This window comes from Phodopus roborovskii, unplaced genomic scaffold (assembly GCF_943737965.1).
Source record: "Phodopus roborovskii unplaced genomic scaffold, PHOROB, whole genome shotgun sequence".
Taxonomy (NCBI): domain Eukaryota; kingdom Metazoa; phylum Chordata; class Mammalia; order Rodentia; family Cricetidae; genus Phodopus; species Phodopus roborovskii.
Window position 1 is genome coordinate 11945767 of NW_026126482.1, and position 72089 is coordinate 12017855.

At 43.5% G+C, this 72089-nt stretch overlaps 1 protein-coding gene across 2 annotated transcripts; it reads right to left on the reverse strand.

Moving 5' to 3' along the window:
* Positions 1-2910: 2910 nt before the first annotated feature.
* Positions 2911-51111, reverse strand: Spin1 (spindlin 1). Of its 2 annotated transcripts, none has more exons than XM_051194293.1 (6): positions 50953-51111; positions 31416-31622; positions 26606-26654; positions 16108-16361; positions 11755-11988; positions 2911-6533 (listed from the first exon to the last, which is right to left on the reverse strand). In XM_051194293.1, exons 2-6 carry the CDS (start codon positions 31465-31467, stop codon positions 6334-6336), a joined length of 789 nt encoding a protein of 262 aa, XP_051050250.1. In that variant the 5' UTR covers positions 31468-31622; positions 50953-51111; the 3' UTR covers positions 2911-6333. The 2 variants fall into 2 exon arrangements, with proteins under 2 accessions (XP_051050250.1, XP_051050251.1); XM_051194294.1 differs by lacking the exon at positions 50953-51111 and adding an exon at positions 50426-50542.
* Positions 51112-72089: the final 20978 nt, after the last annotated feature.

The window sequence follows — 72089 nt, forward strand, 5'->3', positions numbered from 1 at the left end:
AGGAAGTATAAAGTCAAAGGAGCCATGGCATTTCCATACTCAGTTGTAAGTCTACTCAACTATTGTGACAGCCAATGGATGTGAGGCCATGCAGGTTAGGATCCTCCATGCTGGGCTGGCAGGGACCATGGCATCTCACTCATTAACTAAGCACAGAACATGTCAGTTTTGGGCAATCTCATGTGCCAAGAAAATATCAGACCCACCTGCTGCGTGGTTGACTGAATCCAGTCTTCACCAGTCACAAGGCAGCTGCCAATCTGGAATGGCTGGTTCTCTGAAACACTGCAGGCTGGAAACTGGTGTAGGACACAGGACAAACCACTCAGCATAAAAATTAGTATGAGAAGGCATATGCCTGGCCTTAGAAATTCATTTGTACAAAGACACCAATTAAGTGATGTAATTTAATTTCTTAAAAAACAAACAAAACAAAACAAACAAAAAAACCAGCTCTGGACCAGGCATGGTAGTACATACTTGCAACCACAGCACTCAGGAGGTAGAGGCAGGAGGATTAGGAATTTGGGGCCAGCCTGGGTTATAGGAAACCCTGTTTAAAAAAAAAAAAAAGGGGGGGGGGAAGGGTTGAGGGCTGGAGATAATTTGGCCTGGAAAGTGTCCGGCATACAAGCAGAAGGATCTGAGTCTGGATCTCAGCCAGAGGTGGCTGCACACAACTGTAACCCCAACAGTGAGGGAGAGATCATGGCAGATCCCTGGTGCTCAATGGCCAGCCTGGCTGAGCTGGCGACTTTCAAGTCCTCCTCTGTTTCAAACAGAAGAGGGAGAAATTGAGGTGCGCTCACCTGACTCTTACCTCCAGGTGCACCCACACTAATGCACACACCCCTGCGGGGGAGCACCCACACTAATGCACACACCCCTGCTGGGGGAGCACCCACACTAATGCACACACCCCTGCTGGGGGAGCACCCACACTAATGCACACACCCCTGCGGGGGAGCACCCACACTAATGCACACACCCCTGCTGGGGGAGCACCCACACTAATGCACACACACCTGCTGGGGGAGCACCCACACTAATGCACACACACCTGCTGGGGGAGCACCCACACTAATGCACACACCTGCTTGGGAACACCCACACTAATGCACACACACCTGCGGGGGAGCACCCACACTAATGCACACACCCCTGCTGGGGGAGCACCCACACTAATGCACACACACCTGCGGGGGAGCACCCACACTAATGCACACACCCCTGCTGGGGGAGCACCCACACTAATGCACACACCCCTGTGGGGGAGCACCCACACTAATGCACACACACCTGCGGGGGAGCACCCACACTAATGCACACACCCCTGCTGGGGGAGCACCCACACTAATGCACACACACCTGCGGGGGAGCACCCACACTAATGCACACACCCCTGCTGGGGGAGCACCCACACTAATGCACACACACCTGCGGGGGAGCACCCACACTAATGCACACACCCCTGCGGGGGAGCACCCACACTAATGCACACACCTGCTGGGGGAGCACCCACACTAATGCACACACACCTGCTGGGGGAGCACCCACACTAATGCACACACCCCTGCGGGGGAGCACCCACACTAATGCACACACCCCTGTGGGGGAGCACCCACACTAATGCACACACCCCTGCGGGGGAGCAAATGGATGCAAGGCAACTTTGGAACCAGTTCTTAATGCAGAGAATCAGGCCTGGGTTCTGGAGACCAGGAAGTCTTTGTATCAAGTTCAAAACCCTTTCTTGCCAGAGGTGGTGGGTCCATACCTGTAACTCAGCATTACTGTCATAAATTTTGAGGTCAGTCTAAAGTAAATCTTTGTCTCAAAACACAGACTATCTTTCTTGCCATCAACTCACATGTCTACAAAAAAAAAAAAAAAAAAAAAAAAAAGCTTCCAAGGAGCACACTACCAATTTCTGACGTGATTGGCTAAGTCTGCACTCTCCTGTAATCCTGGACTCAGGCTCCATGCCTTGACCAGCCCTCCTCTGCAGGAGGGAGAAAGGACTATTAGGAATGAAGTGACAAAACAAGAAAAACTGGAAGGCAGCTAGCAGCAAGGCCTTTCCTGAGGGGCTACTAAAGTGTCCCATGTTTTTATCGCCAGGTTTTAGCTGCATGAGGGGGGATAGGAGAACAAGGCTCCAAGTCCCCCACAGGGCCACCGCTTACTTAAATATAGACTTGATTCACCGGCCATCAGCGCCCAACCTTCTGACTAAACTCTTGTTACTTTTTCTTCCAGAAAATATTTAATGAGTTGTACCTTCAGTACATAGCACAGTGAGTCCTGTTCCTTCAGCAAGGAAGTTATGAAAGCCAGACTGAGTCCCAGGACCCATTCCTTTCCCTCACTGCAGCCCCTCACCCCCATCCCAGAGCCTGACAGGCCTGGCCCTCAGCCTCTCAGTGAGCAGCATCAAGCCCTGAGGCCAAGTTCCAACTATTCCAACAGCAGAGGAATGCACAAATTTCCCTAACCGAGCCTGAAACACAAGTTACATTTGTTAGAATAAGTAACAGAAACATTGAAACAATCTACTGGGGACACTACTGATTCTCTATGTACCATATGGGTTAAAAACCACAGAGAGACACGGATAGTGAGGCATCTTGCACTGGAGTCTCACTTTAAGTACAAATGAGAGCACTACAGGCAGCATCAAAGGGCGGGTAGGTATGAAAATAGCCCACACATTATCGAGTTCTATACAGTTAACTAACATAATATCAAACCAGAAACAGACAGACGTGTGGACTGCTGAACCACGCCTTCCTCTGGTGTACACTGGTTTCTGTTTCTGTCAAAGCTGACATTTCCATGTATGGAAGTGTCATGACTTCAGGACCCCTTTCAGAAAAAGAGTCAAAACAGCATCACACAGTTCACAATCACAAGTTGCACATAAAGGGTTTATTTTAAATGTTTTAAGGAAGGATAGAGTTACATCATAATTATAAAAATTACTTACAGAATTAACAGAGTTGTACTGTGTATACTTCTAAATGCAGAGAACAGGGAACTGTCTACACATTGTATAAAATAAAATTAAAATTAAAAATGAATTCAAGCTCAAAAAATGAGGTCGTTTATCTAGTTTTAAACGTGAACACGAAGACCTCTGAACTCTACTCATTCATTCAAACTGCACCAATGATGGAGAATACGGAAAGCGCAGCATCCCCAAGGAACACAGAAATTTCGGCCGTGATTATTTTGTGAGTGACTCTTCCTGTGTCATCTTTGGAGGACTTTCTTCAACAATCAGCATAAGAGTTTTCAGGCACTACAATCTGTGACAGTCAGAGCAGTCTTCTTTCGGATGGGTCTACAGTGTTCAGAGATTCAGCCCAATGCACTTCGGGGTTTGGCACATAAAACAAGAAAAGAAACGAAACCTGGCTTAGAAGCAACTGTGATTTTTTTCGAGCGTGCACAGTCCCTTCGAATGCTGCGTGACATAGACAACTGGGGTCACCTTCTGTCGGCTACGACGGCTTCCTTCACCAGTGCGTCTTTACCCTACAACCACTACAACAGCACAGTAAGCAAATGTACAGGAAACCAAAAGCAAATCGAACAAAAGAAAGAAAGAAAGAACCTAAGTCTCTTTAACATGCAATTTTACTTAGTTACATTGAACATTCTACTTAGAAGAGAGCATGCAAAAAAGGATGGTCTGCTTTAAGGTTCTTCTCTGAAGTTTACGTGGCAGCCTGACGTCACACACGCACGCACACACGATACGATACTAGAGCAGGTAAGTGAGAAAGGCCAATAAATTTTATACACAGATTCACGCCTTGTGTTGCCACAAGCCCCATGATAATTTTGGAAATTAATGTTGAACTCCTAAATGAGGAATCAACATTCAGATACCAGAACAATGCAAGCAATGCATGCAGATCTGAACTGTGAGCCTAAGGGAAGCCCAAGGTGGCAGGCTCCGGAGGAGAGAGAGTCAGTCACCATTAAGGGTGGTGGAAGCCACCAAAAGAAAAGAGTGGGGGAGGGAATGGAAAAACAATAAAAATACAAACAAATAAAAACCTTCCCCTTCCCTCAGCCTTAGGAAAAGGCAATAAATGGAATAGCGATCAAAGTCATCACCATTGTCACATTACATTCTTCTGGACCAGGAGTTCACGGGTAACCAAAGTAACGCGGGCTGCTTGCAGAGAACCACAATGCAAAGCATCAGATAATGGCAGACACGTCTTAACAGATCCAGCCCTTGGAACATTTCAAAAGGAACTTTTCTTTCCAGTCACCATGCCATGTTCTGCACTGTCTGTCCATGCAGAACACACTCGCCCACCTGTGCCACAGATGTCATTGTGGGCTTTGGGAGTCAAGACTCAGCTCTGAGATTTACATGCAGGACGACACCTGGTCAGACACTAGAAGCACCGAAGACTAGGGTATATCACACTGCATTGAGAAGCTTGTCCCTGGGTCCCTTTGGGAAAGCAATGAGCATAGACAACAGGGTGATTGCAGCCAGGGACAGAACTGAGGTACTGTGTTCACATGGTGAGCAGTTGTGACCATCCAGAAGCCAGGAGGCAGTCAGCCTCTGTGAAGACTAAATGGGTATCCAGTAACATGCTCCTTGAACCATGGAATGATTCTTGCATCAGAAGAGCCCCAACAAGGTAAGCAGACCTGAACTAGCCCAAAGCTCCGGGGTATGCTTGACAGTATCCAAATCTGTCCAGCTACAGAAAGGATTTCCAATCTCCACAAGAGACTGGCAGTACAAACCATCTTTCTTCCAGCTGACCGGCCACCAGGGTCCCTCTAAAACCAGTGAGAGCAAGCACATGCTTGGCTAGTCAATCAACCACATTTTTAGTTCCATCTCAGCTTCAAATACCCTTACAGGAACAATCCACAAATGCACTCAGTGGCCAAGAGCTGCTATTCACCCACAAGCTGGCTGGCATGACAGCCTTCCACAGTGACACATAATGTACATGCAAAGCCCAGGGTCACGGAGGGAACAAACCCGCATGAGCAGCACAGAACACCTGAAGCAAGAACAGACACTGCCACAACAGGGTCAGGGCAAAAAGCCCCATTTGTCCAACATGAGGGGTGGGGGCGGGCAGGTAGGGAAGGGGAGAAGAGGCCTTCTGACCATAATCACACATCAACAATAATAGTAATAAAGACTTAAAAGCCCCAGAGAACTTAACAGAAGGCAACAATGCCATATTTAAAACTTACATTTCTAATACCAACGCACTGTTCTTGGCAGGAATTTACCACATACAAACCACTGATACATTGTTGCCTTTAAAATCCATGTACTAAAATCCTGATGGCTGGATGCATACAAACGTGCTATCCCAAAACACATCTACGTTATTCCATGTGAACCAAGAACCTGGGCTTTATTTTAAAAGTACTTATGATTAAGAATAAACAACAACAACAAAAAAACAACAATCAAACAAAAAAACCAAAACACAGAAAACAAAGCTTAGAATTGAAGGCAGCCTTTTACCCAGATTTCTCAACAGTTTACTAAATTCTACTGTGGGTCATTGACTTATTATGGCTAATTTATACCTGGATTCATAGCTAACAGCCTCCAGATTAAAATGGTACTCTGAATTCTGAACTTTGAAAAAACCTAAATGTCCCTGTGTGCTTCCCGTGCCCAAATTTAATCTTAAACAAAGAGCAGGCATATTATAAATATGACTGACTTGGGTCAAGCACTCCTGTTGAACTGGAGAAAACATTATCACCCCCACCCCATTCCACATGGAACGGAGTGCCAGTGGTGAGTGCCTGTGTGTGTGTATAATATATACATAGGCACACAGATGCAGATCTAGACAGGTAGCTATAGATACATAATCTCTCAAAAAAGGCAGTAACAAAAATAACAAACTATGCTTGCATTGTGGCAGCAGAATAAGACAGTGTGTCAGAGTGATGGGGAAAATGGTTACAACTTATCCAGATTTAAATGACTATGATACTAGCTTAAAACTTTTACCACCTTGCTTGTAACCCCCAACAGACAGCCTTCTTGTTAAGAGGGAGACCACCTCCCCACCTCTCACAGGTGCTTTGGAGGGAGGACCTTCCCCCACCACAGATGCTCCAAAGAGAGAGGACTCCCCTCCCAGATGCCTTGTGTTCAAGTCAGTCTGCACTATTCAGAACAACACCAGCTCTGCTGGTGGAGATTGTGGGTTCGCAGGGACATCTAAGCTTTCATTAAACTGGAAAGCAATCAAGTCTTTATGTCTACAAATTATACATTTAATAGTTCCACAAATTTGGCAAAGTTTGTGATGACATCTAGGATGTTTTCACCAAATCGTAGACGTAAATATGGAAGTCATCATCAAACTTGATGAAATAGACAGAGGGTTTGGCCTCTACTTGGTGGATGACCATGCCAGTCCTTTTCGAGCCATCTTCTTTGGCATATTCCACTTGCTTGCCTACCAGGCTGTCCACAACTTCTCCTGGCTCTCTTTCTGCTGGAGGCGAATCATCTGTATTAATAAAAAAAGAAAAAGAAGAAATAAAGTCAGTATTTAGATATGCCATATTTAGCAGCAAATGTAAGATACCCTGAGTTCATCACGGTGTAGTCAACACTTGCTAGGGCCACTCTGTAAATATTTTCAGGCACACGGTCAATGTCCCAGCCAGTATCTATGACAACGCGGCACCAAAATGGCCAAGGGCAGTCCAGAAGTTAACAGCAGAACACAGAATGCCACTCACACGGTTCACAGAGCCACATCCAGACAGATATATGACTGACTTAAAAATTATACCCCAAACTCCTTGGGATCACATTAAATTATAAACCGCAACTACCTAAAATTAACTTTAAATGGCTTCCAAATACTTTCCTACAGAGCTTCCCGAGAACATGCTACTCACAAACACTGAGGCATCACTGGGGTTTACCTGTGAGTCTGAAAGCTCCTGTTCCTCAACGTCAATACATTCCAACCTCTTCCACCCAATTTCAGAACAAGAGAAACAAATCCTCCATGTTTTAGTTGCAAGCATTAGGTGAAATGGATCCAGCAAGGCCAGGAAAACATAAAAACAGATCCCTGAGGACAGATGGGTATCTGGTACCATCCATCCACAAGCACGTCCCAGTTACCTTTGGGAAAACATGGAATGACAACAAGCCACCACTACCCAAAACAAAAAGTGGGGTGAGGACACAAGGCAGTCACAAGACTATTTTAAACACTCCTTAGAGGGTCAGAAAAGCACCGAGCCTTTGGAGGAGCAGCAGATGGGCTCAGGCCGGCCAACAAACAACCTCCACGACCTCAGCAAACCTGGAAGCACAACTTCCTAGTGTGGCTCATGTAACAGGCCTACATTATCTTCACCTCCAACAACAGCAAGCCTCTGAGTGAGTGACAATCTGCTACCCACTGCAGCCTCTGGAACAAACACACAATATAAACTGAATCCCTGCACATGGTCTTTTAAACCAGAAAGTGGAAAAAGAAGTACCTTTTCCTCAAAAATTCTCTTCCCTCAGGCAGCACTGTCCTATTACCACACACTTCCACAGAAACTTCCGAGTTTGTGAATGCATAGTGCCAACTGATATGACAGCAGCTCTATGGAAACTTGCTCAGCCAGCAAAGGAACTGGTTAAACCACGGTGGTGGGGCTGTTTTAGAACTTAGAATGGCAGCACTATTCTAATGGGAGACAAACTTCCAGACAACTGACAGGAAATTTAGGAACCTGGAAAGGCATGAGAAGATCAAGTGGCTGGAAAAGTTGCAATATTATGTGTAAAGGACTTGCACGTCTATTCTTAGCTCAACAGCATTTGCTTTGACGGACCTTTTTCTACAGCTGCTTAGCTCTGCATCATTTGCTTTGAGGGACCTTTTTCTACAGCTGGGGAATGCTTTTAAAGAACACTCTTCCCAACATAAATCCTAGAACATACAGACAATTTTCTTTGTAAAAATGAGCACAACTATTAATAAAAAATAAATGAAGTAGTCATTACAGGCCAGATAAGCTTATCAATACATTCCTTAACTGGCCTCTTCATAGGAAGAACTCTTTAAAAAGGTTTTTTTAAGAGAAATAAAAATGACTGTCACAGCACAACAGTATTTGCTAGCCAAAATGTCTCAGGCCAAGGGTCCATGTGTCTGAAGAAACAGTCCTTTTAGAACAGGTTTAGGCTGATGTGGAAGTTTATGCTCACAGTTCTAGCTCTCAGGAGGCTGGGATAGGGAATGCTGAGTTTGAGGTCTTGGTTGAATAGCAAGACACTATTTCAAAACAAAACAAAAACCAATTACTAAATGAATAGGCTTACCCCAAAATCACATTAAGTAAACAATTCCATTTGGTTGAAAAGCATCACAGAGCTCCGAGTTTTAAAAAAAAAAAACACCCTTACTTACAGACTGGAAGACTTGCTACTCTTTGCCAACATGAGAGGGCAGTATACTCTGCAGACAGACAACACCACTGCCAACTCTAAATCCCAACAGACTTCTTCATGGAAACCAGCAAACAGATTTTAAAATTCATATGCAACTACAATACAGTCAGAACAGCCAAGACAGTCCTGGGATGCCCAAGGAAAGAGAGGTCTCCTAGTTCTGATTTCAATACTTACTACAAATCAATGTAATGAAGACAGTGTTGGAAGCGGCAATGACAAGACATAGAAACAGGTGAACAGAACGGGGGGTGGGTGGTGTGTGTGGGTGGTGTGTGTGTGTGTGTGTGTGGCCAGATAGATACATTCACGTATCCATGGCCAACTGATTTTCAACAAGGGGCCAAACCATTCTCAGGAGGAAAGAATAGTCTCTTCAACAAATGATGCTTAGTCCAAGAGGGGCTACATGGAAAAGAATGAGTGATCTCTTATACCCGCATTTCACACTGTACCAGACGTTAATAATGATAATAAAGAATTCAACTGTAAGACTTACAATTCTTAAGACACCAAAAGCACAATTAATAAAAGAAACAGATTAATTGGGCCTAAAAGTTAAAAATTCGGGCATCAAAGGTCAATCAAAGAAGTGAGAAGTCAGATGATTGGCAGGTGCACACCTGCAGTCCTAGCACTCCAGGGGCCAATGCAGGAAGATGGAGAGCTTGGGACCTGCTTGGACCATATAGTAAACAGCAGGTCAGCCTAAACAACATAGCAAGACTCTACTGCAGCTCCCAGCACAGCGCCAGTGAAAAGACAGCCCACAAAAGAACGTCACTAAATGTGATTTCTAACGAAAAGACTACTATCTAGGGTGCTGACCCTAAACAGTCATTTCACCAGAGATACAAATGGCCAGTAAACACAAAAGATCCCTGTAACACCATTAGTCACCAGGGAAACAAAGCAAACCACAAGGGAAACTACTTCATCCTCCTAGAAGAAATATTAAAATGAATTATAAACAGGAGAGTGCTGGTGACTGAGGCCATGAAAGTAGACCCTCACTCACTGTTGAAGGCAATGTAAAGAGGTACAGTAGGACAATGAAACCTGGAGGTTCCAAGACCTAGCAATTATACTTCAAGCTACACACCAAGAACAAATGAAAACACAAACACCCACAGAGAGTCTCAAAACCAGTGTTTATAAAGCATCAATCTATAGTAAGCAAAATATAGTAACAACCCAAATATGAATCAACAGCTAAACAAATGAAATATGGTATAATGCATACAATAAATTATACATGACCACTATTTATAAAGAATGAATCCTAAAGCTTGTTTCAACATGAGGGAACCCGAGAATCATGTGAAACAAACAGCAAACGAAGAAAACTAGTCACAAGAGGCCCCATAAAAGTCCATTCACATGCAAGTCAACAACAGGAAAATGTACACAGGAAATAAAATCACTGGCTGCTTAGGGCTGTGAGTGAAGGGTAGGGAGATCATAGATTTAAAAAAAAAAAAAAAAAAAAAAAAAAAAAAAAGCTGGGCATAGTGGAAGCCTGGAGCTCAGGAATTCAAGGTTATCTTCAGCTCAGTAGAAAAAGCAAGATGTACTACCTCTCAAAAACTAGGGGTGTGGTAAGAAGTGGTAAGCAGTGTGGACCTTTCTGAGGTAGCATTACTCTGAAGCTAACTGCCTCAATAAGCACACCTACTTGTGAACACACTACTTATGACACTTAAAATGTCAGCAAAATGAAATTGCTCTGTTTAAAGCAAAACTGACCTGAGTATAGAGGTGTATTCCTGTTAATCCCAGAACTCTAGAGTATTATCTAGACCAATTAAGAATTCCATTTACAAATGACGCCCAACATGAGACAAGAATTTCCACATAAAACAGAGCCACAGTGGGCTTCCTGGTCTCACAGCCTCATGCAGGTCCTTCAAAGTTCCTGCTTCATCAAAAAGTCTGCCAGACATTATGGGCACATAGGCTGAAGAGGGATGCCCAAATGTTACAGAGGAACTTTGGGTGACTGTCCAGGCTGAGAGTTGTCTCTGTCAATTCTAGAGTTTATGCGTTATCCCTCTGGGGTCTTTGATGGACTTGAAGGCAAATAGTTATAGTTTTCTATAGTTATGATAAAACATAAGTTGCACACAAAACTTCAGACTCACAAAGACAGTAGAAATGATAGAATATTTTCTTTAAATTTTGCCAAATGTTAATGGACAAAATACTATAATTATAAATACTTGCTTGATAACTGTTTTGTTATAACTTTCCTATGTTAAAGTTAAATCCTCCCTTTTTATTTAGACAAAAAAAAGAGGAGACGCTGAGGGACGTCCTTCTGCATGCTGTGGATGTATGTGTCTCTTATTGGTTGGTGAATGAATACTGACTGGCCAGTAGCCAGGTAGAAGTATAGACAGGGCAACCAGACTAGGAATGCTGGGAAGAGGAAAACGGAGATGAGCCGCCAGGGAGACGCCTTGTAGCCACCGAGGAGTAAAATGTCAGAGCTTACTGGTAAGCCCCAGCCTCTAGGGAATACATAGTTTGATAGAAATGGATTAATAGTTAAGAGAAAGCTAGCCAATAAGAAGCCTCTGTGTATTATTAGGGGCTAAATGGCTGTGGGACCGGGCTGGAAAGAAACTCCATCTACACTAGAGCCTAAGGCAGGACCTTTAAGTTCAAGGCCAGTGTGAGTCAACCTCTGCTACATGAGAACAAAAACTAGGTTCATATAACCAATCCACCCACTGCCTACTGTTTGTTAGTCTTGCTACTACTCAAAGTTCTCTCCTGGTTCAGTTCTGCTTGTTTTGTAGTTATAGAGATTCAACTCAGGGTCTCAATTCAAGCTTGGTAAGCCCCTCTCTCTAGCAATGAGTTGTCTTTCAAGCCTCCAATTTAGTTATCTGAAACCAGTATTCTCTGAAGTCCAATATTCACAGATTACATTATCACCATGGATGACCAGCTTCAAAATAAACCAGGACAGAGTAGGTAAAAACCAGACCGACAATGAGAAAACAGCTGCTAAAAAATGATGGAATGGATTTATTTTATTCCCTACATGGTCACATACTACCATTGTAATATTTCTAAAAATTTAAAATAACCTTTTCAAGTGATCAAACATTTTATCATCTACAATTCACAAGTAAGCTTCTCTGTATACATAAAAACCCTAAAACACATCTGCAAACCCGTTACTCAAATAATTAGTCAAAAGATGAATTAATTCCTTTCAAATCACCAAAACCAAAGCTGCTGATTAATGTGTCACTTACTGGAATCGGGCATGATGCGGAGGTCGCCTTCTTTGTAATCATCTAGGAGCTGGTACATGTATAAGACAGGGTCTTTCTCATAGGTGATGTAAAACCATGTGTTCATGACAGGTGCCCGTGCCAAGACCATCCCCCTCCACTCATCTTTAGAGCCGTCCTCTGTTTCAAACATGTGCTCCACTGCTTTGCCAATCATTGTGTCCGCTAAGTGTGCATCGCTGATCCGAGATGTGGCTGGAATTACAAGAGCAAAATACTTGAGCAAATGTTTGCTAACAGAGACAAGCTTTGACCAGGTGATACATTAGTGAACATGAGAGTGGCCAGGGAATCTAAGACAAGCAACTACCAAACCAAATCCTAGGGCTGGCACAAAGGTGGAAATAAACAGCAAGAAATCTGGCCCTTATTTTCTGGACTCAGTTGTACAGTGTTATATCTAAACCACAGGTCCTAAGTGGTTTTGTTATTGCTTATCTAACAGTTATTTTAAGCTATGAGTTAGCATCAGGCTCACAGATAGACAAGAAAAACAGAGTTTCCACACACAACACATGGTGCTGGCCCCTTCCTATCAACACTGGATGAAGTCCTCTGAACTCTCATGGAGTCCAACACCCTCACATAAATAATACAAAGACAGTAACCTGATGTGTGTTTTGTTATTGTTTTAAAAGAAACTGGAAGTTGACGTCTCATCACGTCTCATGTTCTGAGAACAGTTATTTACTCTTATGTCTACAGTCTATTCTCCATAGCAACCAGAGTGATCACGGTGGTATCTACAGAAAACTGTCACTTAAAATGTTCCCAACTCGTCACCATCCTTCAGCCCCTCAAGTCCCTCCTCTCTTCCAAGCATGCCCCATCTGCCCAGACAAACCTCCTTCCCTCTTCAGGACAGGTTATTTCCACAAAACAGTCCCTAGAGCTCAACAGGACAGCCAGGGACAACAGTGCCACTAACACCATCATGTGCTGTTGCTCACAGTTGACAGTCCTTGTTACCTAAAGCTATTTATTTATGGATTTGCTGAGCCGGTAGGTGTGTGGACAGTCCCGTGCAGCAGAGGCCCTCTCCCTGTTACCAGCACTTAGAGCAGATTCAGGCTGCCTGTGTGCTGTCATGAGAAAGCCTATTTGTATAATAATAATAATAATAATAATAATAATAATAATAATAAAAAACAGGTGAAGAACTAGCAGCCTTTCTCTTGTGTTGTTTTTACTACTAGACAGGTTATAAGGGGGTAGCTCCAGTCCTCACATTCTAGGTAAGGGTCTTTTACAATAATTACATCTCTATTCTAGTCATTCATCCAGTTTTTCTATTAATATCAAAAGGAAAAGAAATTCAGATTTTCTAGGCAATATATTCTTACTCAATTTAATTAGGACACACAACCTGTTTGTGGTGTTACATATGCAACAGCAATCAGAAACAGCACAAAATCTCCCCTGCAGGACACTTAAACACACATCAATAGCTTCTTCAAGCCAGTAATTGATAAAACTTTATTAAAGTAAAAAATGTCACTGTAATTTCTAGTTAAAAGTGTTTTTAAAAGAAAATATTTATGTACGTATATATGAGTTGGGGTGTATTCAGAGACCAAAGAAAGGTGTCAGATCCCTGGAGTCATTGGATAGGTTATTTGCTGGATGCCTGTGCTGTTCAGGGTGTGGTCTTCTTGAAGTCTCAGCAAGCATTCTTAAATGCTAAAGCTATCTCTCCAGTTTCTTTAATGAGTAATTTTGAAAAACAACTTCATTCAAGCAGTCGTATTTCACAGTGATATGATATTAATAGAGAATTCTGAGTTTCCCCCCAGATAATTCTAGATACTCACCTAACACTACAAAGTATACTAGTAGTAGCTCCCTAATGGTCAGTTGCAACACAGTCTGAAACAATCACCATTAAACTCTTCAAACTGCTACACTACAACAATTCAACAACAACAACCACAACCAAACTCTTCTGATTAAAAAGTGAAACTTGAAGAAACATTTCTCCAAAGATGATACACAATTAGCAACAAGCATACAGGAACACAGCCTTGTTATCCTTACACCTACAAACGGTTACTATCAAAACAGAAATCACTATGTGAGGCTGGCAGAGTTGGAGAGCTCAGGTTCCTGTGCACTGCTGCTGGGGATATACGGCCTCTACAAAATGGGCTACTGTGGCAGCTCCACTTTAAAAGCATGAATTAGAAGACCCTATGATCAATCACCCAGAAGAACAAGAAAGTTTCAGAGGAACCACAGACAGCCACACCCACAGCAGCTTCCAACATGAATGGGGTCATGGATAAACAAAATGGGGTACGCATGTATATACCAGAGCATAACCTTCAGTACTCATAGGGAAAATACTCCTGTCACGTGCTACTTTGTGGAAGAACGCTGAGTACATGACACCAGAAGAAATAAGTCACAGAAAAACCAATTCTCTATAACTCCAATTACAAAGTATATCTCCAGAATAACCAAATCCCTAAAGACAAAATTGGAGATCGCAGGATGATCCAGACAATAAATTCTGCATTGTCTTTTACTGCAATGTTTCACACTGCCCATCTTGCCCGCTGAGTGGATCTTTATCATGTGTTTATGTGCATGCAAGCTATTATTCAGACTTTTCCAATAAAAGAGGGAACTCCACCCTGCTACTGTAAGCAAATGAGGGTGAAGTGAACAAATTCTCATTTTAAGGTTAGGAGAATTAACAGCTTAGAGACCTTAAGGATCCACAGACCCTGCCTTGGGAACCACTGACATCATCACATGATCTTCAGCTGGCTTTTTCTCCATTTCTAGCATTGCTATAATTAAAATCCAATGTACACACGGAAGTGAGCTACAAGACTGTGTTTCCTGTTACCAGAACACAAAACGCAAGAAAACTTTCTCGATTCTATTCTCATAGTGAGCACTAAAGTGTTAAGAGTCACGTGCCTAGCCAAGTAAAGTTGCTCACACCTAGAATTCTAATCCCCCAGAGCCTGAAGCAGGAGGATGGCAGTGAGCTGGAGGCCAGCCAAAATAAAGAGACGTGAACTACTTGCTAACTATACTAGACACATACTATCCAGATGACCCAACCATCAGGACTCCTTCCTCTGTTCAAAGTGCTTTAGCTTACAACAATAATCCATGCCCCCATGAACTAGACAACCCACAACTATAAAGAACACACTCCACCCTTGATGGCATATAGCCGGGGTGCTCAACAAGGTTTGCTCCTGTCCTATGAATATTCAAGTGAGTAGCCTTGTCCTGGGAGGCAAACACAGACTGAAGTCCTGGGTCAGAAGATGCATCCCACCACGTAACACAACTGAAGCATGCAGTTACAGCTCTCTAAGATGCCAATAACACATTTACACCACATTTCCAGCAGAATGTCTGACCTCAGTCACACAAGGAAGAGTCAACAGCCAGGTGTGTGGCACACACTATCATCCGGACTTGTCAGTCAGGAGACCGAGACAGGAGGATCAGGCTTTGGAGACCATCCTGGGTGAAGCTCAAGAGCGCTTCTGCCCTAGAGGGTGTTACAGCCTTAGAGTCTGTCTCCACAAAAGCTGAAAATAGGGGATTAAAATGTAAAACTCCATGAAAACGGATCTGAGCATCATCACAGGAATGAGTCGACTCTCCAGATCTGTGGGGCCAGATTTTCAAATGACACAAAGCCTTAAAGGCAACTCTGAAAGAACATATACATCAGTGTTTTAAGAAGTGGCAGTTAACAGTAAAACATTTTGAAACATATACTTTTAAGTAACATTAACTTGTGAATGTCCTACTTAAAACTGCCATCAACAATCATTACCTTTGACTTAAAATGTGTGCCTTTTGGGACAGTTACAAGACAAAAAACAAAAACAACAACAACAACAAAAAAAAAAAAAAAAAAAAAAAAACTGAGACCACAGGAAATAACATCACAGCTTTACTTCCAAAACTTGCTGAAGAACGGACAGTGCTCTCATCCTGGATACTCCAGTGCAGTTCCAAGTACAATTACCATTAGTAATAGCAACAAGCCAGGAGAAACAACCTATAATTTTCTGAGCTGTCAGTCAACATGCCATGTCAGTGAGCTAATGACAATCACAGATAGCAACTGAAGACTGGAACCCTCTAGAACAAAGACCTGCCTCTATAAACTTCCTGAGGCCCTTGGCTGTAGTCTCAGAACATCTTCTCTGGGTCAGTTTTTGTGTTAATGAGTGGTAAATGTTTATCAGAGGTGCTTGAGGTCTGATATAAGAACACCAATAATGACAATCAAAAAGCATCCAATCACCACTTTTTAAAATAATAAGTTAAAACACTTACCAACTCTATCAGGGAGGACTTCAAGTGCAGAAACTCTTTCATCTTTATTAAGTTCTAGTCCATAAACACAGTCAAATCCATCATACTTTATAAGATACAGGGAAGGATTCACAGGCACCTGGTCCAGGACAGTCCCCTTCCACTGGGTGACAGGGCCGTTGCCCTCTCTCCACCCATGCTGAATCCTGCAGCCTACGATGTTCCGCCGGGGCTGGGACACAGGCTTGCTTGGTCCCACACTGGTCCGATGTTTTCTGTATTCACACATACAATGTATTATTCTCACAGTATACATATCTGGACCCAATACAGACACTAGCTTGCATGTTCTTCATTACCCATGACCCTAAGGCATGGATGGACCTACTGATCGGCCAGAATGACCACAAGTTTTAGGCCAACCTGGCTTGCAGAGCAAAATCTACTTTAAAGGCAAAGAGCTAAAGAGACGCCTCAGTAGGTAAGAGCATCTGCTATTCTTGTAGATGACCCAAGTTTGGTTTCCAGCACCCATGTGATATTGTGTAACTGTCTAAACTTAGTCCCAATGCCCTCCTCTGGCCTTCGCAGGCACCAGGCACACATGTAGTACACACACATATATGATGGAGGCACTCACAAACACAAAATTAAACTAAAATAAACAAACCAACAAAAAACCCCTTAACTTAACATTTTACTAACTCTTTATGCTCTGGTAACCTTGAAACAACTAATCTTAAGAGTTGGACTGTGTGTGTGCATGTAACAGAGCTCCCAGAGAAGCACAATCTCCTCAACTCACAAGCATACAGTTTGACAAATAATATTAAAAACATTGATAGCAACATCAAATATCAAACTAGTGATTTAAGCATTTACATAAAATGTTGGCTGTTTGTGTGCGCACAGATATGCACACAGAAGAGTGCGTCCACGGCGAGGCTAGAAGTTGCTATCAAGTATCTTCCTCTACTGCTCTCTCCCCCTTATTTTCCAAAACAGAATCTCTCATTGAATCCAGAACTTTCCATTTAGGCTAGACTAACTGGCCAATGAGTTCCCAGGATCCACCCATCTCTGCCCTACCCCCAAACTACTGGGATTACAACACATGCCCCATCTGGGAACCCAAACTTAGCTCCTCATGCTTACTCAGAAAGCATTTTACACACCCAGTGTCCATCCTGGTTCCTGATATGGGGAACAGAAGAGGATCATTTCACTTTGGAATACAAAGACAAAGGATAAAATTTGGCTTGGATGCAACCTGGGCCAAACCAACTTGACAGATGCGGTATGCCAAGAACAAAACAAGGCTGAGTATATATGGCATTTCATAAATTCTTTAAAAAAAAATGATTGTAGTTACAATAGCTAAATCTATAATTTTATATATAAATACAAAGTCATTTATTGTTTACATGGACTTAGCCTTGCTAGAGGTCCTAGAAACAATGGTCTCTTGCAAACATGAGAAAGGTTATCAGAACCAGTAAGCACTAAGCCCTGGAAGGGGGGGGGGGAACGTAGAGCTGAGACAAAGCAGTGGATCAGGAAAGGGAGCGAGGCTAAGTACAGAACCTCTAAGCCCAGACAGACGCCCCCCTCCCCCACACACACTCACCTCACCCATCTGCCCTCAGAACCTCCCGAAAAGCAGCACACCTTCCTTTGAGGGAGAGAGAGCCACATCCCCAAGGCCACTTGAGTACAAAAGCCTAACTAAGTAGACCCAGGAAATAAAGCCCAGAGGCAAACAGGAAGACAGCAGACACAGGTGACTAGAGTCTTGTTCTAAATATGAAACAGGAACAGAGCTAAGGAAGCCTAGGAATTCTGAGGTCACCTCCTCTGCAGCCCTGGGACCCTGCTGGACAATTTACAAAAGTAGCTTAAGGAGGAAAGAAACAAATGCTCTTTGACTGAGTTCTGATAGGCAGTAGGAGCTGGCCACAAAAATATATCCATGTGGTGGATGAAACTGTTAACAGCACTAAGCAAATAACAGAAGCCAGCTATGACTGTGCTGAGGGGTGCCCAGATTAGATGCTTGTTTCTGGGTGTTGTCTGAGAATGTTCTTTAAAGAGATCAGTATTTGAACTGCTGGGCTAAGGAACAAGGGTGTGTCCTCAGCAATGCAAACAAGCTTCATTCAATTTGCTGTGGGCCCAGCAGGAGCAAGGTCTCCTCCAGCTCCTGGACCCTGTCTCCCACCAATGGCTCCTGGTTCTCTGACTTTGCATCGGAACTGTACTACCAGCTCCCCCAGGTCTCCAGCTCACAGACTGCAAGCTGAGGGTACTTCCTTGTCTCAATGTGCATGACTCAACTTCTCATACTCTATATTCTATCCTATCTGTTCTCTGTTCCAAAGAATCCTGGCAGAGGAACATGTATCACAGAATGGAAAACCTGAGAATGAGACAATGTGAACAAAGCTAGGCAAGGTAACAGACAACCTGAAGGTTTAGGTCATGTAGACAAACATGGAGGAATCTGAGGAAATAGCAGTGTGAGAGCTATACAGAAAGGAGGAGGAACAAACACATGGTAACAGGTAAGGACTGCAACAGACATTGCCTACAGCCTGCACAAAGGCCAAGGAACTAAAAGTGAAATGCAAAAATTGTCCTAAGTTAAAACACCTCAAAAACTATACCCCTGGGAAGTCAGAAAAAGAATGGCTCACACTGAAACATACCCCAGTAATATCCATCCTTTTCATTCCCAGGCAAAGGAACCAAATCACATGTAAGGTCAAACAATTAAATTTGGACAGCAGCATGTTATGCCAGAAGACAACAGACAATGAGCTTGAGGCTTCTCTGGGAAAGAAACCATAAACCAGAAAGAAGGGCAAGCTGACTTTCAAGCAGAAAAACCACAAACAGGAAGCTGCTAGCATGTGAAGGCAGGGAAATTCTTCTCATATACATGTCCCTTAAATATAGCTCCAAGAGTCAAGTCACCAAAGCTAACACACAGCTCAACTCAAGCCTGACAGGGAGTAGCAGATACAGTAACTGTAGACCAAGTGCAGAGGAAGAGACCAGATGGGACCACAGGTGACCCTTGAACAAGAAGTGGTGTCTAAGGATGCAGGTGCCAAACATGGCACAGTTGACAATCCCCAAAGTTTCAGGCATGGTGGCACCAACCTTTAATCCTAGCACTCAGGCTGAGACACAAGGGCCAGGAGTTCTAAGACAGCCTGAACTACACAGTGAGACTCTGTCCCCAAAAATCCTTGGCCAGGAATGAAGACATTTATGTGTAATTCTAGCATCCAGGAGGTCAAGACAGAGGAAGCCAAGTCAGAGACTAGTTTGGAGTACACATGAAGCTCCAGGCTATCCTAAGAAGCAGGCAAAGAAACTCTCACCGACTACTTTTCTAATAATCGCAACATAAACAGCATATATGCAGACGAGCATGTGCACACCACAACACATTTGTGGAGGTCAGAGCTGGTTCTGTCCTTACACATTACATGGGTTTGGGGAACTCAGACCACCAGGATTGCATGGCAAGCACTTGTCCCCTCTGAGCTACCTTAGAAGACAGTAAAGACAACCCTCAGAGGTGAGCAGCAATGGAAGGTAATGATTCTAACAACTCACAAAAGGAAGTAGCTGAGATGACTGTAGTTGATATGAGATGTCCTTCTATATGCTGCAAATATGTGTTGCTTTTACTTGTTAATGAATAAAGCTGTTTTAACCAATGGTCAGGCAAAATATAGCGAGACAGGAAATCCAGAGTTATGGAGACAAAGGAGGAGAAGTCAAGAGATGCCAGTTACATCTGGTTAAGATGCCGGAACATTACTGTATGTAAGCCACAGTCATATGTGGTGATACACAGATTAGTAAAAATGGGTTAATTTATGGGAGAGAGAGAGAGAGAGAGAGAGAGAGAGAGAGAGAGAGAGAGAGAGCGCTAGCCAGTAATAAGCCTGAGCCATTGGCCAAACAATTACATTTAATATTAGCCTCTGAGTGATTATTTCATAAGTGGGTGCAGGGACCTACAAGTAGAAGAGAAACTGGTCCGGGGAACTAGTGGGGCAGAGAAAAACATTTAACTACATGCAGAGACACAGCAACTGGTTCTGATGCTACTGTAATATGGTGGCTGAATACTTTTCTTTTTTTTTTTAATTTAAAGACGTTTAAAAATCACAAATGTAAGCCAGGTGTTGCTGCTAACTCCAGGTTCTTCAAGGAGGACGGAAATGTATGCAGGTGGCTTGCAGACCTTGTTTGAGGGCACTGCGCTACTCAAGCAATCCCATGCATCTCTGTGCTTTGTCAACTATACAATGAGCAGACAGAGCAGCGACAAAGGAGCCCAGAGAGTATAATGTACTGTCCAGAGAGCTGAGCACACCTTAGCCATCAGCTTTGTTCAAAAGCAAACAGTGCAAAGGAGGCTATCAATTTGTGAGGGGATGGGGGTGGGGTGATACAATGGAAAGGACACGGAAGGAGCTGGAAGAAAACGGAAAAAGGGAAATGATATAACTATATTTTAATTACAACTACATTGTATAAAATCCTCAAGTAATTAATAAAAATGCTATTTTAAAGAGGGAAAGATAAGCCGGGAGGTGGTGGCACACACCTTTGGTCCCAGCATTTGGGAGGTGGAAGCAGGTGGACCTATTGAGTTGGAGGCCAGCCTGGTCTACAGAGTAGCCAAAGCTGTTCCACAAACAAAACAAAAGAGAAAAGAAAAAAGGTAAAGACAAAAGAACTCAAAGTTTGGTGTGCAGGAAAGTGACGGTGGAGATGATGGCTCTCTGGGAGGGGTGAATATGAACAAAATACTTATAAACAAAATACTTATACAAAAGTCTCAAACAATTAATAAAAATTAATGATTTAGAAAGTAAATGCTGTAATGACAAGTCAACACTGAGATTCTCAGCTCACAACTGCTCCAGAATTTAGTGAACTGAGAGCAGACTCAGTGGGTAAGGAGCCTTCTAAACAAGCAGGAGGGGAAGGCGGCACAGAACTTCAATCCCTAGCACTCACATCCCCGAGCAAGCTGCCCAGACTAACTGAACTGGCAAGTTCTGGGTCCAAGTGAAGAACTCTCTCAATATATAAAACACCTGAAGTCAACCTCTGGCTTCTACATGTCCGTGCACACAAGCGCACACGCATGCATGCACACACACACAAGAGGCACACAAAAGGCTTAGGGACTGATCTAAGAAATATTTGCTCTTATGATTAATGAAAACTCCTCTCTCTCAATATTGGAATCAAGTAGCAGAGAAACAGGGAAGCTCTCTATGAAGCTCTTAAGGGAGAAACTTTTGGGGTGAGAGTTATCTTTCAAGTGAGACAACGTAATGACAAAAGGGGGAAGGAAATAAAGAAACAGGCAGCATGGGATGGCAAGATAAAGAATGTGAGAAGGGATAATTAACATAAAAGGCCTTTAAAAAACATTTATCTTACGTGTCTATGTGTGCACGAACCTCGGGGATCAGAAGTAGTAGTCAGACTCCCCATGAACTGCAGTTAGAAGCAGTTGGTCCTAAGCTGCCATGTGGATGCTGGGAGCTAAACCCCATTTTCCTGCAAGAGCATTTAGTGCTCTTAATTGCTGAGCCATCTTTCAAGCCCCCAAAGCAAAACAAAACAAAAACAAACACACACACACACACACACACACACACACACACAAAACAAAAAACAAACAAAAAACACATGGAACAATAACTAAGCCAGCAGGTGGGCAACCTCTTTCTTTCTACAGTGGAAGCTGTACAGGACCAAAGGAAGAAGACACTAGAGGATGGAAAGATCTTCCACGCTCACGAACTCATAAGAATCATACTGCCTACAGACCCTGTGCACTCCCCATCAAAATCCCAGTGACATTCCTTACAAAACTAGGAAAAGCAATCCCAAAACTGGTATGGAAGCAACAAAGACCCCAACTAGACAGAGAAATACCACCCGAGTAAGACAGTAAAGTATCCCCACATCACACTGTCTTACACAGGTGGTTGCTAGATTTTAAGTTTTGCATCTCTGAGGGATGGCACTTAATGCTACAAAGTGGACAGTGAGAGGGGGAGAAAAAAAAGATTTTTGAGAGCAGATTGGAGACAAGAAACAAAAAATATATGGCATAAAAGCTAAAGGAGGGATCTGAAGGGAGGACAAGAATCAACAAAACGAAGTATGTATGAAAAGCCCACAATGAAACCCATTGCTAATTCTAAAAGGAAAATTAAAAAAAGAGAGAGAGAAGTCCAATTCTGGTGCCAATATTTAATAGACCATGCATTTGTTCAATAAGCCTGTCAAATATCAAAGTTCCACCGTTAGTCTTATCACATACTGAACTTGGCTGTTAATTACTGGTGATTCTTTCCAATACAGTTGTTACTGTTACCTCAAAGCAATTCTTTTTCTTTGGATTCTACAAAATTTAGAAGAAGATAGTTAAATAAAAATCTTGGTCTTTTAACAAGATACAAATTAACAATTAGAAACTTGCTTCTACAGCAGTTGTTATTTTACAAAATGTCTAGGTGATGCTGTCATTTTCTTGTGTAACAAAACAGCACAAAACCAAGATGAAATAGAACAGTATCTTCACGAAAGTCACCGTCAGTTCACTTACACACCGTGGAAAAACACCACAGTACATCAGGTCTTACATGTTCTGACAGACTTAAAACCACCAAATTAACACTGTGGTCCTTTTGGATGCCTGACCAGCCAGAGTAATTATGACTCAAATATCCCATTTTCAAGATGAGGCAAGAAAGTACGAAGTTCAGTGAATGTGATGTGGTAGTTAACCCATTTCTAGACCTAGCTCACTTATTGATTAGTTGTCAAGCCTCAGGCAAGTTTCTTAATCTCTCTGGGCATCAGTTTTCACATCTGTAATAAGAGCTCATGGCTGCAAGTTGACAAGGGTGCCATGAAAACGACATGCGATCACACCAGAGACCAACAAGCAGGGGCAGTGAGTGGCACTCACCATTAGTGACTGGTGTGTCTATTACTGACAGTCTACCCCTTGAGTGTGGACATCCCTATAGATAATCTGCGTGTGCACCTGTTTGCACATGGATATGGATGTTAGACACGGACAGCAGGTGTCTTCCTGTCTCTCTCCACCCAGTTGTGTGAGAAATGATCTCATTAAACCCATAACCCTGAAGACGCTGAGGTGACTGACCAGGAACTCCAGGGGTTTACCCCTATTCCAGCACTCCCAACACTACCCCAGCACTGGGTTACAGATGTGCACTAGGGTGACATGTTACAACAGTGCTCAAGTTAAACTAGGTCTTATGCTTGCTTGCAAGGCAAACTTTACAGCCTGTCAGTCTCCAGCATTTATTCTTTAAAAGGAAATTAGTGGACTGGAAGTGGTGGCGCACGCCTTTAATCCCAGCACTTGGGAGGCAGAAGCAGAAGGATCTCTGTGAGTTAGGCCAGCCTGGTCTACGTAAGTTCCAGGCTAGCTAGGGATGCAGACAGGTGGGACAAGCAAATTGGTAAAGCACATGACACTTCCTTTTTCAAGACAGGACCTAGAAATGGAGACCTATCCCCCATTCAAATGGAGAAGGGGGGGAGCTAACAGAACATCTGAAAATAAAAACAACAAAACACTGAAAGTTCATTCAGATGCTTTCCCAACTGTATTTTCATTCAAGACATATTTTAATGTAACAGCACCCTAAACAACTTCATGGAACAAAACCCAAAAAGGCTTGTCTTGATGCTAGTCTCCCAAGCCCAGTACGCACTCAGCCTACAGCAAGATGATTTCTACTAAAAACAAAATAACAACATGGTTACAGCCCTTGCCTCGCTTGTTAAGGCCCTGGATTAGACCTCCAACAAGGAAAATAACCAAAATAAACATATGCCATTTCCTCTGTAGTGGCAGTAACTCCTAAATTCTCCTAGCACCTTGTAGGGACAGGTGTGTGTTGACAGTAGCTATCCTGACTTCAGCTCAGCATCTAACTGTTAAGGGTCACCCTGAGCCTCCCAACTACCGTGGTTAAGAACAGGACAGGCATTGTTGAGGATGGAAGGGTGAGAGCTGAGGAGCTAAGGTTGTTTTGTATTTAGTTTTCATTAAAAAAAATAAAATCTCTTCTACGTTGAAAGGCGCAAAATCGCTGATCTGGTCCAACACTCAATTTCAGACATGGGCAAGCCCCACCTAGAACACAAATAAATCTGCAAAACTTTTGCCCCTCCTCACTCCATTCAAAACCATTCAAGCCATTAACAGACAGTACCCAATAAGGGAACTTTGGATTTGCTTTTCCTCAGCCATCTATCCACCTTCATATCTGTAGTTATAACTTCTTTCATTCTGCCTTCTGGGGCACAGCAATGTACACAAGGCTTCTGACCTTAACCCTGTAGGACAACAGATGGAATTCCCCACAATGTGGAACAAACAACATGAGCTCTTTTTGTTGGTACGCCTGAGAACCCTGAACTGCTGAGGACTGATCCCCACACACACTGCCCCTCCCCGAGACAGGGTTTCTCTGTATTGCTTGGGAACCTGTCCTGGAACTAGCTCTGTAGACCAGGCTGGCCTTGAACTCACAGAGATTCACCTGCCTCTGCCTCCCAAGTGCTGGGACTAAAAGAGTGCACCACCAACGCCCAGCATACATACCCACCATATATCTCAATCAATTATATTGATAGTTTTAAGTAGCTGGTGGTTATTTCTTGTGCCTGAAGGGGTCAAACCCATGAGACAATGAATGTTCACCATTACTCTGGAAAGGGAACAAGAAATCCCTTGCACAAAATAAATGCTTAACACAACTATGAGATCCAAAAAAAAAAAGATGTAGTTGGACTTCCCTTCGAGCCACCAGCTGACAAAAAATGACAGAGACTTATTAATAATTATGAAAGCTTGGCCTTTAACTAACTTAGGTTTGTCTCAATTAGCTCTTATAACATAAAATCAACCCATTTATATTAATCTATATTCTGCATGACTTTACCTCTATTTCATCTTGCACCTCCTGTTTCCTCTCCTGGCTGGTAAATTCCACCCTTCTCCCAGTGCCCTCTCTGTCCCCAGAAGTCCTGCCTAACCTCTTTCTAGCTATTGGCCATTCAGCTCTTTATTTAACCAATCACAATAATATATCTTCACACAGTGTACAAATATCCCACAATAAACAAATGTCTAACTTCTTAAGTCAATTAAATTTTAACCAATGGTAAATATTTAAAAAATAGGGGATTGTTTTGTTTGAGACAGAGTTTCTCTGTGTAGCAGTTCTGACTGTCCTGGAACTCTCTTTGTAGATCAGGCTGGCCTTGAACTCACAGAGATCCATCTGCATCCGCTTCCCTAGTGCTGAATTAAAGGTGTGTGCCACCACCACCTGGCAAAAATAGGTTTTTATAAAAAGGGGGTGGGGTGCTAAAACACTGCACCTTAATATTCTTACCTTCTTTTAGGTGGTAAAATGTATTTTGAATGAACTGCTCTGATCTTACAAAGGAGGTATTTTACTTGTCCCTATCCACTGTCTAATATTTGTGGTTTGTATTTCTGCCTTACTGTTGTCCTCTATTTGAGGCAAGACACAGCTTACATTTATGCCACACTGATGAGTAGAGCAACACATAAATGATCACATCACTGAATATAGCAAAAACAGGAAGACAATGAGACAAGGTAAGGTTTATTCTGTTCTGAGGGAACAGCACACTTAACATTTCTTAAGTTGAATATTATATTTACCCTATGTACTCATCTGAATGAGAGATAAGTGTGGTTCGATCATCAACCATTACTGAGAGAACTTCTGTTTTCCCTTCCATGAGCAAGAGACCGCCTATTCCCTTCAGCTCCACTAAGGCAATGAAGGAACTCAAACATCCACTGTGAATCACTTGTGAATAATTGCTGCAGGCTGTTTATGCAGTGGCAGGAGGAGGGCCTTCCTCGTTAACTAACATCCCTTCATTCTCAAGTCACTGTTAGAGTGATATATCCATGACACAGGAGTACAGTTGCCACTGCATGGCAACTACAGTACTAGAATATAGGTGTCACTTTAAATGCATGACTACTGCCATGTCTAATTCGATTTTAAATGGCTTTCTATATGTTACAGGTACAAAGAGGAGCCTGGTGACTGGCTAGGTGACCCCGGCAATGATATCTCTGTTCAGCTCCTTGGCTAACAGCGGATCAAGACTTGGAGAGGTTTAGGCTTTAACATGTGGTTTCTCTACATACACAATTATCTCTTGCCATTTAGTTGGCTCCCATTAATACAGAGGATAGCCATGACTCAAAGGCTTTTAACAGATGAAGTGCATAGTTAGACACGCATCATCCAGACCAAGAAGAGGGACTGGATAGGGTAAGCACACACAATTACTAGGCACTAAGTGAGGTAAGCTAAGAAGCTCTGTCCTAAGAGCTAGCCCTGGAGCTGGTGGTATGAGCACAGGGGTGAGCAGCGCTTACTTGTGAGAGGTCCTCTTCTTCATCATGTTTGCAGACACTCCAGCATGGCCTACAAGAGAGGTGAGTCACCATCAGCAAAGTGGGTTAAAGCAAGCCCCAACTTCATAAAGCCTGGAACAGGACATTAACACGAACATCTTAGAGCCATATCTTTACTTGACTTTTGAAAAGGAAATAGGAACAAAGTGACAGATCCAGTGTTTCTTTGCTTCCAGATCACCCATAAAAGTAAAACCAGTTACACATAGAAAACTAGTAAGTGGCATGCCTGACCATAAAGCAGTAAATAAATAGTACAGAACTCAACTTGTCTTCCCCTTCATAATCTAGGCAACATAGGGACAATCTGGTTTGAGACACCAGGAAGCACAGGCTTATGGAAGCTGACAGCCAACCAACATATGAGAGGGCCACCATTGACTCTGAATTCATTTCTAAAAGCCATTTTTGGATGATGGTGTTTGAAGGGAGCAGGGCCTTGCCAGATGGAGTGTCACATTGGAGTTAGAGAGTTCTGTCATTGGCATGTAGCAATGCAATACAGTGTAAACAGGGAGAACTACTTAGAAGAGAACTCCAAACCTCAGTAAGCTGGAGTCAGTAAGGGTCCATACTCCGGCTAAACAGGAATGAGAATGTAAGTAAACTCTGAGAAATCACACATCAGTAAAGCTGTTCAAATTCCATCTAGCCACTTCTGGACTAGTGAGGCAATCAGAAACAAAACAAAATAAAACAAAAGACTTCTCAAGATAGCCACAGCAGCCAACATTAGGACAATACCAAAAATGGATCCTCCACGCCTGCTTTACAAAGTTAATGGCTTTTAAATGCCCAACTACTTCCTTAAAAATTATTAGACAAGAAAGGTCTAAGTATCTAACTCAAGACCCTCAGTTTGACCACCAACACACACACACACACACACACACACACACACACACACACACACACACACAGAGCTTTGTGTCACATGTCAGCAATGGGGCAATGGGGGTGCAGAGCAGACAGATAACAATAACCAAGTAGGTTATAATCGAAACAGAATGTTCAGCATGTGAGAACATTAAAAGGTAAATACATCTAACTAATCCCTAGACAAGGAAATAAAAAGAAAACAAGTCAAAATAGCAGTTTGTAAGACATGCCCACTGAAGACCCACTGGGGTGATTGGTAGGCTATGTAGATCAGTTAAGGCCAGCCCACAGGGACACAAACTCCCCAAATCTCCACGAAGAAATAATGAAACCAGCCCTAGAGACACAGAGACCAACACCCACAGGCCGAACACGCAGGAAACTAGACTGCAATCAAGAGGAGCAGAGTACTGCAATGGCCAAGTAAGGCTGTGAGAAAACGCATGTGCACGGGCTGGAGAACAAGCACAAAGGCACTAACTGTATACAGTACTGCCTAAACTAACTTCGGAAAACCACTGAGAGTATTTTCTCATGTGTAAAACAAACCCTTCTACACACAGATACAGGGAAATTAAGATTTGCTGAAAAAAAAAAAAAACAACTTGAACCAGAAAACAGCGATTAAATCTTTAACCCATCTATTGACAGCCTAAGTGTCTTACAGTCCAGCTTCAGCAAATAAGGACTGGACAAATGACATCACCATGGATCACAAAAGACACTTCAAAATGGTGTGGTTAATTAACCAAAAAGCCACAATAATCTTATATAGACACAAGCCTACTTAACAGAATACCGAAATCCATGAAAACAGGGGGAAAAAAAATCACATATAAATCATTCACATTTATTAAACTGTTCTCTTGGCAACTGGTGGTTAGAAAGCCAGGAAGGACAGACATCTGAGCACGACAATGGACAGCTTGAAACCCATGTCAAAACATATTTCCTCTGGACCCCAGAGTGACACTCACCCAGATGTACTAGCCATATGCTGAGTTATAATATGAGTCTAATTATATACTTAAAATACTCTGAAATCAAACAAAATGTACATGTTTACCAAGTCAGCATTAAACTGGGCATAAAACCTACAAAGATGGCATGTTGGGGACCTACTGCCAGGTGGGCCACCTGAACCCACTGAGGGTAGAACAAGATAACAAGAAAAGGAAGTATGTAAAAGCCAAAGTCAGCCAGCAATGGCAGCAACCATCCCTGATGTGTCCTAGACACCTTCTGACAGGTGCAAAGAAAGGATTCATCAAGGTACACTAGAACTATATATAATGTACCAGGTGTTTCCATCCCCTCTCACATCCCACAGTATCCCAATGCTCACAACCCACCCTTACCCCTCATGATCCTACTATGGATACACAGCATGCTGGCTTCTAGAAATGGATACCTCAAAAGCAACAACAGCCAGGCCACTGCCTCTAACCCTTGAAGCAAAACTTCACTGTAGCAGGCTTTCTTGGACTGCTAGCTCTCCAAATCATAACATGAGACTTACTATTAATTAAGAATGGTTGGCCTTAGCTAGCTTTTTTTTTTTTTTAACTTAAATTAACCCATTTCTATTAAACTAAGTGCTGCCCTGAGGCTTGTTTACTTATCTACATACAGTCCATCCTGCTTTCCTGCCTCCTCCATGTCTGTCTGGCCCTCTTTCTCCCCACCTATCCCTTCTTTGCCTAGCTATTGGCCGTTCAGCTTTTTACTAGACCAATCAGGTACCCTAGGCAGGCAAGGAGAGACAGCAACACACCTTTACACAATTAAACAAATGCAGCATAAACAAAAGCAACACACCCTTATATATAAACAGTTATTCTGCAACACACACAAATGTAACAAATCTTAAATATTCTATTTCAAAACACTTCATTGCACACCATGTATCATGTCAGTGTTGACTTTCTCACTGACTTTTCTACTATTTCACTGGGTAAGAAATGTCAAATAAGCATTATGCCAAAATAATTGTCTAATCCTAGATGTAAAGGTAAGAGTTGAAGCCACACAGTGAGACTGAGGCTCTGGAGACGAGCAACATGGCCGCCAAGATGATCTGAGAAAACAGAGGTGACTGGGGAACAGTGCAGTCAAGGGACTAATGAGACAGAGGCTATGCAAGGCGTCCCAAAGCTCCTGAAAATGAAGCTGCAACCAAGACAATCTTCAGCTTGTAAAGAGTTTAAGTTGCTCTTCTGCCATCTTTATCCCAAGCAAAACACTAAAAATCTCAACAGTGCTTCTTAGATTGAGCAGAGATGGCAACTGCTCATAAATCAGAAAGAAAGGGATAAACACAAAGCATGGCACTGAGGCAGTCAGATGCCATCCAGGAAGCCATACAGGAGTTACTAGAGCCCCTGTTAATGTGGACAAGCTGTCCTGTGCCCCTAGGGCAGGGTGGTGGAGAGCCATGACATTCATGCCCAAGAGGCTGAGCCAATCACACAAACAGAGAATGAATTACTGGAAAGAGTGAGCAACAAACACACAGAACCAGATAGGCAGGAGAGGAGCTGAAATCATTTAAAACAAAGAAAGAAACCAGGCATAGATGTACACTTACAGTCCCAGAAGTGGGGAGCAGGGGCAGGAGGACCACATATAAGATCAAAGCCAGCACAGTCTACATGGCAAGTTTGAGGCTACCCATGGTGAGATCTACAAAGCTAGGCTCCTTTAGACTGAACACTCTGCACACTGACTATGGTGCCTGTAGGCAAGAGAACCACAGACTCAGGGCCAGCCTGGGCAACAAGTTCTCAGACACTAATGACCTCACTTAAACTTTATCACTGTTTTCAGTGTTCAAGTGCTGAGAAGGTTAGGTACTCAAGAGTTTTTATTTATCAGCACAGCATATGCCTTTGATCTCAACACTGAGGGTCACAGGCAGGGGGATCAACATGTTCAAGGTCCTGTTGCCAAACATACAAACAAACAAATGAAAAAAGGGAAAGGAAAATTAAGAAAGGTTGACTGGCTCATTTACTAATATAATAGAACATTCTGTAAGGTTAATTTTTTGTTGTTGTTTGAGGAGAGGTTTTTGTTTTTTGTTTTTTGTTTTTTTTTTTTTTTTTTTTTAAATCAACACTTTTAAGCTAGACAGTGGTGATACAGGCCTTGTAATCACAGCACCTGGGAGGCAGAGACAGGCAGATCTCTTGAGTTTGAGGCCAGCCTGGTCTATAGAGAGAATTCCATCCAGGACTGTCACAGCTACACAGAGAAACCATGTCTCAAAACTCCCTGACCCCAAATCTACACATTTATTCTTGTTACTTTTAGTCATGTACCACAAACAAAAAAAAAAAAAAAAAAAAAAAAATCAGAATGGATTTCTGTTTCAGGTAAGGGTGTAGGCTTAGTTTTTGGTTTAGTTTTGTTTCTGAACCACGACATCATGTGGCTCAGACTGGCCTGGAATTTGCTATGTGATGTAGGGTGGCCTTGAATCCCTGGTTTTCCTGACTCCACTGCAGAGTGCTGGAACTACACATACAGGTCAGATGTGCACCACTAAAGCTGCTTCAAATAAACATTCTACAAACTGAGTAAGAGTCCTTCTGTCTCAGAGCCACTCAATCTCCTAAATCTCACTAAGTCCAACACTCTAACATTTCAGCTTCTTGGAGTAAACTAAAGCCTTGATTATGTTATATTCTTAAACAGGTACTTGAAGCTTACTTGCCAAGTTTACCACTCACCCATGAATTGCTGGGTTATACATAGAGCAGTATTGGGCAAGGTGGCTCCCTTTTCAAGAAAGCAAGGCCCTTCTTTGACATAAGGTAAGGCACAGAGCACCAGGAATAGGGAAGAGCAATCACTGTCCTGTTCTAAACAGACATCACACTGCAATGCTTACCTGCATCAGCTCTGGACCGCTGGCCAGGTGTCTTCCCGAATGGGGTCTTCATTCATCTGTATTTATGTGAGCAGCAGAGCTGCTGGACTAGGGTGAAAATCCAGTATTTTCAGGTATGAAGCTTCCCACAGGTCAGTGTTCTTGTTAATCCACCATCCAGGTATCTCTTTTATAAGTTCAACAAAAACATGTGGAATCCCAAACACTCTGTAAAATGAGCATGAAGACAACAAAATGCCAGTGAGCTTCTAAATGACAGAAAATGTAAACAAAATTCTCAGCTAAAAGGTTGTGCTTGTTTGAGACAGGGTCTTACTATATAGCAAGCCCTGGCTGGATTCAAATCCAAAAACCCACATGTCTTTGCCTCAGAAGGTGGAAATTATAGGTGTGTGCCACCACATCCGCTAAAACTAAATCTAAATAAATAAATAAATAAATAGTTACCTATGACTCCAGCCCTCTTCTCTGCTTTTATTTACAAAACTCCTTCAAAAACTATGAAAAATGAATAAACCTGCATTTGTATTAATGCACTCAAGAGCCTCATTTCTTATATGAAATTCAGGTTACTAATGTTCTGAAATGTATGTGTGTCCTTTGAACTAGGAGGTTTCAGCTACCTTAGCAACACTTTCTGTTGCTATTTCAAGTTGAATTTAACAAACCTTTTAGAAAAACTGGAGAGTTGCCAACATGGGGTCTTGCGCCCCCCCCCCCCCCGTAATATATGCATACACACTGCTTACGAGCATGCGGCACAGGAGTGCAGAGGCCCCAGACAACCTGGGTGTCCATCTTCACCCTGCCCTGTTATTCCTCACCTGTGCCTGACCCACCAACTTCCAGGGATTCCCCTGCCCCCTTCTCTCTGCAGGACTGCTGGGATTAGAGATACTCAGCTGTGTCTGGTTTACATGGCAATGAGTTTTTTCACCAGAGTCATTTCCCCATCTCTACAAGGGGATTTGAAGTAAAACAAAATGCAGTAAAGTTCTTAGAAAAAAGTCACATCTACTGCTGACTAGAACTTCACGATTGTAGAATAGGTTGGAATGCTGCAGATCCAATCTTGGCCTATGTTTTCTCTCTTTATAAGCCATGCACTGTCCACCTAAGTGTTTGACCTAACATCCTTATGACTATCAGATAAAAATCCTTCTTGGAATGTATACAAGGTCTTCACACAGCACCAGAAACCTTTAACAGACTCCACTTTGCTGTAGCCTGCTTACCTGATGTTTACACCAAAATGTCTTGATTTATGACTTCATTTTGTTCCCAAACTATAACATTCCATGAAAGCATTTCCACATTGATTTGGAACATGGTGTTCGGAATAGCCTTAATCTCCATTCCTAAGCCAGCCATAAGAATTATGTCATATCCCCCTTTGAGTTGTGCTTACTGTTAATAACAATGCAACATTTCTACATTCTTGAATTACAATCAGTGAACACAGTCTAATTTCATTCCAACTCTTGTTTAAAACCATCAAGAAATGCAGCTGGCTTCCCAAGACACTGAGTGTGTCTACTGAGCCCTGTTCTTGTCTGAATGGAGGCCAGAGTGCTTCAAAAAGTGTCAGGTGAAGAAGAATATTCTGAAAATGAATTGCTCTTTGACTGGAACTCATTTAATTCATTTAAGTTTTCTAAAGACAACAATCATCTTTAAGTTAATATAGAAATAGTTTACTAAATAAAAACTGAAGGAAAAAGTAAACAAATCTAGTCCTTTTTAGGACAGCATACACTATACTGGTCCCCTTTCCTACCACAGTGCTGTAGCAAACAGTCACAAGTGGACTTACAAGACACTGAAAGAGATGAGGGGGCTCAATAGCTCAGTGGTTAAGAACGCTTGCTCTTCCTGGATTAAATTCACATCACTTATAGCTCACAGCCATCTGTAACTCCAGTTGCAGGGGATCTGACTGCCTCCTCTAGTTTCCAGCATGGGGTACAAAACAATACATATATTTTAAAAACAAGATGAGGAATGGTAAACAGAAAATCCTGACAACACAGACAAGGGAAAGGTTCTTACAGGTTACCTGTTATCTCTCCCTACACACAGGCACACACACACAGAGAGAGAGAAGAGGAGGGTAGGGGAGAAGGGACGGAGAGTCTTTACAATGGAAACTGGACCTTTATTTCTGGGAGACCAAACAAAAGATTATCCCTTCAATAATGATCCCAAAGTCCACTATAAGATGTTGAAGCGACTTATGAAAACAGTGTACTGACTGGTCACAAGATGCCAAACACTACTGCATGTGCTTTCTGCAAACTCATGCCTTCCACAACATGCTGCAGACACCACACACCACTACAGCATCACTCTGCCAACTGAAGAGGCCATCAGAGTACAATAACCTTGTCAAGGTCACACAGACTAAATGCAGCACTGCTGGAATAAATGCTTTACTACAAAGAAATAAAGAAGTAAGCAAGCATGGTGGAGCACTCCTGTAACCCCAACATTGCAGGTCCTGGTGCAAGCCTGAACTACATACACAGTGATGATGTGGGTGGGGTAGCACACCAAAAAACAAATAACATGTATTGAATCTTGGAGGTTAAGAAACCGGTATTTCAATTTTCCAACACCATCCATATCTAAGTCCTCAAGAGGCTGAGGCACCAAGACCTCAAGTATTAGGTCAATCTGGGTCCAAATCAACAAGCAGTAAGTAATAGTCATGTGTGAAAAAGGGACATGAAAAAACTTCTGCCAGCTGCTATCACCAACACTATTTATAAGAAATTTGATAATTGCTAACGCAAAATCTTAACACCAGGTGGTCTAATGAGAAAGCATATAGGAGTACTAACAACCAAAATCATCACATCAACTCAAGTTTGAGCAGGCTGTAAGGCCTAGGGCAGCCTTGGAATGGGGCTGGTTCCCAGGATAGCAACTACCAGGATAAGAGACTTAAAACTTTCAACTTTTAACCCAAACCTCCAGAGAGGGAAAAGGGCTGGAGACTGAGTCATTCACCAATGCCCAACAAAATTTCAATAATCATCTCAGAGAATTTCCATGTAGGTGAGTACATATTGGTATCTGAGGGAGTGAAATCTAGCAAACTATTAATCTTAGTAAAACAGCCAGCCTATGGGTTAGAAACAAAGATGACAACCTACAGAACACAGCTTAGCATGAAGAGTGGTTTAGGGGATCTGACACCGAATCTCCATGTACACAGTGTCAGCACTGAGTCAATGTCATCCACAGAGAACTTGGAGGTGTGAAGAAAAAGCACAGAAGCACTCCATGCTGAGCGACAGAGGGAAAACCCTTTTCTTTGCATGGTGGGAGGAATATACATTACCAAAAACATTTACATGACAAGGGGCATCTGGCTAAAAAAATCTGAATACAAGGTCTACCTGACAAGAAGGAAGAGTTTTTTCATCAGTAGTGCTACGATGTCTGCAATCTAAGGCAACTTTCAAAACCTTTGCTAAAGGAAGGTAAAGCTAAACTTAAGCAAATGAAATCTTCATGATCACTCAGATAATAATTTCAACTCTTTCTGTGCAGAAAATTTCACTTTGACAGTTCTGAGTTCCAAGCCAGTCAAGGATACAAAGGCCCTACCTTAAAAACAAAGCCAGCACAGACACTAGTAGGAAAACACATGCTGTTATTTTGCAAAACTTGCAAAAGTCCAATGATAACCCAATGACCTTCTAATAGTGCTGGTGTTAGCTTTGGTCAGAAGTTGCTTTTTGTAATGGAGTACATTAGCACAGAGATCTGTAACTGTCAAAGTGCTCAGATTGAAAGAGTACCAAACACTTAACCCTAAATAAGGACATCTTCATCACTCCCTCTGCAGCCGAAAGAATGTACAAGCTAGAAGGGAAGAGTCACAGAACACTTCTAGGCATGACATGGGTGTTTAACTTTCCAATTTAGCAGCTGTTTGCCTCAGACCTGCACAAGACTGAGACAACCAGTTATGTCACAGAGGGAGAGGGGCTCATGAGGCTTAAGACATGAGACCTAAGGGATCTGAGTATCTACAGGCAGTTAACGTTAGGAGAAAACAACCTTCAATGACATAGCCACTGGTAAGTTGCCCATGTTCCTATAAATGACCCTTCAACTCCCTTAGGTAACCTAACCCTAAGTAAACCAATGAGTTGTAAAAAAGACATGAAAAGTGGCAAGAGAACTGGTTGAGAAGAGGAAGGGGATAAGCAGAGAGAGAGAAAGAGTCCAATACACATATAAAAATGTCATATGAAGCCCCATTGTGCATAATTAACATATGCTAATAAACTTTAAATATGGGGAAATTCAGTTAAGGGGGCCAGCAAGATGGCACAGTGTGTAAAGAAGAAATTCAGTGGTGGAATGTTGAGCACCCAGCCAAGTTTAGAACCTGCTTCAATGACACGGGGGCTATGTTTTAAAGTATGTAGCTCAGATTTTTTTTGAGACAGGGTATCATGTAGCCCAGGATGCCTTTGTACTTTTGACCCTCCTGCCTCCCCTTCCAATGCTATAAGATCACAGATGTACAGCATACCTGGTTTCTAATAAGAAGGAAGCAAGCCAGGGTGTCATGCATGCTATGTGTGTGCACTTAACTAAGCGAGCTACATCTCCATTCCATTGTCCCTAACAGCATTTTTAAAAAATGGAACTGGCAGAATGGTTCAGTGGGTAAAGACATGCGCTGCACAAACCTGACAATGTGATTTCCATCCCCACAACCAACGTAAAGAAGAAAGGAGAGAGCCAACTCCAAACCTGACCTCTCACCTCCAAGTGCACATATGACATGTGCCCAAACAGAATCTGGAGGGAACACATACAGACATTTACCTGGTCACCGCCATTTTCCAACATACTTGAAATCTCCCACCAGAAAGACATGTACTCTGGAGATGGAGTTCAGAGGTCACCTAAGTTCAGGCGCACCAGTTTAGATGAGAGTCCATCACTTTGGAGAATAGAAAAGTCAAAAGCAAAAGGGGTCAATGGGTCAGTGGTTTTGGATTCTGTAATTCTGAGAATGCAATTCAGAACCTTCTTGGGAATTAAATAACATTTACTAGAAATTCCAAGTGAAAATGTTCTGCCAGATGCTCCCTCAGGCTAAATAAAAGGCTCTGTACATCGACTTCAAAGTTAACATGAATAGCCAAAGAAGGGTTAAAGTACCTCAGTGATGTGCAAAACCCTGGGTTTGATCCCCAACACAAAAAGGAAAAAAAGAAAAAACCTATAAAAATGGATAAAATTGTTCAAGTTGCTGGAAAAAAAGGCTATCATACATTCTTAAGTGGTAATTTAAGTTCTTCAAAGCCCAAAACACCAACTTAAACAAAAATCGGTCTAAAACTAGACACCAAATCAAATTTTAACAATGAAGTTCTTAAGCATGAACAAAAATCATAAGGAAGGGGAACCCAGATAGGAGAAAGTGCTGTACTTGGGTTTTTTTTTTTTTTTTTTTTTTTTTTTTCTTCTTCTCCCTTCTGATTACAACACGGAATTCCATAAGAAGACATGAGATGGTACACCTGACTCTCAAAAGAAACCACAGATTTTACCAACCCTCTCTGCAAATGTAGACCTCAAAACACCTAAGACCCAGGACAATGACAACTACCCACCTGCTGGCTCCAGACAGACAGCTCTGTTCCAGAAGCAGCAGATGCCCAGACACTGACCACAATGCAACTCTGGGCCTGGTCCCTAGCTACCCTGTAGAAGCAAAGTAGTGGCTTATACACCAATGCACATAGATAGTCAGCCTTTGTGTAGCTCCTCAAAAAGTACCTTCTCCTCCATCCTGAAACGTCCAAGCACATGACTGTCTCAGAATCAAGGCAAGTTCTCAGCTAATCAACTAGAACTAGATGATCATGACCAGGAAGGGAGGCTGGGGACATCAGAAAGCCCAACCAAGGGATTAGAGGCTGGAGATTTGAACCCTAGACAGCAGCCAAGCATCTAGGGAAAGCAGATACCAAGTATTCAACCAATCAAGATGACACATGAACCATCAAGAGCCAGGACACACAGGCTCACATGAGCTTTGCTGACTGACAGCTCTGCACGATGTTATATATAGCTGTGCCAGGAGTCACCTGACCTGACTCCACAGGATGATGCTCTCATAGACACACCCTGAAGACTTCTTTGGCTGGTCCTTTGAATATTTTTCTGACATAAAGCTATAATCATAAATGGCTGTACTTTCTCTGTCGCTCCTTTTCAAATTATCAAACCACAATGATGCAAGGAGCACAGAGGTTGAGGTTTATTTCAAGGCTTCCTCAACTTCTGCAGGAGACATTTTCACATGGCCCTGGGTATTAATGTATATAAGTATACAAACCACATTTACTAATAAGTCATAAAGAAATTTCCTTTAGAACAATATATTCTCTGATAGAATAAATTAATAATAATAAATAGAATAATCTATTCTTTGACATACACTAAAATGAACAAATGTGCGTATTAATGAGAACATACTTCATTTTACTCCAAGAATTAAAACTTGGCTGAAATACTTGAGACTGCAGGATGAAGAGCATCTTCACCATTGACCAGGTTTTCTAACTATATTCATCACCACTGAGAACGCAGCATCACAGTACAAAGCATAGGGCATTTCAGAAATTTCTAAAGTTCTGTCCTAACCCTAAACCAACATTTGCTTCATGATTTTTTTTTAAAAAATAAAACCATTCAAACACCAATTTAAAAACTCAAACGATAAACACAATATAATCCAAAGCTACACTGATCTGACACTTGCAAGAAATGACAACAGGAAAATTGTGCCTCTGCTTTCAAGAGCAGAAATTTTTGTATATACAGTGAAAGCATTGTAATTCCTAACATGCAATGTCTCTAATCTGTGCAGCACAATTCAAACCCAAGAGCAAAAGCGGTGTTCAGAGCCAAGGCTGTGAGCACTTCAACACACAGCACAGGTAAGTGAGTACTGCCAATGCCTCACACTCATTGCTTCACTCTAAGTAGTTCTGGTCATAACACAGAAACCTTTTGCTGCTACCATGTTTAGTTATATGACCCTGTATGAGAAGAAATCAAACTTCTGGAACAGAAGCTCTTCAAAACTAATGAAGTGTATCTACTAACTACTGAGTTGCTTTCTCGTCTCTTGAGGGGGAAACAAAACAAAATAGGAAACAGTTATAACTTCCCAGATCTGCCCTCTAGCAACCAACCCACTTCCCTATCTTACAAGGTCCTGCATCCTTGAAGATTCCATAGCTCCCCAAACAATGCCAGCTGGGCACAATGTTCAAATGTGTGAGCCTCTGGGGACACTTCATATTCTTACAACCACAGATTCATTATGAACAAAGAAATACAAGCAAGAAAAAATTTATTTATAGGCTTATTTATCTGGGTATAGTGACATATGCCTCAAATTCAAGTACTGGGTGTAAGTGGGTGGAGACAGGATCAGATTTTTAAGGACAACCTAGACTAATATGAGACCTTACCTACACGCGCACACACATCCTAAACACATTACATCATAACTATTGGAAATCAGAGACAAAGCCCACAAAAGCCTGTAGTGAAAAGAGAGCTACAGAGAAGATTCACGGCTAGGGGCACACACTTCTCTCACAGGGAATGCAGACTCAGTTACCAGGTTGGGTGACAACTACTAGTAACTCCTGCTTCAGAGGATCTGAGTCATGTTCTGGTCTCAGAGGGCAACTGTACACACATGGACTCACACAAAGATAAATGCATATATATAATTAAAATAAAAATCTTAAATTAAGAGTCCCTATCCATGGATCAAGAATCAATTGACAGTACAGTCCCAGGACAGTAGAAACTGGAGATACAATTCCAGTGTCTTCTGACCCTGCAGAATAATAATCAGCACAGAATTCTACACACATCAGAAACATTCTTCAAGCAGAGTGTGGTGCCTCAAGCCTGCAACCCCAGTACTAGTGAGGCTGAGGCAGGAGGAGGGAAAGTTTCAGGCTAGCCATGGGCTACATAGCAAGACTCTCAAAAAACCAAGATGACCACATGAATCTAGCATGAAGAACAAGACAGTTCTGCAACTTGCTTTTTCTCTATAAATGGTAAGCTTCTTGCCCAATACATTGAGTTCCTTATCAACCTCACTTAAGTAATTTGGGCAGGGTCCGCTATATTCCAAGATGGCTTTGAACTCCGAATCTTTCTCACTTCCCCTCCCCAGCATGAGAATTATAGATGTGCACCACCAGGCCCACTGTATTCAGTGCTGGGGAGTGAAACCCAGAGCTTCCCACATACTAGCCCAGCACACTATCTTCTGAGCTACACTCCAGTCCCAATTCGTTTGTAACAGAGACAGGAATATAATGGATATATTGACCTTTTATTTTACCTTAGCTCCACCACTGAACAACTGTCAAAAATTCTTCCTTATTGCAAACATGGCCACAAAAAAAGAACATTAAAAATACTTATCTGGATCTGTGCAAAATGCCCAGGACCGAGAACACTGGAAAACAACATAATGCACATCAAACTCTGTAAGGGTATCCTCTAAAGATTCTGCACCAAATTAAGATCCTACCAACAATTTACAGGCTCTAGTTTATGTGAGCATACTTCATGACTTAATATTTTAAATAAAGGCTGTAGAGAAGAAAAGAGCTAGTATTCGAATTCTTGGGGATTGTTATTACAAACTGAACAACTAAGCTGTATCACTAGATGTCTTTTTACTAGTTATTTTGAAAAAGTATCTGAGTTGCACAGGTTGGCTTTGAATATATAGTTCCGCCATTACAGGCCAGCATCACCAAGCCTGGCCTAAAATTGTATTTTCATCTTTTGCTGAATCAATTTCAAGGGACGAGGGAAAAAAAAAAAAAAAAAAAACCCATAGCACCAAACAATACCTGTGTAAACAAATAAGTGGCCTGTAGCTTTCAGTCAGACTAATTCAAAAATAAAGGAAACATAATTACCCTTTACCCTTATTTAACAGTCTTCCAAGTGGGTTTAGGTGTTTAAGTGATGACTATTTTTAAAGTTAAGGCTATTCTGAAAGAGAATACTGGAAATACTGAGTAAGATTTCTGCTCAGAATGCCTTTAATTAAACACCAGTGGCATTTACATGCAGATCATTGTTCTATAAAAGAAGCCATCAAGATGGCTGAGGAGAAAGCAAGCCTGAGTGAGCTGAATCCTTGTAACCCATGGTCAGAGAGCTAACTCACAAAAGCTGCCCTATGACCTCTACACAGAGGCCCCAACTCAGTCCCCTGCACTCTCTCTAATCATAAATAAAATGTTTAAAATATCAACGGTTATCAAAAGGGAACAATGAACTTAAAAACTCAACCTAAGACTAGTTTTAGAGACTGATATTCAAAGGGGAGCATCACCTTGAGAACACAGGCAGGAGGACCAGGGGTTTAAAGTTATTATCCCTGTCAACAAAGTACAGGTTCAAGGCTTGCCTGGCTTACACCAGACCCTGTTTCAATTATCCTCCAAAAAGGAAGATGAAACTGATACTCACTGAGGCTTCCCAGTGGGGAAGAATGTACAACTATACACTAAAGACACCAGAGTCTGAAGATGTCTGTTCATTTGGAGTTTGATTTCTGCATATAGCAGCTGCTCAAAATATTTCAGATTTAACTAATTTCATCATCGATACAGTTAAGAATTTTTAGAAGAAAAATCCAAAGTCAATATTTGCAGAGAACGACAAAGAGAGTTCCCACTAAGGAAAAGAAAACTGCCTTTCAGGGCGGGTATGGCCACCTTGGAACACGGGGAGCCCTGTGACCTGCTGGCTTCCAGCCTGTCTGGGACCTTTTTGCAACACACAAGGAACAATCCTGCTCAGTAAGGCAGAGCAAGGGCAACATCCTTTCTCCCCTAAGTAACAGTAGCTGTTAGGACAGGGCTGAAGGTGTGCAGGCAGCTCATTAAGTTCAGGAAGAGAGGTGCTTTTACTTAGTTGCTGTTTTCCTCCTCTGGCCTAAAACTATGTTCCAAGTCCCATCTTCAGACAGAGGGGTCCCTCTCCGTACTATCCACCAAAATATGACTTGAAATGCAGTGACAGTGCCTTTCCCACCACAGCTCTGGGCCTTCTCCTGCCACCACTGAGCTTTACTCTTGCACATTAGATGCTGTTTTTAACTACTTTTAGTTTCTCCTAGCCAATAACATTCTCTCCTGGAGAGCTGGTCACAGGACTCTGGAGACGCCCTTCCCTCCCAACAACCAGGAAAGAGGTAAACAACTGACCAGAGTGCCAATTCTTGGTGGTGGAGCTGCAGAAGTGGCCCAAGCTCTTGTAAAGTACACTCTGGTCCCCCAAGGCCCTTTCTTTGGTCTGTTGATGCCTTCTGAGCTGGGGTGAATGCATCTCTACATCTCAGGAACAGCTGTGCAATACCATCAACATTCCATCTGCACTATCACCTCAGACATGGGAACATCTTCCTGGGTTGCAAAGAGTTCTGCTTTTGCAGGCCACACACACACATACACACGCACGCAAGGTCACAGACAACAGGAAATGGCATGAACAGTGTTTGCCAGAGCTACCAACACGCTCTTGCTCTTCCCACTTCCCACTCATCTGCCTTCCTTTCCCAAATTCCTGCCTGTGGGCTTCCAACTCCAACATAAGACACAGAGACCACTGTCTCCCAGAGAGTTTTCTGCTGTCCCCTACACTGTCAACTCAAACCCTCGGAAAAGGTGCTGCTTCTTCTGAATGGCTCCTCACCATGTTTCTGAAATATCCCAGACCAGAGGCAGGCTCAGGGGCAGTGTCAGGCATCTTGGAGGTCTGCAGAGTCAGTCTCCAATACTGAAAATAATAAAAGCTTCAACTGCTTACTTAACTGTCATCTTATGGTGAGTACCTGGACAACAGACTATGACCTTTAAACTCACAACCCTCATTTCCTTTCATTTAACCACAGCTATTGCACTCAACAGCGAACTACCAGAAAAGTGATTACGGGCAAAACTAAAACAACCTCTCCTTTCATGGAGCACAACTTTTTTGAGATAAATTTTATCAATCAAAAACTAATTTTGAAATGAACCAGGAGTATTTACTTCAGAGAGGTCAAGAACTGCAGAAAACTGTGGCTGTAATAGGCAAATTGCAATTCATACACAACAGAGTAAGGCTTGAGCAGGGTACCCAAATGAAGACAAAGAACTTAAAGAAAAAGCATTTCAAAATACCAAGATCCCTGAATTTCTCCTAAGTGAAGAAGGTAGCAGGAAAGGCATTCACCTGGGCTCGCCACGGCTTCAACCACCAGTACAACTGAAAGCAGCATGATGAAATCCTGCCCTATGCTGCCCACAACAGTCATTACCCTCCTGCCCACCTACCCATGCCACACACTACCTACCCACACATTCATCACTAGATAGGTACAGGGGACTCTCTCATCCACTCCTGCAGTGCCCAAGAGCTCATGCTCAAATCTTTCTTACTTAAAAGTACAAATGCAGTGATGTTTTCAGTCTGGAAATGCCAAAGAAGTCACAGGACACTTCCTTTAGCAAAAAAGTAGACGTTCTAGGCTTGGGGGTGTATGGTAAAACTGCCAGGTAAGAGCGAGAATCTTCTGGGACTGGAGGGATGGCTAGTACCTAAGTCAGCACACTCTTGCAGAGAGAGGGCCCAAGTTCAGTCCCAATACCTAGGATAGCTCTCAATTGATTGTAACTTCAGCTTCAGGGGATCTGATGCCCTCTCTGGCCTCACCAGGAACCACATACAAATCATACACATACAATACACTGTCACACACACATTTCTGTGGAAATGTAAATAAAAATAAATCTTAAAAAATAATCTCCAGTAGCTGGGTAATGGTGGAGCACAACTTTAATCCCAGAACTCAAGGCACAGGCAGGCAGATCTCTGAGTTGAAGGCCAGCCTGGTCTACAAATTGAGTTCCAGGGCAGTCAGGGCTAAACAGAAAAACCCTGTCTCGAAAACAAAACAAAAAACGGTGAAATTGTAACAGAAAAACATTCATGCTAACTTTGCTGCTGAATCCCAAACTACCCGAGTTAGTCACAGTGCACAGAAATGTGCAGTGAGTTGAAAGTGAAGTGCTGGATCTGTGGCTGGAAGGAAACAAAAACAGCATTTCCACTTGGTGACAACTCACGGCTCCATAAAGCTCTGAAGCCCTGAATCGTCGCCATCAAGCAACCACCTACAGTATTGAAAAAAGGAAATTAAAATACATGTACTTCTAGTTTCAAAATCCAAACACCCAAAAAGGAACAGAAACATGTATTAACATGTATTACTGGGGCAGGTAGGACTGCTAAAGGGCCAAGGGAAATGACACTGTGACTTCTGAAAATTGTTGAATCCCAAATAACACAAATGTTCAAAGGGATATGTGACACAGACCACCCTCTCAAAAAAAAAAAAAAAAAAAAAAAAAAAAAAAGGAAATTAAAGCAAGTAGCACACAGTGACCAGGCTTTAATCCCAGAACATCAAGAGCTGAGCCAAGAGGGTCACAAGACCCTCTCTTAAAAAGCCATTACCTTAACCCTGAAAGGCTACGAAAGTTTAAGAACTTAATGTAAATAAACTATCAAGCTGGTAGCATAACTGAAATTTTCTTTTTAAGGCAGGTTCTCTCTCTCTCTCTCTCTCTGTGTGTGTGTGTGTGTGTGTGTGTGTAGGTTGGTTTTCCACGTACTGTGAGACCTAGGGATGAACCTCAGGTCATCAAGTTTGCCTGAAGTAGCACTTTTACACTACTGAACCACCTTATCAACAAGCTAATATTTTAAAATAGCTTTATGGTTCAGAATATCAACAATATGTCCTATGTAGTTAAGTTAAAGACATAAAGAATTATCAGTCAAACATAACCTACAGTTTGCTCTACTTACTAATTTTATTTTCAAATGTCTGTGTCTGTGTTGCAGGGTAATGCAATTGCATTGACGTTGCTAAGACTACACATTTCAACATTAGAGGAAAAAAAAGGAAGACTTCAAGGTTAAACCCCATAGTACTAACATTGAACTAAAGGATTCCACACAGCATAAAAATGTATGTATGTCCCAAGTCAGCACAACAAAGGTGGGACAAGAGCAGTAGCTCTAATGACACAACACTCCACAAGGTAAGTATTTGGCAGAAAAGGACAACTTGAACCCAAGTCATCTCATATGTCAGGAAGCAAAACTCAAAACAGAGCTAAGATTATTAACATGGCATGTCAGGTAAAGGCCAATATGGTCAAGTCAGGACAAACTGACGAAACAGGTGACTATGTGATTAAAAAACTGAATACAAAAAAAGGAAGGAACGCAGGCAAACAGATTGATTCACCAGTCTACAATAATCCAGAAATAAGCAAGTAACCACCCCCCAAGACTATGGCATAGTACCACAGTTTCTTTTCTGTTCTGTAATAAAATGCCCTCAACAAAAGCAACCCAAGGGAGAAAGTTTTGTTCTGGGACAGAGTTCAAGGGACCAGATAGATGCAAATGGAGGTAGCAGGAGCTGGAAGTTGCTGGTTGCTTACATGGCACCTAGAACCAGAAACAAAGTATGGATGCATCTTCTGTTCCCTTTCTCCACTTCTGCAGTCCATGATCTGTGAGGGACCCACACCAGCCACAGTGGGTGGGTCTCCCACATCAATTAACTGACTTAAGATAATCTTGCAGCTCAGAAGCCTGTCTCCCAGGTGACTATAGATTCTGTCATGGTGACAATCCACAGGAGCCATCACAAATGGGAAAAGAACATTCCTTCCCCATCACCTGTGTCAGGACCCAAGTCCTGCAATTTCAGTATAGAGAAGATTGACAATACCAACATGAAAACACAAAGCATAGATTTTCTAAGGATGTAGGCACTGACAAAATGCCAAGTGTGGCCTTGAAAATCTGGAAAAACCAAAGTGTGAGTGAGACCAGCTTGGGGGTATAACAGATCCAGACTTCCAAAAAGAAAAGAAAAGCTCAAGGAATATTTTTTAAATACTTACTAGTCCAACACCAAATACAATCCTCAGCACTTAGAAAAATAACCTTTGATTTTCCACTTACTCTGCCAAAATGTGGCTAAGGCCCCCATCAAATGCATCTCTTTTTACTGAGACATGAACATGAGTGAGCCCTGACCTCAGCTGGCTTCACCACTTTTCTAAGAGGTCAACCCACCTTCCATACTGCTCTAGAACAAGTCTAGTCCTGGTCCTGGTCCTAATAAATAAACATCTGGCAATTCGTGGAGGCTTGTCCCTTTAATTCCAACACTTACAAGGCAGAGGCAGGCAGATCTCTGTGCGTTCAAGGCCTGCCTGCTCTACATAGCAGGTCCCAGGTTAGGCAGGACTGCACAGTGAGACCAGTTCTCAAATAATACCAACTACATTCTACTACAAATAAACAACAACCACATTCATGTGAAACACAGTATTCAAAATCTGCCCCAAATTTATTCTCATACAAATCCACCACATGAAACTTCCGGTGATGATACATCTCAGTGTCCACTGGAGTTACCATATGTCAGAATTGTTGCAGGAATATTTGATCACACTAGGAAACTCTGAGAGACTGTGTTAATAAAATAATGTCAGGTGGCAGAGTCAGCAACTAGTTGACAGGAATTAGACATAGAGGATGGAGGAGCCACATATATGGGCAGAGAGATACACATGAAGGAGTAGGGAGAGGCTTAGAGATTGGCTCTTTTTGGTTTGCGATGAGTGGAGAGACGCTTCTCTTATTGGGTTTCCAGCAAAAAGGAAGTTCTGCTCTAGCAGGTTTTCACCCCAACATCTGACTCCCAAGTCTATATTGGTAAAAAGAATGATAGAGACCTAGTTAAAACCTACATTTGGCGGCTGCTGCGGAGCTAGTGTCAGTGGGACAGGAAATCCCACCAGGCCATGGTCTAAGTGGCCAGGTGATGTGTGCTGACTACAGACAGTAGTTAAAATATCAGAAGATACAGCTGCAGCCGCTAAACTGACAGGAAAACAAAGAATGAACTGTGATGAACTTTAGCCTATTCCTGATAAGTACTTACTTATGCCTCCTCAGAATAAAAGGTAACCTGTTATAACTTTTGGCTGGAATTCAAAGCCTGACTAGATGGATAAATTTCTTTCATTGAAGACTATTAACTCCTCCTACCAGTGTCAACTCTACTCTTTCTGTCCCTACCCACTATTTGGACTTTATTTCTTTCCTACTTAAATATTCTTGGTCCTGGCACAGCACGCCTTCCTCTTCTCAGATATTCGTGAGCATGTGAACCCACCACACTAAGCACATGCACTTCAGTGAGATACTCTGTGGGCACCTGGTGCACTGACCACGCCCACTGGTGGTGGGGACAGGTGCAGAGATGACCTGGGGGAACTAGATCTGGGGTCAGGAACCCCTCTCTCACTTCCTGGGCGGAGACAGAGGGCATCTGGAGGCATCCTTGGGACTAAAACTGTCTCTACTGTAAGTTATTTCTCCCTGAATAAATATCTATTCAGCCTATCTGTTTTCCCCAATCCTTATTTTTCCACAATACATGCACCTTCCCAATAAACTATCAGATTGGGGGCTGGAGAGGTAGCTCAGAGATTAAGAGGATGGGCTGCTCTTCCAGAGGACCTGGGTTCAATTCTCAGCACCCACATGGCAGTTCACAACTGTCTGTAACTCCAATCCAGGGGATCTGACACTCTCACAGACATACATGTAGGCAAAACACCAGCATGCACAAAAATAAATATAAATTATTTAAAAAAAACTATTAAGTTGTAAAGACATGCACTTATCATGTACTTAAGTTCTAAAGGACTCATAGAAGGGACTTAATACTATTTTAAAAGATTTATTTCTATCTTATATTGTTCTGCATGTATGTATGTACATATGCATGCATATATGTATATTCACACCATGTGCAAGCAGTGCCCATGGAAGCCAGAGGCGGCACTGGAGTCCCTGGAACTACAAACCTTTCTGAACTGCCGCATGGGTGCTAAGTACCAAACGAGTCCTCTGCAAACAGCAGCAGGCACTATTAACAGCTATGCCATCTCTCCAGCTTCTGACTTAGGACTATATTAACTTAGGCACCGAATAAGGACTTCTGGACTCAATATTAAGACACTCTGAAGCAAGCTGTTTACTTCCTTAAAGACAAGGCACAAATAAAGGTGGCAACGCTGGAAGGGGGAGGTCAGCACTGACTACTTTCCCCGCTGTGGTTTGGAACTACACTGGGATAGGCTTCCTCCCCATCTACAGCTCAGAAACTGAGGGCTGTAAAGTCTCCACCCCAGGTATCTGCCAAGGGCTGAGGAGGTGAGTTCAACCCAGAGGAGAAGATCCTGGCTTCCAGCCACACCACTCCAGAACAATGCTTTTCACAATACCAGACTTCCAAACCAAACAAAGCAGCTAGATAAAACAGCATCTTGCAGCTTCTCATTAGAAAGAAGGAATATTTGTATTTAAATGTTCCTTAGCAAACTGAGATTCTACTATGCAGACATTCATTTCCAACCTCTAAATACTCCCCAACAGGTTTGTGTTGCCTGTGAAACTTTAATCCTTCTGTCTCTTCCATCCCTCAGGGCTGGGATTGCAGGTATGTGACATGCCCAGCTCCCTCCAAGTATTTCTAACATACTAGAAAAATGCTGCAAATAATTAATGAGGCAGTTAGTTAAGGTGCAACTGTGTTAGGGACTCTACAAAAGAAAAGAGTTCTTCCTAGGAGACTAACTCTTATCAAATGGTAAGGGTGAAATTTTGAACCTCTTATCAAATGGTAAGGGTGAAATTTTGAATCACCCACAAAGCAAAGAAGTACACACAAACCACATTAATCCCAACACCACTATTCCCAAGTAATGGAAGGCTCCACTACCTAAGATACAGCACAAGGGCAGAATCAAATCAAAAATAAAGCAAGGCCATGGTCTTCAAGCTCAGTCTTGCACTAACTAGGCTTCAACAGACCAGATTACAAATCAAAATGGAGTCAGTCCTACTGATATTAGCAAAACTGAAACTAAGTTGTTATCTGACCTTCAGAACAGGCCCTTTCAATGCACATAACAATCCAAGTCCCCTCAATTTTAATGCTTGGTAAGCCCTGTCCTGAAGTGATTTGATGTCAGACTCGCTATTTCTCTGTTAACTTCTTGGGTTTTCCACTTTGCAAAGGAAGTAACTTTAAACTCACCAATCCCCTTGGTCTTTTGTTTTCAGCCCTTTTGTGTTCAATAAAAGGAAGGTCCACGCCCACTATGGCAGTATTTTTCAGAGTTGCCAAAATGAAAATGTGAACTGTGATTAAGGAGAAGAGGACAGAGCACCTCATCCCACAGAAAGGCAGACCGGCAGGCACCTCAAGCACAAGGTGTCCCCAAGTGTTACTGGCACTCTGTCCAGTAGTAGGCTTGGAGCTGGTAATTAAAGGCACTATCTAAAAAGTCAGCCAGCCCCCTCTCTACCAACCCAGAAGGGGGCAGGCCAACAACATGAAAGAAATGCCATCATTCCCTAAAACAATGTGCACTGTCTCCAGACAGTTAGATGGGAGGCACTTTGTTGTACTGGGAGGTTGAACCTGGAGTCTAGCTTGTGCAGAGGAATCCACCACTGAGAATTACCTCCAGCCTCCTTCTGACTCTTTGAAACAGGATCTTAATTAAATTACCCAAACTGGCCTTGAATTTCCAACCCCTACTACCTGCCCTTGGGGTTACATGCCTGTTTTTGCTAGGCCTGGTGACAGCATTGAAAGTAATCCAGGGGTGACTAGATGTGTAAAGTGTAAGGAATAGATGTAGACTGCAGAGCAATAACCTCACGCTTTTCTCTTTGCTATCCCAGGAAGTCTTAGAACCCACCTTCCTTGAACACTACATGTGGGATTAACTATCCAAGTTCCAGATATCAGGCAAAGTCTATTTTAAAAAAAATCTTAAGCAGGGCTCAGCCGTTAAGAGCACTCATTGGCTGCTCTTCCAAAGGGCCCAGGTTTGATTCCCAGCACCCAGTTGGTACAACTGTCTAACTCCACTCCCAGGAGATCAGAGCCCTCTCCTGGCCTCCTTGAACAACAGGCATTCAAGCAGTACACAGACAAAGAACTTATACACATGTACTTCAAAGATCCTAAATATAAAACGATGACCTCCTCATGACAGTGCAGCTTGCACGCCAGGTTAAGACAGGATATTGAGTTCAAATCCAGTCTAGAATACAAGAGACTTCATCAAATTAATTTAGACTGAAATCCCTTTTGCTTGACCCATTTCACTGGCATTTTAAGTGGGATTTTAAGCTAACTCCATTTTACTGACTGTAAGAACCACTACAATTCTTATAAACATCAGGCAATATAAACGATTATTAAATCTGATAACGAACATCCTGTCAATCAGTCACCAATTTTTAAAAAATTTCCCAATAACTAATACTGAAGGGGTGGCAGGGAGGGCTAAAGATGAGCTTCCTCTATCTTTCCAAAATTTTACCACCGCAAAAGTGTGCTCAGGGTGTATAAGTAAAAACGTCTAAGATCGGGTTTCATATTCAGCGCCTAACAAAAGCTATGGGGAAGGTAATTACTCTCCATCAATCCTTTCAGGCTGCAGTTTCTTCCAGAAAATTCCAAGGAAAGTTACGGTACGGATCCCATCTTCCGCACTAGTCACACTGAAATCCTTCACACACTTAAACGTACCTTGTATGGCTTTTGGATGCACACGATAAATAAACCTTTACACCAGGAGTAAGACTTCAAACAGAAAAACCCTTACAATACCCGAAACCCAATTCATAGAAGGTAAAAACCCAAATCGAAATAAAAACAATTGCGTAAACAAACTTTGTGATGCGCATGCAACGACGTGGATGACTGAAGCCATTTCTCAACCCGACACCCCCTCCTCCCGGAAAGGCCCAGAACGCACCATCCGTGCAGGAAGCCACCAGGGACCGCGACCCCCAGCGCTGCGCAGTACCCGCACCGCACTCCCATCCCGGCGCATTCCGGGAGGCTAAGCCAAGGTCACCCGGGCCCGCGCCCCAAGCCCCCCGGGCAGGGCGTCACCGGGGTGACCTGCCGCGGGGGTCCCGCCACGCCCCTCCCCCGCCCGGTTACGCAATGCCGCCGCCCCCGCCCCCCGCCCGGCGCGGAACAAAGCGCGCGGGAAGCGGCCGCGGGGCTGGGGCAGGGACCCCGCGAGCGCCATGTTGGCGGGGGCGGCGGGGACCGGGCGGGGGCGACGAACAAAGGAACTCGCGCACGCCCCGGCCCCAGCCCGCCGCGCCCCGGCCCCACCGAGCCCGGCCGGCAGGGGGCGCTGAGGGGCGCCGCCCGCGGACAATGCGCCCGGGGCCCGCGGGCTGCGCTCACCTGGGTCCGCGCGCCGCGAGTCCCCCACCCCCCCACAGCTCTCCCCTCACAGTCCTGCCCCGGGCCCCACGCGCGTCTCACCTGCCGGCCGCCGAGGCCGCCCACGGGGCCGCCGTGGCTCGCTGTGCTCCCCGCCGGCCCAGCCCGAGCCAGACGGCGCCTCCCCACCCCCGCTCCTCGCCGCGGCCGCCGCCCGCCCCCCGGCCGCCACGGCGCACGCGCACTGCGCCCGCCGAACTGCGACGGCCGCGCCGCCTCGGCGCCCGGCGCCGCCGGACTACTGCGCAGGCGCGGGGAGGAGGCGGAGTCTTGGGGCGGGGGCGGGGTCTGGCGCTGCTCACCTGGAGGGTGGGGCGCGCACCCGCGGCCGCCAGGTGCGCGCTGGGAATCCTCGGGCGGTACGCAGGCTCGGGTCCGCTTAGGAGCGCAGCAGGGTCAGGAAGGCGGACGGCGAGCCGCGGGCGGGGCGCCGGCGCTTGCACTTGCACAGAAGGATGGGTTTCAAGAACTATCCTGCCTCTTTGTCCTGGGACGTTACATCCGCCGTCTCGGGCCCTGACTAGCTGCAGAGATGTGTAGGGCTGGGTCACGTGACCTGCACAGCGCAGGTGCGCTCTCGACCCCGCAGAGTTGCAGCTTTGGGCTGCAGGAAGCGAGCCCTTTAAAAATATGGATGGTCTCCACCAAGCTCCCTCGAAGACACACCGCCTTCCTGCACGCCGCACTGCGCAGCGGCCGGGAAGCTCGGCTCGGCAGCAGAGCTCAGGGCCTCCTGCGAGCACCTGCTGAGAGCACCTGCTGCAAACACCTGGCCTGGCTTATCTACAGCCACTGCCCTAGAAGTCACCCTGAGCTCCTCCCGAGGTTGCAAGACTTCGCACGATCGCACTTGAATCCGTGCGACTTCGGTACCAGTTAAGATTCCTTTTGAGGATCTGCGTGGCTGTGTGCAGAAAGAGGGAGACAGGAAACATCCAGAATGGTTTGGTTTGGGGACGAGGCGGTGGGAGTGCGGTACCTGGAGGTTCGTCTGGATCTCGTCCAGCCTGGCACGCTCCTGTCTCCTAACCTCCCCTAGCCCAGTGTCTGGAGCCAGGCGGTCACAGACCTGGTTCCTCGAGTGCTACAGCACTGCCGCATTGTATTAAGCCTCCTGCCAGAGTGTTGTCAGGTCGAATTACAAGACGTTATTGGAAAGCCTTTGCGCACTCCAAACCTGCAGCACGTTTGTTAGTTCACAATACTCTTTGGGCACCTTTTTTTTTTTTTAACCCCAAAAATAAGATTGATATGTATGTGTCTGCTCAAATTAAATTGCTGTCTCAGGTGACTCTCTTGACAGGAGCAACATTGTCAACCGACCAATGGGAGGGCTAATTTCAATAGAGACACAGCCATCCTCTTGAGCACTGAGCAATGATTAGCTTTTGTTGGTGGTGTTTAACATTTGATAGTGGAAGCTGACAGGAACAAGAAAGGGTGTGATGGGAAGAAGGCTGGAATGATAGTCTGCCACACTTCCGCTTCGTTGGTGAACCGCCTGGGTTTCTGCTGTATTAGGGTTCTCTAGAGTAGCAACACACTGTGTGTGTGTATGTGTGTGTGTGTGTGTGTGTGTGTGTGTGTGTGTGTGTGATTTATTAGAATAGCTTGCCGGCTGTGATCCAGCTACTCTAACAGTCCAGTAGTTCTGTTCGGTCCACAAGGCTGCATGTCTCAGCTGGTCTTCAGCGTACACTGGAATCCCAAAGAAGTAGGATCTATTGCAGTGAAGCAATGGGCTTGCTAGTGAGAGCAAGAACAAGCAGGCAAAGACAGCAAGCTTCCTTCTTCATGCCCTTTAAATAGGCTGCCAGCAGGTGTGCCCCAGATTAAAGGTGGGTCTCCCTACCTCAAAAGACCCAGACTAAAGTTGTATCTTCTCACCTCAGAGATCTGGATCAAATTATTTAATTAAACAAGCATCCCTCACGGGTGTGCCCAGCCATTTTTTTTTTTTTTTTTTTTTTTTTTTTTTTTTTGGTTTCAGTTAGTTCCAGATGTAGTCGAGTTGACCCCAAGAATAGACATCACATCTATCTAGCAATATTGACATTTGGGACCTGGTGATTGGGAGGAATAGAGTTTTGGGTTGTTTTGCCTGAAGCAGGGTCTCACTGTCTAGCTGACCTAGAATGTGTTAGGTAAGACTAGGCAGGCCTTTAACTTAAGATATTTCTGGGTAAGCCTCCCCAATGCCTGGCTGGATGACTGAGTTTTTAAGGATGATTGTCCTGTGCTCTGTAGGGTGTTTGGCATCATCCATGGCCACTAGCAGACACTCCCCTCAATACTGGCCAACCAAACCCTCTAAGCCTTACCTTCTCTCCTATCTTCCCAACCCCTGGTTTAAATTCACCTCTACTGATTGTCTCCAGCAAACTGTCAAAAGTATATAAGCCACATCCTAGAGCTATGAATGCCTAAATTGGATCTGGGGACAGGTTTGTTTGTTTTTTTTTTTTTTTGTTTTGTTTTTTTTTTTGTTTTTTTGTTTTTTTTTTTTGTTTTGTTTTGTTTTTTTGTTCAAAACAAGGTCTGGTATAGCCCAGGCTGGCCTGAACTTTTTTATGCAGCCAAAGACCATCTTGAACTACCTGTTCCACCTCCCAAGAGCTGGGATGACAAGCATATACCACCACATTCAAATTGGACTTTTGTTCCTTGCTGATGGTGGCAGCATACCCCTTTAATACCAGCACTCAGGAGGTAGAGGCAGCCTGAGTTTGATCTGGAACCCATATGTTGAAAAGAGAAAAACAGCTTCCTAGGGTTGTCATCTGACCACCACACCTTCGCTGTGCCACTCACACGTACCCAAATAAAATAAAATTTACAATGTTATATTAAGCCGGGCGGTGGTGGCACACGCCTTTAGTCCCAGCACTCTGGAGGCAGAGGCAGGCAGATCTCTGAGTTAGAGACCAGCCTGGTCTACAAGAACTAGTTCCAGGGCAGGCTCCAAAACCACAGAGAAATCCTATCTCGAAAAGAACAAAGCAAAGCAAAATGTTATATTAAAAATCTAATAAACTCTGACTTTGCTTCCTACTGGCTCTTCTTAAAATTCTTTTCTACAGTGAAATCAAGGATCCTGGTTTACATTCCTGAGGGCCTCGTAAGGCTAAGTGAACTCCTCGGGCTGCTGGCAGCAGTTCTGGGCTGTTTCACTGGCTGACAAGGCTTCTCACAGTTACACGATGACCTACAGTAAAGTCCCTGCTAGCTCTGCGACTGGCACCAGCAACCATAGGTTCACTGCTCTGCTGGTCAGGCCCCTCTCACTAGGGGATTGTGATATGACACTGACCTCCCAAGGACAGAGACCATTCTGTTGAGCCTACATAGGTACTAGAGACAGCATTCTTAGAGCCATAGCCAGTACACCGTTGCTAAATTAGGCTTAGCCTACACCTATATACTAGGGATAAAGAGAGTTCGGCTTAAAGCAACCTCCAAAAATAATCAACTGCACCCTAGCTTGATGTATGGACAAGGTGTAACCTAACTTGAGTATGCCCTATTTGCAAGTGAATGTCAATCACTCCCCAGCTGATTGCTGACCAAATAGGGAGCACACCAAGCTCTATAAGGCAAATGTGAACTCAGAATCACTAAGCTATTTTCTGTATGGTGTTGCCTTTTCTCTTGCCACAAGTATAACCTGTACATATGGTAGTGCCAGGCATGCTAAGCCAACTTTGGTTCAGAACAATGCTTGGTTCTAGAACTTCTATCTTGCTCATAGGCTGTTTGCTTGATTGCTTTTTCTGACGTAGAGTCTCAGTCCTAGGCTGTGCCTCCAACTCCTTATGTAGCCAAAACAGACCTTGAACTTATATTGCAAACGCTTCCACCCTCAGAGAGTTGAGGTCACAGGTATACAATACTGCACCAAGTGTATTCACTACTGGGGATGCATCCCAGGACATCATGAATGCTAGACAATCTCTGTCAACTGAGCTGCTTCCCCAAAGCAACTCAGGGTTTCTCTAACACTCATTACAAGGACGCCATGGGGTCTATGTGGAAGTCATTGGGCCACCATAGCCTGTCTAGGTGATCAAAAGGCCACAGTGGAAGAAAGTTGGGATCAGACATAATTTGTCAAAGCCAGCCCTAGCAGATGCTCTCCAGATTACCTGTCACACTTGGTGTCATAGGAGGCTGGAGGAGGTTAGGATGTGTGCCCAAGGTCTTGTGATGGTTAAAGTTGTGTTTTAGGTTTAAGTTACTGTGCTTAAGAGATCTGTAAAACAGAAATGCCTCTAACCTGTAAACCCTACTTGCCCAAGGAAGATAACCTCCTGGAATGCTGGGGGCTATTGTTCATGTAAGGTAACAAGCCACCTGTTTTTTGCTCCTGTAAAGAAGCTTGGTTGCCCCAACTGCACAGGATGTGTTTGATCACACATAGCTGGAATGTAAGAGTAGTTTTTCCCGACAGCCCCAAATAATACACCAAGACATTGTATCTGATATAATGCTGTTGGTCAGGTACTAGTTTCTTATCAGCTAGCTCTGTCTTAATTATTAACCCATTTCTATTAACCTAAGTATTACAGAATGACATCTCCCATCACTGGAAGGTATGTAGGCGGGAATAATATCAGGGTGTATGCCTGCCCTGATTGGACAAAGGTGGGAAGTACTCAGTCTTATGGATTTTGCCTTTATAAGCCTCTGACTAATGTAATTTAGTGCCATTCTCTGGGAATCTCGGGTATGGACCTGGCCAGTATTCATTGTCCTGGCCAGTATTTAATAAAGCCTGCTTCAAATTTGGCTCAAAAATTGTGGTAGTGGTCTTATTCTCACCTTGTGGGATTTACATCCTCTGTTACCTCAGTCTCCCAGGCCTCTTCCTGTAAGCACCCTTGTTTGTGACCTCTGCTCTATCTCCACTATCCAGATCAAAACACTACTGAGAGAAGGTATTAACCCTGATGTCCCCCCCCCAAGCTGCCTTACTTTTCTGTTGCTATGATAAAATATTCCAACAAAAGCAGCTTAAGAAAGAAAGGGTTTGTTTCAGTTCAGCTATAGTTTGAGGTTCAGTTCCATCAGTTGGGGAAGTGGAAGGAACCGAAAGCGGCTAGTCACAGTCAGGAATAGAGTGCAATGATCTAAGAAATGGTTCCACCCACATAGGGTACATCTTCCTGCCTCAATAGAATGCCCCCAGGGACATGCTCAGAGTCCCATCCCCCAAGACTCCGGAGTCTGTCAGTTGACAATAACACAACCAGCCCTGACCTTGTATGTCCTTGAGAACAGGCTACACGTGATCCCAAAGTCCTTCAAGTAGTCTGAAATTAGTGTCACTTTAAGATGGCTGCCAGGGTGACATCGCACAACTTCTAACTTCATTATAATTCAGTCTGCATGCAGACAACATACCTCCAAAGCCACAATAGTCATCCATTGTTGTGACCACAGGAAGGAACTGTAAAGAGAGAAGAGAACAGGTTCTGTGTGCTAGGAAAATCTCCACCCATTTCCAGAAAAGATAGAGATATTCTTCCCTTTACTAGTCTGTCATTCCAAAGCTTGAAACGTTAATTTGGGAGAAACTCTCTCTGCTACTCAGTTGATCTTAATCCATATTTCCAATCAAAGGGGCCAAAAACTGGTTAACTAGAGGATTCATTGACAACTATTGAAGACCAGTTAGGACCTGTAGATGGATTCCTTAATTTTTAAAATAGATCCCCAGGCATATCCCAGAGAGGCAGAGGCAAGATTAAAAAATAATAATAATAAGGGACCATGGGAAGGAAATGGAGCCCCCTCTTGTCCCTGCTTGCTGAGGACCTAGAGATTGTGAAGGCCAAAATTCCATAAATCTCCCATTTTGTAAAATCTGCCTTAGGCCTGCTATATTCCTGGAACTTACTGGTCTCTTCCATTTCCTTCATATTCTCCGTGCTAATTCTTTTAAAGCTAGCCAATCCTGAAAGACTATGAGACTGGACCCCAGCCTATGGGAAAAAGACACAACCTCCACTGCTTTAGAATAAAAGCCAAGTGACCTTCTGCCCCAGTTTGGGTTTGGGCTATGGAGGAAGATAGATTACAGGTGTGTTCTACCACACCTGGTGTGTGCAGTGCTGGAGTGAACCCAGGGTTTCATGCATGCAGTCCACACCCTGAGCTATATCCCCAACCCAACACAGCTATGTTCTGTCATAGCTTAATATCTAGCAACTAGAAATTCTGCACACACAAGATACCGTTCTCAACCCCTCCAGGCTTCTCTTCTCTTCTCTGGTGGTGTGAATAGGAATGCACCCCCATAGAGTCATATGGTCGAATGCTTGGTCACTAGGGGGTGGCACTCTTAGGAGGTGTGGCCTCGTTGGAGGAAGTGTGACACTGGGGGGGGTGGGCTTTGAAGTCTCAGAAGTTCAAGCCTGGCCTAGTGACTCGATTCACTTACTGCTGCCTGCAGATCAAGATGTAGAACTCTCAGCTCCTTCTCCAGCACCACATCGACCTACATGCTACCATGCTTCCCGCCATGACAATAATGGACCAAACCTCTGAACTATAAGCCAGCCCCAATGAAATGTTTCCCTTTATAGAGTCAACGTCATCACAATATCTCTTCACAGCAATAGAAACCCTAACTAAGACATCCCCCAACATCATTGCTGAATAAAGAGAGCCACTGCCCTTCCACATCCTGGCCAAACAAGTTAAGTGAACCACAAGAGATTTGGAGGCACCATCCCCTGGAGGGAACACTAAGTATGCATGCTCAGGCATGTCTGTGCTGTGTTCTGGGAACATCACATGGTAGTAGGGAATGTTTACTGAGTGGAGAGCTCTAACATACGCACAGCAATAGCATAGTCAGCCCTTCCACCACCCAGCTGGCTTCCCATGTCCCCGGGTACAGGGCTTCGGTTACTGTCTGCATAAGCAGACAGAAAACTGCATCTAAGTGTTTTCCTCAGAGAAGCTTCCCTGATGGCACGTGATTGGATAGTCCTCTCCACTGCCCTCACCTGTCTTGGGTGGCACTGAACCTATCTGTTATGCCAGTGTTGGTTTGTTTGCTTTCCTATCTTCTGGACCATGATAAAGGCCAAAGGGCAGGGATGAGATTGGTTTTATTGCCAGGCTACTCTCTAGACAGCAGTTGGGAATCAACCCTATTTGTCACAGAGGACTGTGGGGATTGTCCTGAGAACCTCTGAAAATATCAGACATTGGGGGTGGGGTGGGGTTAAATTCTTCTTATTCACGGTTAAGGAGTTACATCAATCTTCAACATTTAGATGGTTAGTGAGATGGTTGGGTGGCTAAAGCACTGTTTCAAAAGAGTGAGGACCAGAGTTCGGATCCTCAGCATCCATCCCCAAGCTGGTGGGCGTGGCCATTGTCACGTGCTGTTTTTGTTCACCCACTGAGCTCACCATTCCAGACTAGATGTTTGACTAAAAGCATCCTCCAAGGCCACTAGGGATGGGCTGGCCAACCCTAGAAAGAAGTGCACAACAGCTCAAGACTAAAAACATTATGTCCTTGAGAACAGATAAAAAGTGAACCATCCAACAGAGGTTACTGTGTTTATCCCTTGTTACAAAAGTGCCAGCAGTGGAGAAGAAAAAAAAAAAAAAAAAAGCCAGAAGTTCACAGCTGGGAAGGTAGGCTAGCCTTGGAGGGGAAAGCTCAATTAGAAAGTCCAGCTGATTGCTTCAGCTACCCCCAGGCAGCTTCTACAGCCATGAGAGCACACAGTTTGATGTTATCTCTGTCTAGTGCTGTTTGTTCTTTTACTTGGAAGCTTCCCTGAGGGGACACTGCACTCTGCCTGGGGACTCTATTGTGAAATGAGACTTCCTCAGTTGATTTCTGTTGGATGTTTTTAACACCCGGTTTGTCTGTCAACCTATCTATATCTCCCTGGCTCTTGTTATTTACTCTCTTGCTTTGGCTTGTTATATGCCTAACAAATTCATTCAAAAAAGAAACGATGGCTATTGTAGATCATTCTTCACACTGTATAGAACAGCACCTTTGTGTTTCTGTTCACAGTGCCTATTGGTGTGTGTGTGTCAGACCCCCCAAAAAACTCCGTTTCCCCAAATTCCAAAAGGCAGAAGGAATACTTGACTATCTGTGATGCCTATTAGCACAGGTGTCCTCCAGGCTCCCTCAGTATCACAATTACCTGTTATAAATTTCAAAATCCTCCTCCCCTACCCTAAACTTCTCTAGCTCAAAGGCTTCCCTTCCCCCCAGCTACTCAGGATCTTTACTATTTCAGCTATGTTCTCTTGTCTCCCTCCTTATCGGGGTTTTCTTACCCTCCATCATAGCGATTGAGGTAAAGAAAAAGGGACCTGGGAGATAGCTGGGGATGATACACTGTGTGTTCCATCAGTATGAGGACACACGCTCAATTCCTAGCATCCATATATTTAAAAAAAAAAAAAAAAAAAAAAAAAAAAAAGAATCTGGGCACGGGGGCACAGGCTTGTAGTTTTAGGGCTTGAGAGGTGGTGACCGGAGGATCCCTGGGGTTTCCTGGCCAGTCAATCTAGCCTAATTGGCAAGCCCCAGGTCCCATTGAGAGACCATGTCTCAAACAATAATGTGGACGGCTCTCCAGAGGAATAACACTCAGGGTTGACTTTTGACACAAGACACACACACACACACACACACACACACACACACACACACGCACACACAGGAATATAAGATATCCTAGATCAGGCTCAGCTGTGAACAACTTTCCTTTGATCTCAGTAACATTGAGGTAGACAAGGCTGGAGTACTGCTAAGAAGTCAGCAAAGGGAGCTAATGAATTACCCTGAAGTTGACAATGCCATGTTTGTTAGTTACCCAACCCAATTCGGTGAACCCTTAAAACGCAAACCTGCCACCTGCAACCTGCCACCTGTCACAGCTCAAGGGTGTTGTAGTAGACACAGGCTAGGTCTGCAGACTTCTGAAGGATTCTCACCAGAGAAGATCTGTAAACCCACTGGGTGAGAGTAAAACCACTACCACAAATTCTTGAGCCAAATATAAAGCAAGCTTTATTAATAAATACCAGCAAGGTCCCTGGATAATGGCCAGGTCCATACCCAGAACTCCCAGAGAATGGCACCAAGTTACACTAGACAGGAACTTCTAAAAGCAAGACCCACAAGGCTAAGCACTTCCCTCCTGTGTCCAATAAGGAGTAAGCACACATTCTGACATACTTCCTGCCCACAAGTGATCAAGCACAACTTGTGCAATCGGGTAGCCAACCTTGTTTACGGAAGAGAAAACACGTGACTAGTTATCTTACATGAACTGCCCCACCATTCCAGGAAGTTACCTGTCCTTAGGCAAGTGGGGCTCACATGTTAAAGGCAGTTTCATTTTATAGATCTCTTAAGCACAGTAATTTAAACCTAAAATATAACTTTAGCCCTCACACCACCACCACCACCCCTTGAGTTGTATCCTGAGTCAAATCCTTGACTTTGTGGTAGGACCCTGTTATAGTGGGATCTAATAATCATCAGCTTAATGCACCCAGAAAGGAATGTATATATCCAGTTAAGGCATTAAATAAGCCAGGCATTCGTGGTAAACGCCTTTAATCCTAGCACTCAGGAGGCAGAGGCAGGGGATCTCTGTGAGTTCAAGGCCAGCCTGGTCTACAGAGTGAGTTCCAGGACAGGCTCCAAAAAACTACAGAAAAACAGTCTTAAAAAAGGCATTAAATGATGCAAAGGCCAACAGTAATTAGCAGAAACAGAAGAGTCAAAGTCCCATCAGAGTTACCTTCTTGGAAGAGTCTGAAAATGAGAATGGAGAACAGTCATTTAATTTATCTTGGGTTCCCATTTTTGCAAAATTTTTTTGAGTACAGCCAGATTATTTCTAATGATTCCCAGATGGTTTGCATAGAAATAGTTTTTTTTTTTTCAAACCACACAATAACCTCCTTGTTCAGCAAAGAGTAGGCCGAGTTCTCTATCATGTTATAGAACAACTTCAGCCAATGAATCTACCTGTTGATAGATCTGGATCAATTTGGTTTTTAACAGTTACCTTTCTGATAATGAGCCTGGAGGCCAGCGTGAGCCTTGGTATGCCAAAAGGCACTATAGGTACCCATTTTGTCTCCTTTGCCAGGAAGTTTCCTTTGGACCCAACATTCCAGCTTTTTGTTGAGGATACAGGGCAATGTACTCTCTTCTGTAAATACTTCCTGCTAAAATTAGGACATCATTATCAGGGCCCAGGAGGGCTGAAATGCTGGTCAAAGGAGAGGAGGGGATTCAGGAATGGGGATTCATCAGAAGCATCTGGTTCACTGATCCAGCTGATGGATGGGAGCACTCACATCAGCTGGACTGGTCCCACCTCAGCTTTCAGCAAGTCCAGGGTCCATAGCAGTTTGTAGCCTGCAGCTGTCTCCTGGATGGCATCTGTCTTGTTCCAGGTAGGACAGAAGTTAAAGACTAGGATCTTAAAGGAAACCTTGGAGCTTCAAGGCCTATAGTCCTGGCAATTGGGGGAGAGGGGAGAGAAGGAATCCCAAGACTAGGACAAAGATCCCACACTCAAGAAGAGGCAGGTGGAGAAACTTAGGATGTTCACCTGTGAAAGGTAGTGTAAGACCCTAATTCTGGGGTCCTGATGGGCCCGTGGAAGAGCCCTGCGACACAAACACCAAAACCAGGAGATGCAACAAGCAAGAGGTGTTTATTGAACAAGTGCACTCGGGTGTCAGCAATCTCGGGGAAAGCTGCACACCCCCAAAGGGTTCAGGCTCTTTTTATAGAGAAAGACCGCAATCAGCATACATGCATGGGGCACAAGGTGATTGATTACAAAGTGTGATCTCATGTTTGAGAGATGACCCAGGTGTGACCTGTTCTTATTCAAAGGATAAACCATAGAATCACTTGGAAAGTTCCCAGACTGTCCATTGGCCAGATATAACCCAGACAGGGCTGTTTATCTGGAATCATTTGTTCCAGGGTTGGGGGCCTGTTTCCGTGTTGTTGGCCAAGACCTGTGAGAACCTTTTTTCATACTCTGGCTTTCTCTTGGCTGTAACTAGCCCTATTTAACAAAACCAGTCTAGCATATAACCACTAGCCCCATCACTATAGTAACCTTTCTTGTTCTCATAATTCCTGATGTTTCCACCCATGTCCACATCCATTCTTTGTGATTTTCTATATTCTGCTTGCAAGAACTATTTTCCTTCCACTTTCCCCATCCTTGCTCTGCAAACTAAAATCTTTCATTAGACCCAATTATTTTTTAAATCTTATCTTTCATAAGCCCTGTTTTTAATGATGGTTTTTATGAGAATTATAAAAAAAATCCACCCTAGTTCAAAATATTTTGGAACCCTGTTTTGGCTTCCTTGGTTGATTATACAATGTGTTCGCCTTTAATCAAGATGGCCGTGAAGTCACATGGCACTTATCACCTCCAACTTTAGTAAAGATGGCTGCCAGCCACATGGGAGTCATCACCCAAGACAGCAGCAACTCACATGTTGTTTATATCCCAATATGGTATCACATCACATGGTTCCTTTAAGATTACCAATGTATAGATTTTTAACCATCAACCCCATGTTATGAATCTTAACTTTTTTTGTTACAGATTTTATAGATTTTTAACCATACCCAATAAACATACAAATCTTGAGATATAAGGCTTGTATCTCAGCAAGAGTTTTAGAAAGTTAAACGAAGCTTGTCTATTTTTTTGTTTTGCTCTCTTTTTCCCCATCAGAGTCAAAGTGGATCACCTGACACAGGGCAGAGAGGAAACTTTAAAATAAGCATGCTTGGGTCTAGAGAAGGAAGAGCTATGCTTTGCAATTAAGTAGAACAGCATAAATCAACTTAAATGTTGTCCACACCCCCCAAAGACAGCTCTGCTAAACTGAAACTGTGAGTAGAAAGCCCAGAGATAAAATCTGACCCTTGGCCATCAAAACAGCCATGGCAAGCAATATTAGCAGTGGTGATTGGTGGCAGAGCCGTAAAACATGAAACCAATAAATACATAGAAAGGGCACTCATTCAAAGGAGACCAGTCAGAAACAAAACATGCCATGGCCACCGCCGTTCATTCAATGGCCCTCACCCATTTTCACTCCCATGGTAGCACCAAAACTTCATACAAAGACAAGACTTGAAACCAGACCAAGAACCTCAGTGGACCATGTACTGTTTCACTTTCTGCCCTATGTCAGAGAGTATCGGGTCCCTTTGAAACCCTCCCCATCCCAGAATGGGTTCCTAGCAGAACCAGATGGCAAAGAAAAGGACTTACTGGGGGAAACTTCCATTTTTCTCAGCATGACAGCTCACTCTGATAGTCTGCAGAACCAAAACCTTCTCTAAAAAGCCATTCCTGGGAACCTTGGAACATCTCAAGGTGTGCACCTCCTGAGGTAGCCCTTCAGCCTCAGAGTCCCAGAGGAAAGGTGCATCTTTTGAATTTGGATGGGTGGTCTGATATTGCTGGGGGCCTCTAGAAAATGTTAATCCCACCAGATGAGAATAAGACCACTACCACAATTTTTGAGTCAAATTTGAAACAAGCTTTATTAAATACTGGTCAGATCCCTGGATACTGGCCAAGTCTGTACCAGGTTTCTCAAAGAATGGGCACTAAATTACATTAGTCAGAGGCTTATAAAGGCAAAACCCACAAGGCAGAGTACTTCCCACCTTTGTTCAATCAGGGGCAGGCATACACCCTGATATTATTCCCTCCTACGTACCTTCCAGCTATGTGTGTTCAAACACATCCTGTGCAGTTGGGCAATCAAGCTTCTTTACAAGAGCAAAAACAGGTGACTTGTTATCTTACATGAACAACAGCCCTCAGCATTCCAAGAAGTTATCTTCCTTTGGCAAGTGAGACTTACAGGTTAGAGGCATTTCTGTTTTACAGATCTCTTAAGCACAGTAATTTAAACCTAAAACATAAGGTTAGCCCTCACAGATTCTCCCGTGGAAACCCTTAACTGCATTTTCTGCCCAATCAACTGCCACTGGCTTGGTGAGTTGTTTGCTAGCTTTTATATTAGCATGGCATTGTAATGAATGTTTGTGTGACTAAACTGAGCATATTCAAAAGAAAAATCTTGTGTGGACACTCTAATTGCCCATGGCCCATGCTGTCTTTACCTGGAAGTAGAGTTTCTAAGGTAGCATTTGTTTGAATAGAAATCTGTACAACACTATCAAAATGTCAGTTCTTTGTCAATGGCTAGGTGAGTTTTTCACATCCCATGGTAGTTTGGATTCACATTTATCTTAATAGAAAGAAATTGGAGGGTGGCATGTGGTGGTGCACATCTATAATTCCAAGACTTAAGACGTGGAGACAGGAAGATCAAAAGGTCAGGGTCATCCTGGGCTATTTAGTTTATTATAAAGTAGCAGGGACTATATCAGATCCGTCCAACCCACCTCCAAAAAGGAAAGGGTGAGGAACTGGAATGGGAATTGTGGCTGTTGGTAAAACATTTGCCTAATATACCACCACCAACAAAATCTGTTGAGTTTGGTGACACATGCCTGTATTCCCAGCTATTGGGAGGTGGAGGTGGGTGGCTCAGGAATTCAAGGCTAGTCTCAGCTGCACAGTAAATTTGAGGTTAGCTGGAACTGTAAGAGGAGCTATCTGGAAGGAAGGAAGGAAGAAAGAAAGAAAGGAAGGAAGGAAGGAAGGAAGGAAGGAAGAGGAGAAGGAAGGAGGGAGGGAAGGGAAAAAGGGAGGGAGGGAGGGAGGGAAGGAGGGAGGAAAGGAAAAGAAAGAAAAAGGAAAAACAAAAAACCAGCCACATTCTTTTCATGTTTAAAAGTGGAAGTTGGCCAGCATGGAGGTGTTTGACTTTAATGCCAGCACTCAAGAGTCAGGCAAGGGGATTTCCGTGAGTTTCAGGTCAGTCAGGGCTATGTAGCAAGTTCCAGGATAGGCAGGGCTACATAGTGAGACTTTGTCTCAAACAAATAAACACAAAATAAAAGTGGAAGTCATTGGATCCTAAGGAATCCAATAAAAGCCATTAGAACTATTAAATGAGTTCAGCAAAGTTGAGCTGTGTAAGACTGATTATACAACAATCAATTTCAAAACACCCCTTGCCCCCAAAAGCAGCCTGCAAACCTATAATCCTAGCACTCCAGAAACAGAGGCAGAGGCAGGAGGATTAACCACAAGCTTGAGGCCTAGAATTTCACAGCTAGATCCTGTGGCTTTTTTTTTCTTTTAAAGAAAAAAAGGAAAAAATGTGGGAAGAAAAAATCAATTGCATTTCCACACAGTAGTAATGAACAAGCTGACAATTAAATTATAAGATCATTCCATTTAATCATAAATTCCAACATAATAAAGATATGCTACAGTAAATTAAAGTGATGAAAGACAAGCATGGCAACCCATGTCTGTAATTGCACACTTAGGAAATGAAGGCAGGAGAGTTTCCCTTGTCTTAGAAACACACACAACACAACACACACACACACACACACACACACACACACACACCATCAAAGAAAGTGCAAAATTCCTGAAAACTACAAAATAATGCAAGGATTTAAAAGCCTGAATAAGTTTGGAGATTATCCCAAAGTAAGAGCAAGGTAAACTGGAGAGGATGGAGTTTCCATCCTCAGAAAAAAGCCACCTTGAAAAATTCCCTGCCTGGCACAAGGTTGATTCAGCTCCAGCCAAGAAACCATAAACAGTTCCAAGGAATACCCAACTGAGCCCACCCAGTCAAAGTGACCCTATCCAGGTGTTCAGGCAATGACTAATTTTAGTAAATAACATCTTCTTGTCACACATGTCCTTGTGGGCAACCGTTAGTAACAATTTTGAAATTCCCCTAGACCCCAGTCAATGAATCCAAAGGTCACCTACTTTTACCCAATCCTGAACAGCCAGGGCACACACCACCCTGCTTGCGATTTTTTTCCTTTATAAACCCCTTGCAATTGAGGCCAGGAACCCTTTTCCTGAAGCTGCTGCACCAGTTTGCTGGACAGAGTCCCTGTTGAGGCTTATAACTTAACAATAAACCTTGTGTGTTTGCACTGATGAGTTGGCTCCTTGGTAGCCCTTTTGGGGATCTCACAAACTTGGGGAAGTCACTCAAGGTAGGTCACAAACCCACAATAAAGAAAAGGAGAGAGAGGGAAAAAAACCCGTTACTAAATCAGAAAGGGAATTCATAGAGGCTAAAAACAAATTCATAGATGATTGATTATGGAGTGTGTGTGTGTGTGTGTGTGTGTGTGTGTTTATGCATTGTGATGTGTGTCTGTGTGTGGACACACATGTGTATATGTGCTCACATGTGTGCATGTGGACAGTCTTCCTCGATCACTCTCTTTTTAACTGAGACCTGGCCTCCCAGCTGAACCCAGAGCTTACCATGTAGAATAATCCAGCGCCCTGTTCTGCAGGTCCACTGTCTCAGCTTTTTGAGTGCTGGGATTACATGCAAACTATAGCACTATAACACAGCATTCTTCTGCAACTCTGGCCAATCCTGCCTGTCAATTTAAGGGATTTAGAGTCGCTGAGGTGACATGCCTCTGAGTATGCCTGTGAGGGTGCTTCCAGAGAGGATTCACTGAGGTGGGAAAACCTACCTTGCATGTGCTTGGCACCATTCTGCAGGCTGGAGGCCCAGGCTGACCAAAGACCAGTGTGCACCTCTCTGCTTCGTGACCACAGATAAAGTGTGACCAGCTGCCCCGGCTCCTGCTACCATGCCTTCCCCACTGCAGGGAACGATACCCTTCTGAACTGTGAGCCAAATAAACCCTTTCATGAGTTGCCTTCATCAGGGATTTTGTCACAGAGATGAGAAAAGTAACTAATATACCACCTCTAGTTTTTTGCACATTTTCCCGTAAGGCGAATGAAGGAGAACCTTGTCAAGGAATTTTAGATGTAAAAATAGCCAGCGCTTCAAACAACAGACTATTATTCACTGAAAGCATGTAAGCCATAGAGTGGTGAGACATTGATGACCCCCCCCACCCAACTATGGTGTTTTGAACAGGAATGTCTCTCATCAGCTCATATATGTGAATGCTTGGTCTTTAGGGAGTAGAGACTTAACAGGGATTAGGAGGTACGGCCTAATGAAGTGTTTCATTGGGGTTGGGCTTTGGGGTTTTAAAAGTCTGAGCCAATTTCAGTGTCTCTCTCTTCCTGTGGCCTGCCTATCTAGACACAGAACTGTCAGCTTTTTCTAGCACCAAATCTGCCTGCATGCAGCCATGCTTCCTGCCATGATGATAATGGACTAAATTTCTGAACCTATAAGCCAGCTCCAATTAATTGTTTTCTTTTATAAGAGCTGGCATGGTCATGCTGTCTCTTCACAGCAATAGAAACCCTGACTAAGATACCAGCTCTACTGTGAGCAGAAACTGTTCTGAAAACGGTCTCTTCTGAGATGCACTGAATACATAGCAGGGCCACTACTTGCTAAGCACAGAGATCTCTGTTCAAATTTCTAGTGGAACTTTCTCTAAAGTTAAATATCAGAGTACTGGAGGGAGGCTAAGATAACTAAGAATACCAGCTGCTCTCCGAGAAGAGCCAGGTTTGATTCCAAGCTCCCATATAGGTGGCTCACAGCTATCTGTAACTCCAGTCCCAGAGGATCCAACTCTCCCTTCTGGTCTCCTCAGGTACTGAATGCATGTGATGTGGAGACATGCATGTAGGCAAAAACACCCATATGTATAAAATAAAAATTAAAAACCTCAAAAACCTAAAATGAAATATCCAATCATGCTGGGCATGGTGGTGCCTTCCTGTAGTTCTAGCACTTGTGGGATAATGCCATGCAGTGTAAGTCAGTGCAGTGTCTGTGTGGTGCGGTGCCATGCAGTGTAAATGCAGTGCAGTGTCTGTGTGGTGCAGTGCCATGCAGTGTAAGTCAGTGCAGTGTCTGTGTGGTGCAGTGCTATGCAGTGTAAGCGCAGTGCAGTGTCTGTGTGGTGCGGTGCCATGCAGTGTAAGTGCAGTGCAGTGTCTGTGTGGTGCGGTGCCATGCAGTGTAAATGCAGTGCAGTGTCTGTGTGGTGCAGTGCTATGCAGTGTAAGTGCAGTGCAGTGTCTGTGTGGTGCGGTGCCATGCAGTGTAAATGCAGTGCAGAGTCTGTGTGGTGCGGTGCCATGCAGTGTAAATGCAGTGCAGTGTCTGTGTGGTGCAGTGCCATGCAGTGTAAATGCAGTGCAGTGTCTGTGTGGTGCGGTGCCATGCAGTGTAAGTGCAGTGTAGTGTCTGTGTGGTGCGGTGCCATGTAGTGTAAATGCAGTGCAGTGTCTGTGTGGTGCGGTGCCATGCAGTGTAAGTCAGTGCAGTGTCTATGTGGTGCGGTGCCATGCAGTGTAAGTGCAGTGCAGTGTCTGTGTGGTGCGGTGCCATACAGTGTAAATGCAGTGCAGTGTCTGTGTGGTGCAGTGCCATGCAGTGTAAGTGCAGTGCAGTGTCTGTGTGGTGCAGTGCCATGCAGTGTAAATGCAGTGCAGTGTCTGTGTGGTGCAGTGCCATGCAGTGTAAGTGCAGTGCAGTGTCTGTGTGGTGCGGTGCCATGCAGTGTAAATGCAGTGCAGTGTCTGTGTGGTGCAGTGCCATGCAGTGTAAGTGCAGTGCAGTGTCTATGCAGTGTAAGTGCAATGCAGTGTCCATGCAGTGTAAGCATTATGCCACTGGACACTGGAAACTGTGCAGCTGCTGAGGTAAGCATGCAGTGACAACAAGCACTATCTTTATACACAAGTCCCTTGGCTTAAAAAAAAAGAAAGGTGAACATTGCTTTGCCCTCCCTTGGCAACCATTATTGTCAATAGCTCCTCAGCAAGGGGTGGGATTTTATAAGTCTCTCCCTCTGCTATGCTAGAAGTTTGACTGGCTTGATCTTGCACATGTCATGTACACAGACTCACAGCCACTGTGAGTTCATGTGTGCAATGGCCCTATCAAGTCCTTTTGCAGAAGTCCTCCATAAGCTCTGGCCCTTACAATCATCTTGAAAAAATATTTTAAGAGTTATTTGAGAATGCTATACATGCATTTTTATGTGTTTGTTTATTTATTTGTTTTGTTCTTGAGTCAAGGTCTCTGTGTGGCCCTGACTGTCTTGGAACTCACTATGTAGATCAGGCCTGGAACTCATAGAGATTTACCTGCCTCTGCCTCCTGAGTACTGGGATTAAAGGCGTGCTACCATTCCAGATGCATACAGTTTGTTTTCATTATATTCACCCCCATCTAGTTCACTTACTCCTCCCAGCCCATCCCTATATCCTTACCCTTCTCAATTTTATGTTCTCTTTTAAAATTATTATTTAATAACTCACCAACTCCAGTTCTTACTGTGTGTATACTTCTGGGTGTGTGTGTGTGGGGGGGGGGCTTTCCTTTAGAACATGACTGACTTACCAGTGACCTTAAAGAAAACCAACTCTGCCTCCTCCAGATGCCATACATTGTGCATAGCTCCTCGGTTAGAGATGGGACTCGTGAACTCCTTTCTATTATGTTGACAAACTTGATCCTATGTGGGTTTTGTGCAGGCATTCACAGCTGCTGTGAGGGCATGGGTGCAGCCATTCTTTCATATCCACACGATACTGTTTTGCTATTCTCTGGTCCTCCTAATCTCTGGTTCTTACAGTCTTTCACTTTCTCTTCTACTGTGGCCCCGAGCTTTGGGGAGTGGTGTCATGTGATGTCCCACTGTGGCTGACCACTCTACAGTAACTCATTTTTTGCATTTAACCAGTGATCCCCCATTCACTATACAAATTAACCACTCTGAGGTCTGCGAGCTGCACTAATCCATGGGTATAGAGATAGGAAATCTGAGGGCAGGGACACTATGTCCATTAGTAAAACAACACTGGTAGGGTCACCCCAGAGGACCAGAGCTCCACAACCGTGTTTGGTCTGATGTGCAGTACCAGGCGTGTGTTCCTCTTGTGAATAGGCCTTAAGTCCAATCAGAAAGTGGTGGGCTAATGCTATGATGTTTGTGCCATTACTGAACCCATGAGCTTATCTTATGCTGGTCAGTATTGTGGTTCACATGTGGGTAAGTCTGCTGATAAATTACCCCGTCCAACAGTCTGCATAGCATCTTCTAGCACTATGAAAATAGCCAGCAAGAAGGAAGTTTCCTGCTTTGGGAGCACATTCCCCATGGAGGAATACTCCCTTAGCTTAGAGGCATGAGGGAGGGCCTAGTCCCTACTCCAAACAACTTGACAGATTTTGATGATCCCTCCTGGAAGGCATCACCCTCCCTGTGGAGTGTGTAGGGGGGGTTGGGATGTTGGGATGGGAGGGAGTCCGGGGGCATGGGAGGGAGAGAGGGAAGAAGGAAGAGAGAGGGAACTTGGATCAATATGTAAAATAAGAAAAAATTTATATACATATATATACATACATACACACACACACCAAAAAATAAAAAATAAATTAAAAAAAAAAAAAAAAAAGAAGGAACTTTCCTGCTCGGTACCAACTTGATTTTTCCATATTCTGTGGTCACTGTATGTGGACTGTTCAGTAGCAGGGTCTTGCCATTGAATTATGATGGGAACCACATGTCTCTTAAGGGGTGATAGGTTGCCCACGTCTCAGTGGATGGCTCTATACCTATGTACATACTGACTGTGTTGTGCAGAGTTTTCACCCTGTTGCCAGTGATGTCTAGAAGCTGATGGAAGGAAGGAATTAGGTTCATCAATGTCCTCTATGGATGGCACTAGGTGACCTTTCCATTCTTATCTGTGGGGCTGGGATGGAACCTCAGGCCTTTTGCAGGCTAGTCAGCCACCCTCATTTCAATGACTGAATCAGAGACTAGATGTCTTTCAAGTTTATTGTTTCAATAAAATAAATCCCACTGTGATTTTTTTTTTTTCAGTACATTTCTTCTCCGCACCTTCCTCTTTGAATTACATTGGCATGGTATTTTCCTTTTTCCACTCTTAGTTTTCTGTTTAGGGTTAAATAAAGTGTGTCACCTCTTACAGAAAGATTGAATTTTCTTTAACCCTGTCTAATCCATACTTCTGTAATTACAATTATTGTTTAATTCTGCTCATGGCTAAATAAGATGGCATTAATAGAGCTGCTATGCTCCAAGTAACCTGACAAGTACTTTGTGCAAAGTATGTTAGTCATCTTTCTGTCACAGTGACAGAATATGTGAGGTTATCAACTTAATGAGAACAGAAGTTTTCTCTTGTCTCGAGATCTTGACAGTTCTAGTTTACGATGAGGAGCGGTGTCTTCCCTACAAACACTCAGCATCACTATTTTCTTGGATATTTTATTGTAAGGCCTACTGAAAGGGGTACTGTGTAAGGTAATCTTAGATGTAGGAATTTTAGGGGAAAAACTCACCTCCTGGGCAGCTAGAAAGCCAAGAAAGAAATAGGAAGAGACTGTGAGCCCAACTATGTAACCTCTTTCCTCAAAGTCCCGCCTTCCAATGGTGCCCCTACCTGCCAGCTACTCTCAGCTGGGCCAAACTGTCAATATAACAATTCACTTTTAAATTCATTGTATTTAATATGGTGTGTATTTATACACAATGGGGGGTACAGCCATTCAAGTGGGAGTCAGGACAGCTTTGTGGGGTTCATTCTCCCCTTTACATTTTTATGGGTTCTGAGTGTTGAACTCAGGCCACCAAGCTTGTATCACTGTGTGGTGAGTGCTTTTTACCAATGGAGCCATCCCACTGGCCCTCGTTTTATTTTTACAGCAGCTTTGTGAGGTATGTGAACTTACTGTGGCCACTTAATAACAGGGAAGTCGAGGTCAGGAAGGATCGAAGGACCTGCCCATGTCTCTATCGCTTTCAAGTTCCATAACATATGACTGGCCTTAAATCTGGAACTGTTTTTAGATACTAACAGAAGGTCCGAATATTTCTTTCTCAAAATCTATATGCCAAAACCTTGACCTTGAAGGTGATGTTAGAAGGTGGGCCTTTGGGTGGGACTGAGGTCACAGGTACTTGTATTGAATATTTTTCACTTTTTTCTGTTTTTTGTTTATTTATTTATTGAGACAATTGTCTCTTATAGCCCAGGCTGGCCTTAAACTCATTTTGTATGCAAGGATCACCCTGAGATCTCG

What these genes read in the sequence shown, in the direction of transcription:
- Spin1 (XM_051194293.1), bottom strand. Translation starts at nt 31,467, where the DNA reads ATGAAGACCCCATTCGGGAAGACACCTGGCCAGCGGTCCAGAGCTGAT. An exon ending in GCGGTCCAGAGCTGATGCAG is followed by an intron (nt 26,655 to 31,415) that starts GTAAGCATTGCA and finishes CCTCTCTTGTAG; the next exon opens with GCCATGCTGGAGTGTCTGCA. An exon ending in AGTCCTCCCTGATAGAGTTG is followed by an intron (nt 11,989 to 16,107) that starts GTAAGTGTTTTA and finishes TTGTAATTCCAG; the next exon opens with CCACATCTCGGATCAGCGAT.